The sequence below is a fragment of the Triticum aestivum genome, chromosome 4A, assembly GCF_018294505.1.
Source record: "Triticum aestivum cultivar Chinese Spring chromosome 4A, IWGSC CS RefSeq v2.1, whole genome shotgun sequence".
In the NCBI taxonomy this organism is placed as follows: domain Eukaryota; kingdom Viridiplantae; phylum Streptophyta; class Magnoliopsida; order Poales; family Poaceae; genus Triticum; species Triticum aestivum.
In genome coordinates this window covers 595,606,340-595,677,594 of record NC_057803.1, presented here as the reverse complement: position 1 = coordinate 595,677,594, position 71,255 = coordinate 595,606,340, and the positions used below count along the sequence as shown (strand labels likewise).

General features: G+C 45.5%; 5 protein-coding genes across 8 annotated transcripts; 2 read left to right on the top strand and 3 right to left on the bottom strand.

Moving 5' to 3' along the window:
• The first annotated feature begins 31,971 nt into the window (after positions 1-31,971).
• Positions 31,972-38,199, top strand: LOC123087351 (TATA-box-binding protein 2). 2 transcript variants are annotated; one of them, XM_044509346.1, is made up of 9 exons: positions 31,972-31,984; positions 34,291-34,378; positions 35,699-35,770; positions 36,470-36,520; positions 36,601-36,645; positions 36,739-36,831; positions 36,941-37,042; positions 37,124-37,197; positions 37,715-38,199. In XM_044509346.1, coding segments are annotated over exons 3-9 (420 nt in total). In that variant the 5' UTR covers positions 31,972-31,984; positions 34,291-34,378; positions 35,699-35,716; the 3' UTR covers positions 37,716-38,199. The 2 variants fall into 2 exon arrangements, with proteins under 2 accessions (XP_044365281.1, XP_044365280.1); XM_044509345.1 differs by lacking the exon at positions 31,972-31,984 and adding an exon at positions 33,102-33,409.
• Positions 38,200-38,920: 721 nt separating this feature from the next.
• On the bottom strand, positions 38,921-40,508 carry LOC123082467 (WRKY transcription factor WRKY24). 2 transcript variants are annotated; one of them, XM_044504797.1, is made up of 3 exons: positions 40,261-40,463; positions 39,584-39,748; positions 38,921-39,495 (listed from the first exon to the last, which is right to left on the bottom strand). In XM_044504797.1, the coding sequence occupies exons 1-3, from the start codon at positions 40,293-40,295 to the stop codon at positions 39,276-39,278; spliced, it is 420 nt and encodes a 139-aa protein (XP_044360732.1). In that variant the 5' UTR covers positions 40,296-40,463; the 3' UTR covers positions 38,921-39,275. The 2 variants fall into 2 exon arrangements, with proteins under 2 accessions (XP_044360732.1, XP_044360733.1); XM_044504798.1 differs by having other exon boundaries at positions 38,959-39,495; positions 40,267-40,508.
• Positions 40,509-44,876: 4,368 nt separating this feature from the next.
• Positions 44,877-45,669, top strand: LOC123087348 (ferredoxin C 1, chloroplastic). The gene has a single exon (XM_044509343.1). It carries the CDS (start codon positions 44,979-44,981, stop codon positions 45,417-45,419), a length of 441 nt encoding a protein of 146 aa, XP_044365278.1. The 5' UTR covers positions 44,877-44,978; the 3' UTR covers positions 45,420-45,669.
• Positions 45,670-45,849: 180 nt separating this feature from the next.
• On the bottom strand, positions 45,850-48,180 carry LOC123087349 (glutathione transferase FosA). The gene is made up of 3 exons (XM_044509344.1): positions 47,721-48,180; positions 46,269-46,355; positions 45,850-46,030 (listed from the first exon to the last, which is right to left on the bottom strand). Exons 1-2 carry the CDS (start codon positions 48,100-48,102, stop codon positions 46,312-46,314), a joined length of 426 nt encoding a protein of 141 aa, XP_044365279.1. The 5' UTR covers positions 48,103-48,180; the 3' UTR covers positions 45,850-46,030; positions 46,269-46,311.
• A 2,819-nt stretch (positions 48,181-50,999) lies between these two features.
• Positions 51,000-56,701, bottom strand: LOC123087347 (E3 ubiquitin ligase PQT3-like). Of its 2 annotated transcripts, none has more exons than XM_044509342.1 (7): positions 56,561-56,701; positions 54,167-54,260; positions 53,874-54,014; positions 53,729-53,790; positions 52,949-53,338; positions 52,007-52,760; positions 51,000-51,810 (listed from the first exon to the last, which is right to left on the bottom strand). In XM_044509342.1, the coding sequence occupies exons 2-7, from the start codon at positions 54,241-54,243 to the stop codon at positions 51,243-51,245; spliced, it is 1,992 nt and encodes a 663-aa protein (XP_044365277.1). In that variant the 5' UTR covers positions 54,244-54,260; positions 56,561-56,701; the 3' UTR covers positions 51,000-51,242. The 2 variants fall into 2 exon arrangements, with proteins under 2 accessions (XP_044365277.1, XP_044365276.1); XM_044509341.1 differs by lacking the exon at positions 56,561-56,701 and adding an exon at positions 55,414-55,696.
• Between the last annotated feature and the right edge of the window lie 14,554 nt (positions 56,702-71,255).

Sequence of the window (71,255 nt, the reverse complement as noted above, 5' to 3'; positions counted from 1 at the left end):
CAAACTCCGAAAAGGAATAGGTATGTGGTACGGTAAGTAAACCGACTCCAAAACAGTTTTTAAGGCAATATTTCTCCGTTTTGGAATATTTAGAAAAATAGAAAAATAAGTAGCAGCCCGGGAAGGACACGAGGCCTCCACGAGGATGGAGGGCGCGCCCTACCCCCTGGGCGCGCCCCCTACCTCGTGGGCACCTCGTGCGCTTTCCGGACTCCGTTTTCTTACACGACACGTATTTTGGTCGGTAAAAATTCATTATATAATCTCCTGGAGGTTTTGACTCCCGTATCACGCGAAAATCTCCTGTCTTTGTTTCGAGCTGTTTTTCTGACAGATCTAGGTCATCATGTCTTCTTCAAGCGCCCCCAAGGACCAGTTCTTTGAGAAGGTCATCAACCCATACCTCGCGGAGGTGCTGCAACACCCTCAAACCATTGAGATGTGTGAGGGGTTGTTGCACATCTGCGATGTTGAGGGACTAAGGAAGACCGGAAGCACGGAGGCAAGGCTCGAGGCATTGGAGCAAGAAGTTTTCAAGTGTCAGGAGATGGTGGAGCGTGGACTCGATTCCAATCACATTATGATCACGGAGTTCACCAACAACCACAAGCTGGACGTCAAGGACATTGGGGAGGCCATCTTCAAACTTCATGAGAAAAACGAGCACCTCCAAGCCCAGATCTATGACCTGCAAAATCAAACCTGTGAGTATGAATATAGATTCAAGAGGATGAGTTTGGCTGTAGATTTGAGGTTTCAGGAGACTCGAACATCCTTCTATGATGGTGAGCCTATGCCTTGGAAGAAGGACGACAAGCCTACGCCATCAACAACACCATCACCTTCTCCACCAACAAAGAAGAATTGAGTATCTGGTATGGGCACTCCCTTTGGCAACTGCCAAGCTTGGGGGAGTGCCCCGGTATCATATCACCATCACTTTTATCTTTACCATTTTCTTAGTTCGGTCCTTTTGGTAATATCTTGATCTAGTAGAATAAAAGTTCTTAGTATGATCTAGTCGTGAGTTTTGCTTTATAATTCCTCTATGTAATCGAGTCCGTGAGTTATATAATAAAGATTAGTGTTGAGTCAAGGGCTTGATTCTTTAGCCATGATCCTAAGTGAATAAAAGAAAAGAGAAATAAATAAAAAGAAACAAAGAGATCATGTGGATCTCATGGAGAATAATGAGCTCACATAGAAAAAGTATGATGAATAAAAGTTGTTGAGAGTTGACAAGCATAGTTTTGGTCATCGTTGCAATTAATAGGAAGTAATAAGGAAAGAGAGGTCTTCACATATAGATATACTATCTTGGACATCTTTTATGACTGTTAGCACTCATTAAAATATGGCATGCTAAAGAGTTGATGTTGGACAAGGAAGACAACGTAGTGGGTTATATTTTCTTACATCTGAGATAAATTATATTGTCATGGATCATCCAACATGGTTGAGCTTGCCTTTCCCTCTCATGCTAGCCAAATTCATCGCACCAAGTAGAGATACTACTTGTGCTTCCAAATACCCTTAAACCAGTTTTGCCATAAGAGTCCACCATACCTACCTATGGATTGAATAAGATCCTCCAAGTAAATTGTCATCGGTGCAAAGCAATAAAAATTGCTCTCTAAATATGTATGACTTATTAGTATGGGAGAAATAAGCTTTATATGACCGTGTGATATGGAAGAAATAAAAGCGATAGACTACATAATAAAGGTCCATATCACAAGTGGCAATATAAAGTGACGTTCTTTCGCACTAAGATTTTGTGCATCCAACCATAAAAGCGCATGAAAACCTCTGCTTCCCTCTGCGAAGGGCCTATCTTTTACTTTTATTTCCTACCTTGCATAAGAGTTATGGTGATCTTCACCCTTCCTTTTTACATTTTATCCTTTGGCAAGCACAGTATGTTGGAAAGATCCTGGTATATATGGCTAATTGGATGTGAGTTTTCATGAACTATCATTTTTGACATTACCCTTGAGGTAAAACGTTGGGAGGCAAAACCATAAGCCCCTATCTTTCTCTGTGTCTGATTAAAACTCCATACCCATAAGTATTGCGTGAGTGTCAACAATTGTGAATGACTATATGATAGTTGAGTATGTGGACTTGCTGAAAAGCTCTTATATATTGACTCTTTCCTATGTTATGATAAATTGCAATTGCTCCAATGACTGAGATTATAGTTTGTTAGTTGTCAATGAAGTTTACGATTCATACTTGAAATTGTGATTGAATTATTACTCTAGCATAAGAAATCATATGACAAGAATTATATAAGTTGTTGTTCTAAGAATGATCATGATGCCCTCATGTCCGTATTTTATTTTTATCGACACCTCTATCTCTAAACATGTGGACATATTTTTCGATTTCGGCTTTCGCTTGAGGACAAGCGAGGTCTAAGCTTGGGGAAGTTGATACGTCCATTTTGCATCATGCTTTTATATCGATATTTATTGCATTATGGGCTGTTATTACACATTATGTCACAATACTTATGCCTATTCTCTCTTATTTTACAAGGTTTCCATAAAGAGGGAGAATGTCGGCAGCTGGGATTCTGGGCTGGAAAAGGAGCAAATATTAGAGACCTATTCTGCACAGCTCCAAAAGTCCTGAAACTTCACGGAAGACGTTTTCAGAATATATAAAAAATACTCAGCGGAAGAAGTTCACCGGGGGCACACCCTGCCCACGAGGGTGGGGGCGCGCCCCCCTACCTCGTGGGCCCCCTGGTGGCCCTCCGACGGCCATCTTCTTCTATATGAAGTCCTTCGATGGGAAAAAATCTGGAAGCCATCTTCTCGGACGAAACTCCGCCGCCACGAGGTGGAACCTTGGCGGCACCAATCTAGGGCTCTGGCGGAGCTGTTCTACCGGGGAAACTTCCCTCCGGGAGGGGGAAATCATCTCCATCGTCATCACCAACACTCCTCTCATCGGGAGAGGGCAATCTCCATCAACATCTTCACCAGCACCATCTCCTCTCAAAACCCTAGTTCATCTCTTGTATCCAATTCCTATCTCCAAGTCCGGGATTGGTACCTGTGGGTTGCTAGTAGTGTTAATTACTCCTTGTAGTTGATGCTAGTTGGTTTATTTGGTGGAAGATCATATGTTCAGATCCTATATGCATATTAATACCCCTCTGATTATGAACATGAATATGCTTTGTGAGTAGTTACGTTTGTTCCTGAGGACATGAGAGAAGTCTTGCTATTAGTAGTCATGTGAATTTGGTCTTCGTTTGATATTTTGATGAGATGTATGTTGTCTCTCCTCTAGTGGTGTTATGTGAATGTCGACTACATAACACTTCACCATTATTTGGGCCTAGAGGAAGGCATTGGGAAGTAATAAGTAGATGATGGGTTGCTAGAGTGACAGAAGCTTAAACCCTAGTTTATGTGTTGCTTCATAAGGGGCTGATTTGGATCCATATGTTTCATGCTATGGTTAGGTTTACCTTAATACTTTTGTTGTAGTTGCGGATGCTTGCAACAGAGGTTAATCATAAGTGGGATGCTTGTCCAAAGTAAGGACAGTACCCAAGCACCGGTCCACCCACATATCAGATTATCAAAGTACCGAACGTGAATCTTATGAACGTGATGAAAACTAGCTTGACGATATTCCCATGTGTCCTCGGGAGCGCTTTTCTCTATATAAGAGTTTGTCCAGGCTTGTCCTTTGCTCTAAAAAGGATTGGGCCACCTTGTTGCTCATTACAAATTATCCTATCACAAAACTATATGTTACCACTTATTTCAGTACTTGCAGAGAATACCTTGCTGGAAACCGCTTATCATTTCCTTCTGCTCCTCGTTGGGTTCGATACTCTTACTTATCGAAAGGACTACGATAGATCCCCTATACTTGTGGGTCATCACTAGCCAACCCTAGCCATCCCAGCTGTGCCAAATGGGGCTCTTCTCCGGCGCCGGCAACAGGAGCAAGGCCAAGGGTAAGTCGCCCGCCATCCCTTTTCCCCCGGAGTTTCTCCTGCCTCCGCTGGCGCCAGCTCGCCGGCCGAGGCATCGCGTCAATGTGCTGGTGCACTAGGCGGAGTGGCGCTGGCAACATCATGTGCCTCTCCCGTACCCCGACGCCACCCTGCCGCACGATTGTCACTTGGATTCGGAGAGGATCCCGGTGCTGGCGGCCCCGCGGTCGGCTATGGCGCACGCGGAGGAGGTGCGACGCCGGAGCAGTGCTGCGACCCTGCTTACGCCTCCGACTTGCCCAACTGGGCGCGCTGGTTCGCCATTGAGCACGAGGAGGCGAGGCGACGCAGCGTCCACGAAGTCGATCGCACCGTGCCACCTCCCCCGCTCATCATCCGCGAGGAGGACCAGGCGGCGGAGGCCGCCTACCATGCTGCCCTTGCGGCGGTCTATCGGGAGAGAGAGGAGGACGAGCGGTGCGGCGGCCGAGGAAGAGGAGGTAGCGTACGAGGCGGCCATGGTGCAGGCCATGGCCCTCTCCGTGGCGGGCGACTGCGTCCTGCCGCCAGTGACCCCGCCTTCCCATGTGAAAGCCGAATCGGAACCGGAGCCAGAGCCGTCCCCATCGAGCGCTACTCCTGGAGGGGAGTAGTGCGCGAGTGGGTTAGCGCTCTGCCGGTCTGGGTGGGGGCGACGTCGGCGCAGGAGGCGGTGTACCTCGAGCACTGGCACCAAATACGGCTGGCCGAGGAGCGTCGCCACGGCGAGTACCTCGAGATGCTCGAGCGCGACGCCGAGGGCGAGCAGTGCGAGGCCGAGGAGGAGGCACGCCAGGCCACGGCGGCACAGGCGGCCGCACAGCCCGTGCCGGCACCGGCACAATCCACGCCCGACATGAACGCCCTTTGGAACTCGGCGTTCTCCTGGACCGGCCTGACGCCGACGATCATCGACCTAACGGACGCCAAGGACGATGACAACGATGCCTAGGGTAGTGCGCTGCCTCGTAGTTTAGTTTGTTTTTATTTTACTTAAATGCAAATGTGGACACGTGGACTCCCGCCGGCCTTCGTGGCCGGCTTTAATGTTTAATTAATGTTGTTTTTATTTTAAATATGCATGCATTCTTTTTTTTCTAGCGCCGTCAAAATGGGTCGCGCTAGCGTTGGGCGCACGCGCCGACCCAAACGCGGAAGCGGACGTTCGTGTCCGCCTGGCCGACCCAAACGGACAAAAAGCGGACAAAATCGCCGTCCGTTTGGGTCGGCCCATTGGAGTTGCTCTAACATGTTGACTTATTCTCAATTTTGAATTACTCTTATTCAACATATTTTCTTTCATGTAAATATATACAAACAACATTATTTCAAAGAGGGTCCCCATGCATGCCCACATGGTCACTTTTCTCCACAGGACATAAAGGATAACAAAAATCTAGAACCAACCAAGGTAGACAACAAGTGTTGATATCCCACACAAAGACATTGATTGAGAAAGATATGCAATTGTTTGATAACTTCATGATGCAAGGACCATTTGATCAAGTCAATCCTAACTCAACATGCATGGTTGATAACATATGCATAGAAAAGTTCCTAGTAAGAATCAACAACAATCAACCAATGTTGGTGTGTTTCTAGCATGTTGACTCATCTTGTACAATGCTACACCACCCAAAGTTTATGGATAGGAAATATTTCTTTATGTAATTCATATGATTTTATTCAGAAACATGAATAATAGATTGTGGAGTCACAAATGGAACTCTGAAGAGTTATTAGTTGGTTGAGAAGAGCAAGAAAAGTAGTCATGATCTAAGCTTTTTCGAAAAGGGGCGCTTTATTACTTAAAAGGTTTAAGCATTACACCCGGCCTCTGCATAACTAAGATACACACAGCCAACAAAGTTCTCACACCAAGGCAAAATAAAAGAATAAGGCGATATACAAGGAAAAAGAAATCTGTCTAACGCCTAAACTGAAGGTGGCCCAATCCTAAGATCATGCTGCCACCCACGTTGGATAAAAATATCCCTCGCCGAAGCCTCCAATCGTGTACACACCTCCATAAACAGGTCTCGATTCTCCACTCATTGTAGAGAGGACCATAAACGAAGAGTCCCGATACATCTGTAGATAACCTGCATAAGAGAAGTACTTTTATCACTAAAAACCTTATCATTTCTACATAGCCAAAGCGACCAAATCACGGCAAGCGCTCCCACCCTGATAAGAGTTCTAAACTTGTGATCAATCCCATGTAGCCAGTTGCCAAATATATTAGCAACACTACAAGGAGGATACAAGCCAAGCGCTATTTGGATGACTGACCATATAGAACGAGCCAATTTACATTGGAAGAATAAATGTTTTATTGTCTCATCATGCGGACAAAAGACACATTGTGTACTTCCATGCCAATTCCTCTTAATAAGGTTATCTTTAGTAAGAATGACTCCGCGACGAAGATACCATGCAAATATTTTATTCTTAAGAGGTATCTTCATCTTCCAAATCTTCTTATTATTATCAACTGGTACGTCAGACTGGATCAAAGCTCTATACATAGAATCCACTGAGATTTCCCATTCCCATGTAGGTTCCAGCGAAATACATCTGACCCTTGTGACAACTGTACCGTGGCTAACCGCTGGAGTAGTATGTTCCACGATTGGAGTCTAGGTCCAATTAAATCCCTTCTGAACGTCACATTTGGCGGAAATGATTCCAAAACCTTGGCGATAGTATCACCCTTGTGACGCACAATATTGTATAGAGTTGGATATTGTTCACGGAGTGTAGCATTACCTAGCCACTTATCCTCCCAGAATCTAATTTCCGATCCATCCTTAATCAAGAAGGACCCATAGCGGAAGAAATGTTTCTTCGTTGCCATTAGTCCCGCCCAAAAATGGGAGTCCCCAGGCTTCCAGTATACTTGTGATACCGCCTTTGAACCCACATATTTTCTTCTAAGGAGGGTTTGCCATACACCATCTTCCGTCAATAACTTAAACAACCATTTGCCGAGAAGGGCCCTATTCTTAACCTCAAGGTCATGAATGCCCAACCCGCCTTGGTCCTTGGGACGACAAACCACACTCCATTTAGCCAGTCGATATTTCTTTATCACGCTATCTCCTTGCCAAAAGAATCTCGATCGGAAGTAATCCAATCTATGTAATACTCCTTTCGGCAACTGGAAGATGGAAATCATATATTGTACCATATTACTTAGTACTGAATTTATGAGGACCAACCTTCCACCCAGAGATAGCAGTTTACCTTTCCAACTGCTAAGCCTTTTTTGTAGTCTCTCCTCGATGTATTTCCATTCAACATTTGTGAGTCTCCGATAATGTATCGGTATCCCCAAATAAGTGATCGGAAACTGGCCCAACCCGCATCCGAATAGGTCAGCATACAGATGGGCCTCTTCTCGAGCCTCGCCAAAACAAAACAATTCACTTTTATGGAAATTGATCTTAAGCCCTGAGAGTTGCTCAAATGCTGATAAAATTAATTTCAGATTTCTTGCTTTCTCGAGGTCATGATCCATAAAGAGAATTGTATCGTCAGCATATTGAAGGATGGAGAGACCACCATCAATTAGATGATTCACCACCCCATCAATTTGGCCATCAACCTTAGCACGCTCAATCATGACCGCTAGCATATCTGCCACTATATTGAATAGCATGGGCGATGCTGGGTCACCTTGTCGCAATCCTTTCTTCGTTTGGAAATAGTTACCAATGTCATCATTGACTTTAATGGCAACACTACCTCCAGTCACGAAGCTATGGATCATTGCGCGCCACTCTGCAAAAAATCCTTTCATTCTGAGAGTCTGTTGAAGAAAAGACCACTTGACTTTGTCATAAGCTTTTTCAAAGTCGATTTTAAGAACTACCCCATTCAGTTTTTTCCGATGCAATTCGTGGACTATTTCATGAAGGACAACAACCCCATCTAGGATGTTTCTGCCTTGCATGAAAGCAGTTTGAGAAGGACGAACCACATGTTCAGCAACCGAATGTAGTCTAATTGTCGCAACCTTCATGAAGATTTTAAAACTGACATTAAGGAGGCAGATTGGCCGATACTATTGTATCCTTTTAGCCTCATTAACCTTAGGTAATAAAATAATTTCACCAAAGTTTAATCGAAACAACTCTAGTTGGCCAACGTGATGGCAGCCAAACAGGAGTAGGAGATCATGTTTGATGACATCCCAAAAGTTTTGGTAGAACTCAGCGGGCCTCAAAAAAGAAAAGCTTCATCTTTCATCTATTATTGATGATTTAGAAGCTTTGGCAGAGATTAGACCTCTCTCTGAGCATGAAATAGAGATCAAGAGTCAATCGAATGCCCAGTTAGCTCACATGCTACGTGAGGAGGAACTTAAGTGGTACCAGCACTCAAACTCTTAGTTTATCCTGAAAGGTGATTCGAATACGAGATATTTCCATAGTGTCGCCAATGGTAGACACCGGAAGAAACTTATTAATTCCCTACATCAGGAGGAGGGCACGATTGAAGGGCGTGAGCAACTTAAGTCTTATATAACTAATTATTACAAAAATCTATTCGGAACCCCTGAGGAAGGAAACTTCTCGATGGATGAGTCTCGAATAGATGACATCCCGCAAGTTTCTAATGCAGAAAATAGCCTTCTAACAGGTCCATTTTCTAAGGAGGAAGTTAGAAAGGCGGTTTTCCTAATGGAGCACAACAAAGCTTCGGGTCATGATCTAAGCTACGTCAAGCAAAATCATGATGAAAGAATGGCAAACACAATCAAGAAAAAGATAACAGACTAGCATGGCCACGACAGTAGGAGACATCAACTAAGCTCTAACCAGCCGAATGGCGACAGGTCATGCTCGTACGCGTGCGGATATGCATGATCACAATCTATATGTCTTCTTTCTTCGTGTTTCGTTCTTTTGTTCTTGTTGGATATAGTATAAGAATGTACTGGTGTAGGGACAACAAGTAGTTGCGAGATGTGTGACACATCATTTGGCCGTGTGGTGGTACATGCCATGTAATGTTTACCATGTCTTACAGACCTTATAATGCTATAATCGATTGCACCCCACGATGCTTGTACTTAGAGCATTTATGACACTCGATTTGATATACCACAACTAGTATCATCATGGCACATAGCGTACGATATTTTTGAGTTGTTGTTTATTCTCAGTTCGTCTTCAGGGGTGCACCGAAATGAACATTATGAAATTTTCAAGTTGTTCTTGTCTTTTTGAAAATAGTGAAGGGCCGAAGCCTAAAAAGTAGGCAGGCATGAGAGCCTTTAGATCTTCATAAGTGTTTCATTTTGTACCGAGATGAGCACAAGATCCTAAGTGAAACCGAAACGATAGAAAAAGTCCAAGTAGTCATTCTCTCTGTTCTTGGTTTACTGATTTCAAAAGTTGTTTCATTTTTTTTACTTTTGCCTGTAGGTTTGCATTATTTTATATTTTCTAGTTTATGCAATATTGGTATCCATTTAAGGAATATATATAAATTGCTCATAAAAACATCCAATGACTACATGTTTTTTTGAATTATTTGGAATGCTTAGCGCAAACATTCCCATCACATTTACAATAGACCCCCACGTCTCCCTCGAAGAGTGACTTGGGGCAATGTTTGATAACCTACTCATTTTAGCCCCTTTATATTGTAAAGGGGTTAAGGTGAATGCCCTTTGAAACCTTCACTTATACGTGTTGGTGCCGCTTGACTTGAAGATCGATGCACTTCGGCACATGGTCCTCCTATTTGTGAGCGTAGTGCAAAGCCAACTCTTCTATTGTTCAACATATAATGGAAGGGTTTGTTCCCGATGCCTCTCATTTCCAGATAGTGTAATCTGCAATGTGATTGAATATTCAACATCCGATGATGGGTGGGTGGAGGAAGAGAGAACATCTTATTCAAATCTAGCTAGTAGTGTGATTGAAGCAAACCGAGGAGGCAGAGGGTGTTATATATCCATGAGAGGGGATGCTTCTTTTTCAAAGATAATAAATACGCAATGCCTTGGATGGAATGTTGATATGACATTATGAAACCTGCACAATATGTGGAGTACCGAGAAGGCTTCATGTCGATCCAACAACACATAGCTACCACTAGGACAAGAAATGACACATAGTTTGATGCCTATCATTTTTACAGAATATGTATGTAGTCATAAGTAGAGAAGAGACGGACAAGATGACACGAGTTCTCAAGGCCCTCCTGCTCGCGTGCCACTGGCACCAGGGACATACCTAGAGTGAAAATAGCCTAGCATCCTTGTATAAACCACACACACATTGTTGGGTTTCATAGTAATTTCAAAAAAATTCCTACGCACACGCAAGATCATGGTGATGCATAGCAACGAGAAGGGGGAGTGTGATCTACGTACCCTTGTAGATCGACAACAGAAGCGTTAACTTGGTTGATGTAGTCGTACGTCTCCATGGCCCAACCGATCAAGCATCGGAACTACGGCACCTCCGAGTTCTAGCACACGTTCAGCTCGATGACGATCCCCGGACTCCGATCCAGCAAAGTGTCGGGGAAGAGTTCCGTCAGCACGACGGCGTGGTGACGATCTTGATGTACTACCGTCGCAGGGCTTTGCCTAAGCACCGCTACAATATTATCGAGGACTGTGGTGGAAGGGGGCACCACACACGGCTAAGAATATGATCACGTGGATCAACTTGTGTCTCTAAGGGTGCCCCTGCCTCCATATATAAAGGTTCAAGAGAGGGGGCCTGGCTAGCCAAGGAGAGGCGCGCCAGGAGGAGTCCTACTCCTTCTGGGAGTAGGACTCCCCCCTTTCCTAATTGGAATAGGATTCAATGAAGGGGAAAAGAGAGAGAGAGAAGGAGGGGGGCGCCGGACCCCTCTCTCCTTGTCCTATTCGGACTAGGGGGAGGGGCGCGCGGCCCAGCTCTGGCTTCCTCTCCTCTTCTTCCACTAAGGCCCACTAAGGCCCATATAGCTCCCGGGGGGTTCCGGTAACCTCCCGATACTCCGGTAAAATCCCGATTTCACCCGGAACACTTCCGATATCCAAACATAGGCTTCCAATATATAAATCTTTATGTCTCGACCATTTCGAGACTCCTCTTCATGTCCGTGATCACATCCGGGACTCCGAACAACCTTCGGTACATCAAAATGCATAAACTCATAATATAACTGTCATCGTAACCTTAAGCGTGCGGACCCTACGGGTTCGAGAACAATGTAGACATGACCGAGACACATCTCCGGTCAATAACCAATAGCTGAACCTGGATGCTCATATTGGCTCCTACATATTCTACGAAGATCTTTTATCGGTTAGACCGCATAACAACATACGTTGTTCCCTTTGTCATCGGTATGTTACTTGCCCGAGATTCGATCGTCAGTATCCTATACCTAGTTCAATATCGTTACCGGCAAGTCTCTTTACTCATTCTGTAATACATCATCCCGCAACTAACTCATTAGTTGCAATGCTTGCAAGGCTTAAGTGATGTGCATTACCGAGAAGGCCCAGAGATACCTCTCCGACAATCGGAGTGACAAATCCTAATCTCGAAATACGCCAACCCAACATGTACCTTTGGAGACACCTGTAGAGCTCCTGTATAATCACCCAGTTATGTTGTGACGTTTGGTAGCACACAAAGTGTTCCTCTGGCAAACGGGAGTTGCATAATCTCATAGTCATAGGAACATGTATAAGTCATGAAGAAAGCAATAGCAACATACTAAACGATCGGGTGCTAAGCTAATGGAATGGGTCATGTCAATCAGATCATTCAACTAATGATGTGATCCCGTTAATCAAATAACAACTCTTTGTCCATGGTTAGGAAACATAACCATCTTTGATTAACGAGCTAGTCAAGTAGAGGCATACTAGTGACACTCTGTTTGTCTATGTATTCACACATGTATTATGTTTTCGGTTAATACAATTCTAGCATGAATAATAAGCTTTTATCATGATATAAGGAAATAAATAATAACTTTATTATTGCCTCTAGGGCATATTTCCTTCAGTCTCCCACTTGCACTAGAGTCAATAATCTAGATTACACAGTAATGATTCTAACACCCATGGAGCCTTGGTGCTGATCATGTTTTGCTCGTGGAAGAGGCTTAGTCAACGGGTCTGCAACATTTAGATCCGTATGTATCTTACAAATCTCTATGTCTCCCACCTGGACTAGATCTCGGATGGAATTGAAGCGTCTCTTGATGTGCTTGGTTCTCTTGTGAAATCTGGATTCCTTCGCCAAGGCAATTGCACCAGTATTGTCACAAAAGATTTTCATTGGACCCAATGCACTAGGTATGACACCTAGATCGGATATGAACTCCTTCATCTAGACTCCTTCATTTGCTGCTTCCGAAGCAGCTATGTATTCCGCTTCACACGTAGATCCCGCCACGACACTTTGTTTAGAACTGCACCAACTGACAGCTCCACCGTTTAATGTAAACACGTATCCGGTTTGTGATTTAGAATCGTCCGGATCAGTGTCAAAGCTTGCATCAATGTAACCGTTTACGATGAGCTCTTTGTCACCTCCATATACGAGAAACATATCCTTAGTCCTTTTCAGGTATTTCAGGATGTTCTTGACCGCTGTCCAGTGATCCACTCCTGGATTACTTTGGTACCTCGCTGCTAGACTTATAGCAAGGCACACATCAGGTCTGGTACACAGCATTGCATACATGATAGAGCCTATGGCTGAAGCATAGGGAACATCTTTCATTTTCTCTCTATCTTCTGCAGTGGTCGGGCATTGAGTCTTACTCAACTTCACACCTTGTAACACAGGCAAGAACCCTTTCTTTGCTTGATCCATTTTGAACTTCTTCAAAATCTTGTCAAGGTATGTGCTTTGTGAAAGTCCAATTAAACGTCTTGATCTATCTCTATAGATCTTTATGCCTAATATGTAAGCAGCTTCACCGAGGTCTTTCATTGAAAAACTCTTATTCAAGTATCCCTTTATGCTATCCAGAAATTCTATATCATTTCCGATCAGTAATATGTCGTCCACATATAATATCAGAAATGCTACAGAGCTCCCACTCACTTTCTTGTAAATACAGGCTTCTCCAAAAGTCTGTATAAAACCAAATGCTTTGATCACACTATCAAAGCGTTTATTCCAACTCCGAGAGGCTTGCACTAGTCCATAAATGGATCGCTGGAGCTTGCACACTTTGTTAGCTCCCTTTGGATCGATAAAACCTTCTAGTTGCATCATATACAACTCTTCTTCCAGAAATCCATTCAGGAATGCATTTTTGACATCCATCTACCAAATTTCATAATCATAAAATGCGGCGATTGCTAACATGATTCGGACAGACTTAAGCATCGCTATGGGTGAGAAGGTCTCATCGTAGTCAACCCCTTGAACTTGCCGAAACCCTTTGCGACAAGTCGAGCTTTGTAGACAGTAATATTACCGTCGGTGTCAGTCTTCTTCTTGAAGATCCATTTATTCTCAATTGCTTGCCGATCATTGGGCAAGTCAACCAAAGTCCACACTTTGTTCTCATACATGGATCCCATCTCAGATTTCATGGCTTCAAGCCATTTTGCGGAATCTGGGCTCACCATCGCTTCTTCATAGTTCTTAGGTTCATCATGATCTTGTAGCATGACTTCCAGAACTGGATTACCGTACCACTCTGGCGCGGATCTCACTCTGGTTGATCTACGAGGTTCAGTAGTATCTTGTTCTGAAGTTTCATGATCATTATCATTGGCTTCCTCACTAATTGGTGTAGGTGTCACAGAAACAGTTTTCTATAGTGCACTACTTTCCAATAAGGGAGCAGGTACAGTTACCTCGTCAAGTTCTACTTTCCTCCCACTCACTTCTTTCGAGAGAAACTCCTTCTCTAGAAAGTTTCCAAAATTAGCAACAAAAGTCTTGCCTTCGGATCTATGATAGAAGGTGTATCCAATAGTCTCCTTTGGATATCCTATGAAGACACATTTCTCCGATTTGGGTTCGAGCTTATCAGGTTGAAGCTTTTTCACATAAGCATCGCAGCCCCAAATTTTCAGAAACGACAACTTTGGTTTCTTGCCAAACCATAGTTCATAAGGCGTCGTCTCAACGGATTTTGATGGTGCCCTATTTAACGTGAATGCGGTCGTCTCCAAAGCATAACCCCAAAACGACAGCGGTAAATCAGTAAGAGACATCATAGATCGCACCATATCTAGTAAAGTACGATTACGACGTTCGGACACACCATTACGCTGTGGTGTTCCGGGTGGCGTGAGCTGCGAAACTATTCCGCATTGTTTCAAATGTTCACCAAACTCGTAACTCAAATATTCTCCTCCACGATCAGATCGTAGAAACTTTATTTTCTTGTTACGATGATTTTCAACTTCACTCTGAAATTCTTTGAACTTTTCAAACGTTTCAGACTTATGTTTCATTAAGTAGATATACCCATATCTGCTTAAGTCATCTGTGAAGGTGAGAAAATAACGATATCCGCCACGAGCCTCAATATTCATCGGACCACATACATCTGTATGTATGATTTCCAACAAATCTGTTGCTCTCTCCATAGTACCGGAGAACGGCGTTTTAGTCATCTTGCCCATGAGGCACGGTTCGCAAGTACCAAGTGATTCATAATCAAGTGGTTCCAAAAGTCCATCAGTATGGAGTTTCTTCATGCGCTTTACACCGATATGACCTAAACGACTGTGCCACAAATAAGTTGCACTATCATTATCAACTCTGCATCTTTTGGCTTCAACATTATGAATATGTGTGTTACTACTATCGAGATTCAATAAGAATAGACCACTCTTCAAGGGTGCATGACCATAAAAGATATTACTCATATAAATAGAACAACCATTATTCTCTGATTTAAATGAATAACTGTCTCGCATCAAACAAGATACAAATATAATGTTCATGCTTAACGCTGGCACCAAATAACAATTATTTAGGTCTAATATTAATCCCGAAGGTAGATGTAGAGGTAGCGTGCCGACCGCGATCACATTGACTTTGGAACCGTTTCCCACGCGCATCGTCACCTCGTCCTTAGCCAATCTTCGCTTAATTCGTAGTCCCTGTTTCGAGTTGCAAATATTAGCAACAGAACCAGTATCAAATACCCAGGTGCTACTGCGAGCATTAGTAAGGTACACATCAATAACATGTATATCACATATACCTTTGTTCACCTTGCCATCCTTCTTATCTGCCAAATACTTGGGGCAGTTCCGCTTCCAGTGACCAGTCTGCTTGCAGTAGAAGCACTCAGTTTCAGGCTTATGTCCAGACTTGGGTTTCTTCTCTTGAGCAGCAACTTGCTTGCTGTTCTTCTTGAAGTTCCCCTTCTTCTTCCCTTTGCCCTTTTTCTTGAAACTAGTGGTCTTGTTGACCATCAACACTTGATGCTCCTTTTTGATTTCTACCTCTGCAGCTTTCAGCATTGCGAAGAGCTCGGGAGTAGTCTTATTCATCCCTTGCATATTATAGTTCATCACGAAGCTCTTGTAGCTTGGTGGTAGTGATTGGAGAATTCTGTCAATGACGCAATCATCTGGAAGATTAACTCCCATCTGAATCAAGTGATTATTATACCCAGACATTTTGAGTATATGCTCACTGACAGAAATGTTCTCCTCCATCTTGCAGCTATAGAACTTATTGGAGACTTCATATCTCTCAATCCAGGCATTTGCTTGAAATATTAACTTCAACTCCTGGAACATCTCATATGCTCCATGACGTTCAAATGTCATTGAAGTCCCGGTTCTAAGCCGTAAAGCATGGCACACTGAACTATCGAGTAGTCATCAGCTTTGCTCTGCCAGACGTTCACAACATCTGGTGTTGCTCCAGCAGCAGGCCTGGCACCCAGCGGTGCTTCCAGGACGTAATTCTTCTGTGCAGCAATGAGGATAATCCTCAAGTTACGGACCCAGTCCGTGTAATTGCTACCATCATCTTTCAACTTTGCTTTCTCAAGGAACGCATTAAAATTCAACGGAACAACAGCACGGGCCATTTATCCACAATCATACATAAACAAGCAAGATACTATCAGGTACCAAGTTCATGATAAATTTGTTGGGTTTCATAGTAATTTCAAAAAATTTCCTACGCTCACACAAGATCATGTGATGCATAGCAACGAGAGGGGAGAGTGTTGTCTACGTACCCAACGTAGACCGACTGCGGAAGCGCTGACACAACATAGAGGAAGTAGTCGTACGTCTTCACGATCCAACCGATCAAGCACCGAAACTACGGCACCTCCGAGTTCGAGCACACGTTCAGCTCGATGACGATCCCCGGACTCCAATCCAGCAAAGTGTCGGGGAAGAGTTCCGTCAGCACAACGGCGTGATGACGATCTTGATGCACTACAGCAGCAGGGCTTCGCCTAAACTCCGCTACAGTATTATCGAGGACTATGGTGGCTGGGGGCACCGCACATGGCTAAGGAATAGATCACGTGGATCAACTTGTGTGTTCTTTGGGGTGCCCTGCCTCTGTATATAAAGGACTAGAGGGGGGAGGCTGGCCGGCCAAGGGAGGGCGCACCAGGAGAGTCCTACTCCCTTTGGGAGTAGGATTCCCCCCCCCCCCCAATCCTAGTTGGAATAGGACTCCTTGAGGGGGGAAAGAGAGAGAGAGGGGGCCGGCCACCTCTCCTAGTCCTAATAGGACTAGGGGAAGGGGGGAGGCGCACAGCCACCTTGGGCTGCCCCTTTCTCCTTTCCACTAAAGCCCACTAAGGCCCATATAGCTCCCGGGGGGTTCCGGTAACCTCCCGGTACTCCGGTAAAATCCCGATTTCACCCAGAACACTTCCGATATCCAAACATAGGCTTCCAATATATCACTCTTTACGTCTCGACCATTTCGAGACTCCTCGTCATGTCCCCGATCTCATCCGGGACTTCGAACTCCTTCAGTACATCAAAACTCATAAACTCATAATATAACTGTCATCGAAACCTTAAGCGTGCGGACCCTACGGGTTCAAGAACAATGTAGACATGACCGAGACACGTCTCTGGTCAATAACCAATAGCGGGACCTGGATGCCCATATTGGCTCCTACATATTCTACGAAGATCTTTTATCGGTCAGACCGCATAACAACATGCATTGTTCCCTTTGTCATCGGTATGTTACTTGCCCGAGATTCGATCGTCGGTATCCAATACCTAGTTCAATCTCGTTACCAGCAAGTCTCTTTACTCGTTCCGTAATACATCATCTCGCAACTAACTCATTAGTTGCAATGCTTGCAAGGCTTAAGTGATGTGCATTACCGAGAGGGCCCAGAGATACCTCTCCGACAATCGGAGTGACAAATCCTAATCTCGAAATACGCCAACCCAACATCTACCTTTGGAGACACCTGTAATGCTCCTTTATAATCACCCAGTTACGTTGTGACGTTTGGTAGCACCCAAAGTGTTCCTCCGGCAAACGGGAGTTGCATAATCTCATAGTCATAGGAACATGTATAAGTCATGAAGAAAGCAATAGCAACATACTAAACGATCGGGTGCTAAGCTAATGGAATGGGTCATGTCAATCAGATCATTCAACTAATGATGTGATCCCGTTAATCAAATAACAACTCCTTTGTCTATGGTTAGGAAACATAACCATCTTTGATTAACGAGCTAGTCAAGTAGAGGCATACTAGTGACACTCTGTTTGTCTATGTATTCACACATGTATTATGTTTCCGGTTAATACAATTCTAGCATGAATAATAAACATTTATCATGAAATAAGGAAATAAATAATAACTTTATTATTGCCTCTAGGGCATATTTCCTTCAGTCTCCCACTTGCACTAGAGTCAATAATCTAGATCACATCACTATGTGATTAACATCGATAGTTCACATCATCATGTGATTAACACCCATAGTTCACATCGCCATGTGACTAACACCCAAAGGGTTTACTAGATTCGGTAATCTAGTTCACATCGCTATGTGATTAACACCCAAAGAGTACTAAGGTGTGATCATGTTTTGCTTGTGAGAGAATCTTAGTCAACGGTCTTTCACATTCAGATCCGTTATGTATTTTGCAATTTTCTATGTCTACAATGCTCTACACGGAGCTACTCTAGCTAATTGCTCCCACTTTCAATATGTATCTAGATCGAGACTTAGAGTCATCCAGATCAGTGTCAAAACTTGCATCGACGTAACCCTTTACGGCGAACCTTTTTGTCACGTCCATAATCGAGAAACATATCCTTATTTCACTAAGGATAATTCTGACCGATGTCCAGTGATCTACTCCTAGATCACTATTGTACTCCATTGCCAAATTAGTGCAGGGTACACAATAGATCTGGTATACAACATAACATACTTTATAGAACCTATGGCCAAGGCATAGGGAATGACTTTCATTCTCTTTCTATCTTCTGCCGTGGTCGGGCTTTGAGTCTTACTCAACTTCACACCTTGTAATACAGGCAAGAACTCTTTCTTTGACTGCTCCATTTTGAACTACTTCAAAATCTTGTCAAGGTATGTACTCATTGAAAAAACTTATCAAGCGTCTTGATCTATCTCTATAGATCTTGAAGCTCAATATGTAAACAGCTTCAACGAAGTCTTTCCTTGAAAAACTCCTTTCAAACACTCCTTTATGCTTTACAGAATAATTCTACATTATTTCCGATCAACAATATGTCATTCGCATATACTTATCAGAAATGCTGTAGTGCTCCCACTCACTTTCTTGTAAATACAGGCTTCACCGCAAGTCTGTATAAAACTATATGCTTTGATCAACTCATTAAAGCGTATATTCCAACTCTGAGATGCCTGCACCAGTCCACAGATGGATCGCTGGAGCTTGCACAATTTGTTAGCACATTTCGGATTGACAAAACCTTCTGGTTGCATCATATACAACTCTTCTTTAATAAATCCATTAAGGAATGCAGTTTTGTTTATCTATTTGCCAGATTTCATAAAATGCGGCAATTACTAACATGATTCGGACAGACTCAAGCATAGATATGAATGAGAAACTCTCATCGTAGTCAACACCTTGAACTTGTCGAAAACCTTTTTGCGACAATTCTAGCTTTGTTAGATAGTAACACTACTATCAGCGTCCGTCTTCCTCTTGAAGATCCATTTATTTTCTATGGCTTGCCGATCATCGGGCAAGTCAACCAAAGTCCATACTTTGTTCTCATACATGGATCCCATCTCAGATTTTATGGCCTCAAACCATTTCGCGGAATTTGGGCTCCTCATCGCTTCCTCATAGTTCGCAAGTTCGTCATGGTCTAGTAACATGAATTCCAGAACAGGATTACCGTACCACTCTGGTGCGGATTTCACTCTGGTTTACCTACGAGATTCAGTAGTAACTTGATCTGAAGTTACATGATCATCATCATTAGCTTCCTCACTAATTGGTGTAGTAGTCACAAGAACAGAATTTCTGTGATGAACTACTTTCCAATAAGGGAGAAGGTACAATTACCTTATCAAGTTTTCTACTTTCCTCCCACTCATTTCTTTCGAGAGAAACTCCTTCTCTAGAAAGTTTCCGAATTTAGCAACAAAAGTCTTGCCTTCGGATCTGTGATAGAAGGTGTATCCGATAGTTTCCTTTGGATATCCTATGAAGACACATTTCTCCGATTTGGGTTTGAGCTTATCAGGTTGAAACTTTTTCACATAAGCATCACAACCCCAAACTTTAAGAAACGACAACTTTGGTTTCTTGCCAAACCACAGTTCATAAGGCGTCGTCTCAACGGATTTTGATGGTGCCCTATTTAACGTGAATGCAGCTGTCTCTAATGCATAACCCCAACACGATAGTGGTAGATCGGTAAGATACATCATAGATTGCATTATATCCAATAAAGTACGGTTATGACGTTTGGACACACCATTACATTGTGGTGTTCCAGGTGGCATGAGTAGTGAAACTATTTCACATTGTTTTTAATTGAAGGCCAAACTCGTAACTCAAATACTCTTCTCTACGATCAGATCGTAGAAACTTTATTTTCTTGTTACGATGATTTTTCACTTCACTCTGAAATTCTTTGAACTCTTCAAATGTTTCAGACTTATGTTTCATCAAGTAGATATACTCATATCTGCTCAAATCATCTGTGAAGATCAGAAAATAATGATACTTGTCGCGAGCCTCAATATTCATCGGACCACATACATCAGTATGTATGACTTCCAACAAATCTATTGCTCGCTCCATTGTTTCGAAGAACAGAGTCTTAGTCATCTTGCCCATGAGGCATGGTTCGCAAGCATCAACTGATTCATAATCAAGTGATTCCAAAAGCCCATCAGCATGGAGTTTCTTCATGCGCTTTACACCAATATGACCTAAATGGCAGTGCTACAAATAAGTTGCACTATCATTATTAACTTTGCATCTTTTGGTTTCAATATTATGATTTATGTGTATCACCACGATTGAGATCCAACGAACTATTTTCATTGGGTGTGTAACCATATAAGGTTTTATTCATGTAAACAGAACAACAATTTATTATCTTACTTAAATGAATAACCGTATTATAATAAACATGATCAAATCATATTCATGCTCAACGCAAACACTACATAACACTTATTTAGGTTCAACACTAATCTCGAAATCATAGGGAGTGTGCGATGATGATCATATCAATCTTGGAACCACTTCCAACACACATCGTCACTTTACCCTTAAGTAGTCTTTGTTTATTCTGCAACTCCTGTTTCGAGTTACTAATCTTAGCAACTGAACTAGTATCAAATACTGAGGGTTTGCTATAAACACTAGTAAAGTACACATCAATAACATGTATATCAAATATACTTATGTTCATTTTGCCATCCTTCTTATCCGCCAATCACTTGGGGTAGTTCCGCTTCCAGTGACCAGTCCCTTTGCAGTAGAAGCACTTAGTCTCAGGCTTAGGATCAGACTTGGGCTTCTTCACTTGAGCAGCAACTTGCTTGCCGTTCTTATTGAAGTTCCCCTTCTTCCCTTTGCCCTTTTCTTGAAACTAGTGGTCTTGTCAACCATCAACACTTAATGTTTTTCTTGATTTCTACCTTCATTGATTTCAGCATCACAAAGAGCTTGGGAGTTGTTTCCGTTATCCCTTGCATATTATAGTTCATCACGAAGTTCTACTAACTTGGTGATGGTGACTAGAGAATTCTGTCAATCACTATCTTATCTGGAAGATTAACTCCCACTTGATTCAAGCGATTGTAGTACCCAGACAATCTGAGCACATGCTCACTAGTTGAGCGATTCTCCTCCATCTTTTAGCTATAAAACTTGTTGGAGACTCCATATCTCTCAACTCAGGTATTTTCTTGAAATATTAACTTCAACTCCTGGAACATCTCATATGGTCCATGACGTTCAAAACGTCTTTGAAGTCCCGATTCTAAGCCATTAAGCATGCTGCACTAAACTATCAAGTAGTCATCATATTGAGCTAGCCAAACGTTCATAACGTCTGCATCTGCTCCTGCAATAGGTCTGTCACCTAGCGGTGCATCAAGGACTTAATTCTTCTGTGCAGCAATGAGGATAAACCTCAGATCACGGATCCAATCCGCATCATTGCTACTAACATCTTTCAACACAATTTTCTCTAGGAACATATCAAAATAAACACAGGGAAACAACAACGCGAGCTATTGATCTACAACATAATTTGCAAAATACTACCAGGACTAAGTTCATGATAAATTTAAGTTCAATTAATCATATTACTTAAGAACTCCCACTTAGATAGACATCCCTCTAATCCTCTAAGTGATTACGTGATCCAAATCAACTAAACCATGTCCGATCATCACGTGAGATGGAGTAGTTTCATTGGTGAACATCACTATGTTGATCATATCTACTATATGATTCACGCTCGACCTTTCGGTCTCCGTGTTCCGAGACCATATCTGCATATGCTTGGCTCGTCAAGTATAACCTGAGTATTCCGCGTGTGCAACTGTTTTGCACCCGTTGTATTTGAACGTAGAACCTATCACACCCAATCATCACGTGGTGTCTCAGCATGAAGAACTTTTGCAACGGCGCATACTCAGGGAGAACACTTCTTGATAATTTAGTGAGAGATCATCTTATAATGCTACCGTCAATCAAAGCAAGATAAGATGCATAAAAAGGATAAACATCACATGCAATCAATATAAGTGATATGATATGGCCATCATCATCTTGTGCTTGTGATCTCCATCTCCGAAGCACCGTCGTGATCACCATCATCACCGGCGTGACACCTTGATCTCCATCGTAGCATCGTTGTCATCTCGCCAAGCTTATGCTTCCACGACTATCACTACCGCTTAGTAATAAAGTAAAGCATTACATCGCGATTTCATTGCATACAATAAAGCGACAACCATATGGCTCCTGCCAGTTGCCGATAACTCGGTTACAAAACATGATCATCTCATACAATAAAATTCAGCATCATGTCTTGACCATATCACATCACAACATGCCCTGCAAAAACAAGTTAGACGTCCTCTACTTTGTTGTTGCAAGTTTTACGTGGCTGCTACGGGCTTAAGCAAGAACCAATCTCACCTACGCATCAAAACCACAACGATAGTTTGTCAAATAGACTCCGTTTTAACCTTCGCAAGGACCGGGCATAGCCATACTCGGTTCAACTAAAGTTGGAGAGACAGTCGCCCGCAAGCAACCTATGTGCAAAGCACGTCGGGGGAACCGATCTCGCGTAAGCGTATGCGTAAGGTTGGTCTGGGTCGTCTCGTCCAACAATGCTGCCGAACCAAAGCATGACATGCTAGTAGGCAGTATGACTTATATCGCCCACAACTCACTTGTGTTCTACTCGTGCATATAACATCAACATAAATAACCAGGCTCGGAGGCCACTATTGGGTTTCGTAGTAATTTCAAAAAAATTCCTACGCTCACGCAAGATCATGTGATGCATAGCAACGAGAGGGGAGAGTGTTGTCTACATACCCAACGCAGACCGACTGCGGAAGTGCTGACACAACATAGAGGAAGTAGTCGTACGTCTTCATGATCCAACCGATCAAGCACCGAAACTACGGCACCTCCGAGTTCGAGCACACGTTCAGCTCGATGACGATCCCCGGACTCCGATCCAGCAAAGTGTCGGGGAAGAGTTCCATCAGCACGACGGCGTGATGACGATCTTGATGCACTACAGCAGCAGGGCTTCGCCTAAACTCCGCTACAGTATTATCGAGGACTATGGTGGCTGGAGGCACCGCACACGACTAAGGAATAGATCACGTGGATCAACTTGTGTGTTCTTTGGGGTGCCCTGCCTCTGTATATAAAGGACTAGAGGGGGAAGGCTGGCCGGCCAAGGGAGGGCGCGCCAGGAGAGTCCTACTCCCTCTGGGAGTAGGATTCCCCCCCCCCAATCCTAGTTGGAATAGGACTCCTTGAGGGGGGAAAGAGAGAGAGGGGGCCGGCCACCTCTCCTAGTCCTAATAGGACTAGGGGAAGGGGGGAGGCGCACAGCCACCTTGGGCTGCCCCTTTCACCTTTCCACTAAAGCCCACTAAGGCCCATATAGCTCCCGGGGGGTTCCGGTAACCTCCCGGTACTCCGGTAAAATCCCGATTTCACCCGGAACACTTCCGATATCCAAACATAGGCTTCCAATATATCAATATTTACGTCTCGACCATTTCGAGACTCCTCTTCATGTCCCCGATCTCATCCGGGACTCCGAACTCCTTCGTTACATCAAAACTCATAAACTCATAATATAACTGTCATCGAAACCTTAAGCGTGCGGACCCTACGGGTTCGAGAACAATGTAGACATGACCGAGACACGTCTCCGGTCAATAACCAATAGCGGGACCTGGATGCCCATATTGGCTCCTACATATTCTACGAAGATCTTTTATCGGTCAAACCGCATAACAACATACGTTGTTCCCTTTGTCATCGGTATGTTACTTGCCCGAGATTCGATCGTCGGTATCCAATACCTAGTTCAATCTCGTTACCGGCAAGTCTCTTTACTCGTTCCGTAATACATCATCTCGCAACTAACTCATTAGTTGCAATGCTTGCAAGGCTTAAGTGATGTGCATTACCGAGAGGGCCCAGAGATACCTCTCCGACAATCGGAGTGACAAATCCTAATCTCGAAATATGCCAACCCAACATCTACCTTTGGAGACACCTGTAATGCTCCTTTATAATCACCCAGTTACGTTGTGACGTTTGGTAGCACCCAAAGTGTTCCTCCGGCAAACGGGAGTTGCATAATCTCATAGTCATAGGAACATGTATAAGTCATGAAGAAAGCAATAGCAACATACTAAACGATCGGGTGCTAAGCTAATGGAATGGGTCATGTCAATCAGATCATTCAACTAATGATGTGATCCCGTTAATCAAATAACAACTCCTTTGTCTATGGTTAGGAAACATAACCATCTTTGATTAACGAGCTAGTCAAGTAGAGGCATACTAGTGACACTCTGTTTGTCTATGTATTCACACATGTATTATGTTTCCGGTTAATACAATTCTAGCATGAATAATAAACATTTATCATGAAATAAGGAAATAAATAATAACTTTATTATTGCCTCTAGGGCATATTTCCTTCAAAATTTAGGTTCAATTAATCATATTACTTAAAGAACTCCCACTTAGATAGACATCCCTCTAATCCTCTAAGTGATTACGTGATCCAAATCAACTAAACTATGTCCGATCATCACGTGAGATGGAGTAGTTTCATTGGTGAACATCACTATGTTGATCATATCTACTATATGATTCACGTTCGACCTTTCAGTCTCCGTGTTCCGAGGCCATATATGTATATGCTTGGCTCGTCAAGTATAACCTGAGTATTCCGCGTGTGCAACTGTTTTGCACCCGTTGTATTTGAACGTAGAGCCTATCACACCCGATCATCACGTGGTGTCTCAGCACGAAGAACTTTTGCAACGGTGCATACTCAAGGAGAACACTTCTTGATAATTTAGTGAGAGATCATCTTATAATGCTACCGTCAATCAAAGCAAGATAAGATCCATAAAAGATAAACATCACATGCAATCAATATAAGTGATATGATATGGCCATCATCATCTTGTGCTTGTGATCTCCATCTCCGAAGCACCGTCGTGATCACCATCGTCACCGGCACGACACATTGATCTCCATCGTAGCATCGTTGTCGTCTCGCCAATCTTATGCTTCCACGACTATCGCTATCGCTTAGTGATAAAGTAAAGCATTACAGCGCAATTGCATTGCATACAATAAAGCGACAACCATATGGCTCCTGCCAGTTGCCGATAACTCGGTTACAAAACATGATCATCTCATACAATAAAATTTAGTATCATGTTTTGACCATATCACATCACAACATGCCCTGCAAAAACAAGTTAGACGTCCTCTACTTTCTTGTTGCAAGTTTTACGTGGCTGCTACGGGCTTAAGCAAGAACCAATCTTACCTACGCATCAAAACCACAACGATAGTTTGTCAAGTTGGTGCTGTTTTAACCTTCGCAAGGACCGGGCGTAGCCACACTCGGTTCAACTAAAGTTGGAGCAACTGTCACCCGCAAGCCACCTATGTGCAAAGCACGTCGGGAGAACCGGTCTCGCGTAAGCGTACGCATAATGTTGGTCCAGGCCGCTTCGTCCAACAATACCGCCGAACCAAAGTATGACATGCTGGTAAGCAGTATGACTTATATCGCCCACAACTCACTTGTGTTCTACTCGTGCATATAACATCAACATATAAAACCTAGGCTCGGATGCCACTGTTGGGTTTCATAGTAATTTCAAAAAAATTCCTATGCACACGCAAGATCATGGTGATGCATAGCAACGAGAAGGGGGGAGTGTGATCTACGTACCCTTGTAGATCGACAACAGAAGCGTTAACTTGGTTGATGTAGTCGTACGTCTCCACGGCCCGACCGATCAAGCACCGAAACTACGGCACCTCCGAGTTCTAGCACACGTTCAGCTCGATGACGATCCCCGGACTCCGATCCAGCAAAGTGTCGGGGAAGAGTTCCGTCAGCACGACGGCGTGGTGACGATCTTGATGTACTACCGTCGTAGGGCTTCGCCTAAGCACCGCTACAATATTATCGAGGACTGTGGTGGAAGGGGGCACCGCACACGGCCAAGAATATGATCACGTGGATCAACTTGTGTCTCTAGGGGTGCCCCTGCCTCCGTATATAAAGATTCAAGGGAGGGGGGCTGGCCGGCCAAGGAGAGGCGCGCCAGGAGGAGTCCTACTCCTTCTGGGAGTAGGACTCCCCCCCCCTTTCCTAATTGGAATAGGATTCAAGGAGGGGGGAAAGAGAGAGAGAGAAGGAGGGGGGCGCCGGCCCCCTCTCTCCTTGTCCTATTCGGACTAGGGGGGAGGGCGCGCGGCCCAGCTCTAGCTTCCTCTCCTCTTCTTCCACTAAGGCCCACTAAGGCCCATATAGCTCCCGGGGGGTTCCGGTAACCTCCCGGTACTCCGGTAAAATCCCGATTTCACCCGGAACACTTTCGATATCCAAACATAGGCTTCCAATATATCAATCTTTATGTCTCGACCATTTCAAGACTCCTCGTCATGTCCGTGATCACATCCGGGACTCCGAACAACCTTTGGTACATCAAAATGCATAAACTCATAATATAACTGTCATCGTAACCTTAAGCGTGCGGACCCTACGTGTTCGAGAACAATGTAGACATGACCGAGACACGTCTCCGGTCAATAACCAATAGCGGAACCTGGATGCTCATATTGGCTCCTACATATTCTACGAAGATCTTTTATCGGTCAGACCGCATAACAACATACGTTGTTCCCTTTGTCATCGGTATGTTACTTGCCCGAGATTCGATCGTCGGTATCCTATACCTGGTTCAATCTCGTTACCGGCAAGTCTCTTTACTCGTTCTATAATACATCATCCCGCAACTAACTCATTAGTTGTAATGCTTGCAAGGCTTAAGTGATGTGCATTACCGAGAAGGCCCAGAGATACCTCTCCGACAATCGGAGTGACAAATCCTAATCTCGAAATACGCCAACCCAACATGTACCTTTGGAGACACCTGTAGAGCTCGTTTATAATCACCCAGTTGCGTTGTGACGTTTGGTAGAACACAAAGTGTTCCTCTGGCAAACGGGAGTTGCATAATCTCATAGTCATAGAAACATGTATAAGTCATGAAGAAAGCAATAGCAACATACTAAACGATCGGGTGCTAAGCTAATGGAATGGGTCATGTCAATCAAATCATTCAACTAATGATGTGATCCCGTTAATCAAATAACAACTCTTTGTCCATGGTTAGGAAACCTAACCATCTTTGATTAACGAGCTAGTCAAGTAGAGGCATACTAGTGACACTCTGTTTGTCTATGTATTCACACATGTATTATGTTTCCAGTTAATACAATTCTAGCATGAATAATAAACTTTTATCATGATATAAGGAAATAAATAATAACTTTATTATTGCCTCTAGGGCATATTTCCTTCACACATGCCTCACACAAATTTGGAGTGTCACAAAATTATTCTCTTTTATTTTTGAGCAAAACTATTCATATAGCACAAAATTTACTAACTATACTAGGTAGGAAAATAATTGTGACCGACCACGGCAAGTAACCTTAGGGCTCCGTTGGTTTGTAGGAATTTTGTAGGAATCCCATAGGATAGGATTTGTATAGGGAAAATTCCTTTAGAGCCCTTTGGTTTGTAGGAATAGAATCCTATTCCTGTGAAGGAAAACTTCCTATCCTTCATATTTCATAGGAAAATAAATATTAGCCTAGACTCAATGAAAAAAAATCCTATGATGTGAACCAAAGGGCACCTTCTTTTCTATTCCTATTCAGGCCTCCTTTGGTTTGCAGGAATTTCATAGGATAGGATTCTTATAGGATTTTTTTCTTTAGAGCCCTTTGGTTCATAGGAATAGATTCCTATTTCTACATAGGATTGATTCCTATCCTCCACATTTCATAGGAAAATAAAAAAGAACCTAGACTCAATGGAAAAATTCCTTTGATGTCAATCAAATGACATCTCCTTTCCTATTCCTACTCATAGGATTTGACATACATGCCATCTCATTTCCTACAAAATTCCTATTCATACGATAATCCTATCCTATGAACCAAAAGAGGCCATCATAGGATTTCAGATACATGTCATCTCATTTCCTATGACTTTCCTATCCTATGAACCAAAGGAGGTCTTAGTCCCCGTATAAATACCCAAGCCACCCAGCCCACCGGTCCCGTATAAATATGTAGTGTGAAATTTGAATATGGGTGGGTGGAAACTTGATATGATAGTATGAAACCTACACGACACGTGGAGGATCGAGAAGACTTTATATCTATTCAATGACATATAGCTACAACTAGGACAAGAAATGACACCGTAGTTTGATGCATATCATTTTGTACAAGATGTACGCAGTCATAGCCGCAAAGACGGACAAGATGACACGGCGAGTTTTGAAGAACCTCTCACTCGCCTGCCACTAGCGCCAGGGACATACCTAGAGTGAAAATAGCCTAGTATCCTTGTATGAACCACACACACATGACTCACACAAATTTGGCGTGTCACAAAACTATTCATATAACACAAAATGTAGTACCACATAGGAATATAAAAAAATTGCTCATAAAAACATCCGGTTACTACATGCGACTACATACATCTCTCATCACATTTAGAATAGACCCCCATGATTCCCACGAAGAGATGAGTTAGTCCCATGTTTGATAAGCTACTCCACCTAGCCCAGTCACATTGCAAGAGGATTTGGTGTCCGCCCTCTGAAAGCTTAAACTTCTACATGTATGTGTTGTACGTCTTGAAGAGCCATGATTTGCAGCGCATTGTCGTATTTCTTCTTGGCATAGTGATCAACTCTTGTATCGTTCGGCGTGTAATGGCATGGTTTTTTCCCGAGGCCTCTCATTTCCAGATAGTGCAATACAAATGAACACTCAACACCCGATGATGGGAGGGTAGAAGAAGAGAGATCATCTTATTGAAAGCTGGCGAGTCGTGCGATTGAAGCAGATCTCGGCGGGGGATCGATCCAACAACACATAGCTACCACTAGGACAAGAAATGACACATAGTTTGATGCCTATCATTTTTACAGAATATGTATGTAGTCATAAGCAGAGAAGAGACGGACAAGATGACACGAGTTCTCAAGGCCCTCCCGCTCGCGTGCCACTGGCACCAGGGACCAGTGGCGGAGCCACAGGGTGGACAGGGTGGGCCGCGGCCCACCCTGGGATTTCAGACTGGCATGTATAGCATAGGGTTATTTATAGAGATGGGCCAGGAGGAAAGGCCCAGTAATAGCTAGTCTACGCAACTCGACTGCGTCACTACTTGTCCCGAAGAGAACGGAGCCACGCACGGGATCGATCCCCCGCCAGCCTAGCGCCGGAGCTGCCTGCCTCGCCGGTCCACCGCCGGACCGCCCTGACGCCCGCCAGCGGGGGCCTGCCTTGTGTCTGCCCCGCCTGCCTCACGATGGGCTGTTGTCCGCGAAGGCGCGCAAGACGCACCACAACGAGCCGGAGCCGCCCAATCCTCTCTGGCGCTCAACAGGCAGCAGGTTATACCCCCATCCCCTCGTCAGGCCTTCGAGAGAGGCAGTGAGGTACTCCATCCTTCGATGTATTTTACAGTACATCAATATGATTTTGCAGCACATCCCCATCTCAACTGGACTCATAATTTTGGCCAGATGTGTATGAGTTCACAATTTTGCAGCACATAATTTTGCAGATCAAAATGGAGAATTTATGATTCAAGAGCAAACATAGTCTTCTTAGAACTTCACAAGGTATGTGGTATGTACTATGTAGGCTTCTTTAAGCAAACCTAAGACTTAATTGAGAATTCTAGTATGTTTGTAAGACCATATTTGATCTATTTCTATGTGACATTGATAATTAGTTAGAACACTCACGTGTCAAATTTATTGTCAATTTCTTCGAGGTGGACCACCCTGTTGTCAAATGCTAGCTCCGCCACTGCCAGGGACATACCTAGAGTGAAAATAGCCTAGCATCCTTGTATAAACCACACACACATGCCTCACACAAATTTGGAGTGTCACAAAATTATTCTCTTTTATTTTGAGCAAAACTATTCATATAGCACAAAATGTACTAACTATACTAGGTAGGAAAATAATTGTGACCGGCCACGGGAGGTAACCTCGGTCCCTGTAGGCCCACCGGTCCCGTATAAATATGTAGTGTGAAATTTGGATGTGGGTGGGTGGAAACTTGATATGATAGTATGAAACCTACACGACACGTGGAGGATCGAGAAGACTTTATATCTATTCAATGACATATAGCTACAACTAGGACAAGAAATGACACCGTAGTTTGATGCCTATCATTTTGTACAAGATGTACGCAGTCATAGCCGCAAAGACGGACAAGATGACATGGCGAGTTTTGAAGACCCTCTCACTCGCCTGCCACTAGCGCCAGGGAGTGAAAATAGCCTAGTATCCTTGTATGAACCACACACACATGACTCACACAAATTTGGCGTATCACAAAACTATTCATATAACACAAAATGTAGTACCACATAGGAATATAAAAAAAGAAAATTGCTCGTAAAAACATCCGGTTACTACGTACTACTATAAACATCTCCCATCACATTTAGAATAGACCCCCCATGGTTCCCACGAAGAGATGAGTTAGCCCCATGTTTGATAAGCTACTCCACCTAGCCCAGTCCCATTGCAAGAGGATTTGGTGTCCGTCCTCTGAAAGCTTGAACTTCTACATGTAGATACTGTATGACTTGAAGAGCCATGATTTGCAGCGCATTGTCGTATCTCTTCTTGGCATAGTGCAAAACCAACTCTTGTATTGTTCGACACGTAATGGCATGGTTTGTTCCCAAGGCCTCTCATTTCTGGATGGTGCAATGTGATTGAACATTCAACATCCGATGATGGGAAGGTAGAGGAAGAGAGAGCATCTTATTCAAAGCTAGCTAGTCGTGTAATTGAAGCACACCAATGAGGCAGAGGATGTTATATATCCATGAGAGGGAGGGGATGCTTCTTTTCCAAAGATAATAAACACGCAGTGCTAAATCCGAACGTGGTTGGGTGGATCCTTAGTACGATATTATGAAACTTGCACAACACGTGGAGTATCGAGAAGGCTTCGTGTCCGATAGCTACCACTAGGACAAGAAATGACGCATAGCTTGATGCGTATTATTTCCTACAAGATGTATGTACGTGGTTGTAGGGAGAGACGTCATGATGACACGACGAGTTCTCAAGACCCTATCACTCACCTACCACTGGCGTCAGGGACATACCTAAAGTGAAAGTAGCCTAATATCCTCGTATAAACCACACACACATGCCCCACACATATCTGGAGCGTCACAAAAACTATATTCATATGACACAAAATGTCACAAAAATATGGAATAGCATAGGCAAACAATTGTTACCGGCCACATGGGGTCACCTCGCTCCCCGTATAAATGCCCAAGCCGCCCGGCCCACCGGCCACGCCCAACCACACCCAGCACAAGAAGCTTCCTCCCCCGCACACACCACACCACAAGCATCTCCACTCCCGCATCATAGATTCCTTCCCCTCTCCGCTCCCCGCTCCTCCTGCCTCCGATCTTTATAAAAGACCCAGAATTTTGAAATTTTCCGCCGACCTTCCTGCCCGAGCGCCTCTTCCCGCCAATTTCTCCCTCGGATCCGCTTTGATTCGGCCGGCCGAGCGGGGTCTGGGGCTTGTCTGTCGCCATGCCAAAGGCCGCGCTGGAGGGGAGCGAGCCGGTGGATCTGTCCAAGCACCCCTCTGGCATCATCCCCACGCTCCAGTAAGTCCCCGATCCGTCTGCTGCCAGGGACATACCTAGAGTGAAAATAGCCTAGTATCCATGAATGAACCGCACACAAATTTGGCGTGTGACAAAACTATCCATATAACATAAAATGTGATACTATATAGGAATATAAAAAGAAAAAATTTCTCATAAAAATGTCCGGTGATTACATGCTACTACAAACATCTCCCATCACATTTAGAATAGACCCCGTGTTTCCCCCGAAGAGATGAGTCAGGCCCATGTTTGATAAGCTACTCAACCTAGACCAGTCACATTGCAAGAGGGTATGGTGTCTGCCCTTTGAAAGCTTCAACTTCTACATTTATGTGTGGTGTGTCTTGGAGAGCCGTGTTTTGCTGCGTATTATCGCATTTCTTCTCAGCATACTGCAAGATCAACTCTTGTACTGTTCGACATGTAATGAGACGGTCTGTTCCCGAGGCCCCTCATTTCCAGATAGCGTAATGTGACTGAACATTCGACATGCGATGATGGGAGGGGAGAGGAAGAGAGATCATCTTATTCAAATCTAGGTAGTAGTGTGATTGAAGTAGACCGAGGAGGTAGAGACTGCTTATATAACCATGAGAGGGAATGCTCCTTTTACAAGGATAATAAATACGTAGTGCCAAGTGTGAATGTGGTTGGGTGGAACCTTGATACGACCTTATGAAACCTGCACACCACGTGAAGTACCGAGAAGGCTTCATGTTGATCCACCGACCGATAGATAGCTAGCACTAGGACAAGCAATGACACATGGTTTGATGCCTATCATTTCCTACCAAGCGTACATAGTTGTAGGCATGGAAGAGACGAGCAAGAGGACGCAATGAGTTTTCAAGGCCCTCCCGCTCGCCTGTCACTGACGCCAGGGACATACCTAGAAGTGAAAATAGCCTAGCATCCTTGTATAAACCACTCACACGTGCCTCACACAAATTTGGGGTGTCACAAAACAATTTTCTTTTTGGAAACAATTTACACAAAATGTATTGAGTATACATAGGAAAACAATTATGACCGGCCATAGGGGGTCACCTCGCTCCCCATATAAATACCCAACCCGCCCGGCCCACCGGCCACGCCCAACCACACCCCCATTCCCACCACCCCTCGCCTCCTCCCCCGCACGCACCACACCACACGCATCTCCCCTCCCCTTCCCGCGACACAGATCCCTTCCCCCCTCTCCGCTCCCCGCTCCTCCTGCCTCCGATCTCTATAAAAGACCCCGAATTTCGAAATTTTCCGCCGACCTTCCCTGCCCGCGCGCCTCTTCCCGCCAATTTCTCCCTCGGATCCGCTCTGATTCGGCCGGCCGGCCGGGTCTGTCGCCATGGCGGAGGCGACGCTGGAGGGGAGCGAGCCGGTGGATCTGTCCAAGCACCCCTCAGGCATCATCCCCACGCTCCAGTAAGTCCCCGATCCGCCGCGCCCCGCCCCGCCCCGCCCCGGGTCGCCGCCGGCGAGGGCGAGGGGAGATCCCGTCGCCGGTGGCTCGTTGACCTGGTTTGGTTTAGTAGATCCTTTGGGTGCGGGTGGTGCCTGCTGGAGATGGGGCAGTAACTAGGCTAATCGATTCTAGTAGTACTAGTAATCACATAAAAAAGTAATCACATACCAACCATACCAGGAAGAAATTAAATTGCCCCTTGATAGCTGGATTGCTGGGTGATGTAGTACAAGGGGCGATAATTAGTCTAACCGGTTTGAGTAATAAGTATAGCAATCACATGCAATTTTGCCCCGGATATTAGGATTTGGGTCCGTCACAGCGAGGGAGAAACCCAAGGGCTTGTTCTGTCTCTGCCCCAACCAACAACCATGCCGAAATTGGTCCCTTTTTTGGACAGATGGATAGTTTATTGCCAGTCCTCGCCCAAACATAGGTGACCAAAACCTTGGCCAGCGTGTGTTTCTGACTAGAAACAATAGGATCTTGTGTGGTGTGGCGATGGAATTATCTCAACTGCTGGTGCGAGCTGAACATTTTTTATTTGACATGGTCAAGAAAGCACAAGTCATTTTTCGGTCTTGCGTGCTAGCCAGTTTATGCTTGTACCAGCCAGCTTATGGAAACTTCATCCATGAGTAGCATGGTGTACTTGCTTGTTGTTGTGCATTGAGAAGTGTGGAGTGCCTGTGGCGTCGTCTTATATCGTTGGATTGCCATGTTATGTTTCAGCTCTAGGAACTGTAGTTTTCTCGATGATGTGTGCTTTTATGACCTTCTTTTGCCATTTCTATTGAGAAAATTGAGTTCATTGTTTGTGTATCCTCTTATCTTATGGCAGGAATATTGTGTCAACAGTCAATTTGGATTGTAAGTTGGACCTCAAAGCAATAGCTCTGCAGGCACGCAACGCAGAATATAATCCAAAGGTATGATGATTGGCCAGTGTTTTCCTGTGGGCATGTTTTCACTTAAAGTTTTTTTTTATTTGCGTGCATCACAATTTTCTAAGGTTATTTGTGCTACCATGTACTCCCTCCGTCCAGAAATATTTGTCATCAAGATGAATAAAAGGGGATGTATCTAGATGTATTTTAGTTCTAGATACAGCCATTTTTATCCATTTTGATGACAAGTATTTCCAGACGGAGGGAGTAACACATATATAAGGCTAATGTTCCCAAGGTCTTTGAGTGATGTAATTCAAAGTTGCACCTGGAGTACATGCTTCTGGTTGAGTTTTTTTTTAAATGCCAAAAGATTATGATTTCTTTTGCACATGTGCATGTTCATGTACTTTCTGTTGCATGTAAATTTTCCTGGAAAAAGACAAGTTTTGTGCCCCTTGTTTAAAAAACAAATTTAGATCTAAAAAGTTTTAACATTCCCAAGGTCTTTGAATGATGTAATTTGAAGTTGCATCCATAGCACATGCTTCTGCTTGAGGTTTTTTTTTGAAATGCCAAAAAATTATGATTTCTTTTGCTCATGTGCATGTTCATGTACTTTCTGTTGCATGTAAATTTTCCTGGAAAAAGACAAGTCTTGTGCCCCTTGTTTAAAAAACAAATTTAGATCTAAAAAGTTTTAACATTCCCAAGGTCTTTGAATGATGTAATTTGAAGTTGCATCCACAGCACATGCTTCTGGTTGAGTTTTTGCTTTTTTTAAATGCCAAAAAATTATGATTTCTTTTGCTCATGTGCATGTTCATGTACTTTTTGTTGCAACCAAATTTTTCTGGGAAAAAGACAAGTTGCCCCTGGTTTAAAAAACAAATTTAGATCAAAAAAGTTGCTTTTTTAAGGCACAAGTTTATTTTTAGCCCAGGGCGCAAACTGTTCTTTTCCCCATGGTTTTCAGTTTGATAGGGTAACGCTAAGGAAAGATAGTAAAGATGCACCCCGCAACCAGCTTGTAACATAAATAAGAACTCATTTTCCCTACAAACGAGATTCAGCAGTTAGCAGATATCATATGCCTTGTACTTAGTGCTGCAGTTACCAGACAAAACTTGACTGTAGGGGGTGTATGTTGAATTGAATGTGATGTCTTGAGGTGAATGTACGCTATTGAGTTTGCTGTACAATAAGGCATCGCCACATCGGTGAAAGACTAGTATACAGAGAGTATGCATATTAGCAACTTGATTATCTGCGTATTTTCTGGTCATACGTCCTGTTTTATGTAACTTAGTTCTTCTGTTCCATGTTTAATGCTTTTGTTTGTTTACTCTTCTCTTCATACAGCGTTTTGCTGCAGTTATCATGAGAATAAGAGAACCAAAAACTACAGCACTGATATTTGCGTCGGGTAAAATGGTATGGTCCAACTTCACTTAAGCACTTAAGCTTGTACATGTTCTTGACTATTGTAATGCTTATTTCATGAGCTGCTGTTACACACTTGCACTGTCAGCTGTTAGAATTGTTTTATTTACAATCGCTTCATGTACCATATTAAAAAAATTATACCTAATTTGTACTCTTCATTAAATGTGCAAGTTAAATTTTGCATGCACAAGCAATTATGTTCTTATTTTCAGAGATAATTGATTACTCTGTTCTTATGTTATATACTAATGGAATGAGTAGTTACCCGTAGCTTAATTTCATTGCCGTCAAGCATTATCAAAATCTCTTGTTTATCCGTAATAGACGAACCCTAAAATAATGTACTCCAGTACCTGTGGAATGATCGAAATCTTTATTCAAATAAGCTTTCTTGGTTGTCATATTTTCGGAGATAACTGATTACTCTGTTCCTATGTTATATATTAATGTAACTGGGTCGAAATCTGTATTCAAATAAGCTTTATTGTTTGTCATCACTGATCTTATGGCAGTTTGACTGGAAGAAAGATATTTATTTTTGAAGAAAGGAACTTCTGTTCTGTCTTATTGATTGAAAAGTGTATAGGTTTAAGAGAACTATTTTTTGAGCAACCGTTTCAGAGAACTACCACCATGTATACAACTCGCCATCCATCTTTATTTATGTTAACGCAAGTCCTGTTGCAGGTATGTACTGGAGCAAAGAGCGAACAGCAGTCCAAGCTTGCAGCAAGAAAGGTATGCCATTGTTTGCTTCGATTATTTTGTCTATGCTGGCTGAGAGGTTTCTGAAGTCTAACACACAATGTTGTTCCCAGTATGCTCGTATTATTCAGAAACTTGGCTTTCCAGCTAAATTCAAGGTAACTAACTATTCCAGGCATATTCTCATGAGTACACCTGCGCTCTGACCAATTTCATTTTGTGAGACTGTCCTAACTTTTGTGCTATATCAGGATTTTAAGATTCAGAATATTGTTGGCTCTTGTGATGTTAAATTTCCAATTAGACTGGAGGGCCTCGCATATTCTCATGGTGCTTTCTCAAGTGTAAGTCGAATGGTTCTATGTTTCTTTGAGAACCTCTGCTTGTGCATGTTGCTGTTATTCTCGAGTGTAAGTTGAATGATGTTTACCTTAATGTTTTTTTATTTTACAGTATGAGCCAGAACTTTTTCCTGGCCTGATATATCGAATGAAGCAACCGAAGATTGTTCTTCTGATTTTTGTTTCAGGCAAGATTGTCTTGACCGGAGCAAAGGTAGCTGTCTTTTATCTTATATACTTTAATTGGCTATTCTTTTCGTACATCTGAAAGACACTAATTTTTTTGTCTTTCCAGGTGAGAGAAGAGACATACACCGCCTTTGAAAACATATATCCTGTACTCACAGAGTTCAGAAAAGTCCAGCAATGGTATGCACTATTATTGATAATGTTATGTTTGCCGTGTGCTAGAAACTTAGTAAAATAAGGAGATCTCCTGTTCAGTTGTTGAAGTTTGAGCATTTTAGTGGATAGTTGCAGGGAACATTTTTCTAGTGTAGAGCAGCTGTATGTTGTGTGAATTCTTGAATATTATGATTGTAGTTGGTCATTTAATTTGTCCTTGTGGAGCAGCACACTCATGCTTTTCTGTGGAGTTTTTACATTTTGTTGAATGGAGGTTGATGAGAATGTTGTTCATCTTGAGGAAAGTTGATTTTTCAGTCCCTTGACCTCTCTACTTAGGTGCCATTGCTGTGGCTTAGATTTCTCTATATGCAATTGATGCAATAATAATACTGCACGGTTTTGATAGATTTATGGCTATGCGTCCTTTCTTCTCCTTGCAGAAGATGCTGGATAGTGCAATTTACCTTTTTTAGATTTGCATCGAGACATTTGTCTAGAAGAATAAAACTGATTGTTTCTTACTTGTCTCTGTTTGCAGATTAACTTACTGAACTCACAACTACAAGGTCCCCTGAGATTTTGCCATCTTGTGAGACGTGACTGCTAATTTCAACTGTACATATAGTCTGGAGGAGTCCATAGCATGTTGTAATTTGATGCGAGCTTTGATGTGCCGTGGTTGGGTCGCGAGTCCATGTTGTGGATGGAGGCTTGAGGCGTCGTATCCGTTTGGTCTCTTGATTGATGATGATAATAGGTCCACCGTGTGATAGAGGAGTCGGTCAACAAAAAGGGTCGTTACTTCTGAGTAGAGTTTATGTCTGAATTGCAGCACAGAAGACAGCTTGTGTGTGAGTCTTCTCTGAGTACTTCCAGCGAACTGCACTGCATGGTGCAAGTTCTCATGCTGTAGGTACAGTGATGAGAAGGCTGGTGTCGACAGACAATGTCATGTTGGGCAATCTGTATGTGCGTACTGCTGGACCTATGTATGTAGTAACTATATCTGTCATTATTTTTTTCTGTTGTGTTTATTCTCCTTGAGATGTTTTTGACTTTGCATTAGAATGAACAATGAAAACTGTTGTATGTGCTGCTAGATTTCTTGGTTTCTCCATTGTGTTTGCTGCATGCATACCCATGGTGCTTCCCTGAAGAATCTTGGACAGAGATGATTTCTTCTGTTTTTTGTGTTTGCTAATACGCACGCCTGGTTTTTCTTTTGCACCTCGTCGGTTGAATGATCCCTGTGCAGTGGCGCTTTTGAGCCACTTTTCTCTTAGCCGTTCGATTCTGATCAAACGTACCAGAAAAAAGTGGCTCAAACAGATTTTTCAGATCAATTCAAGGGCTCAACGGCGATGAGGGTGGCTTCGTGGTGCTGATCCTTGAGGGCGCGTGCAAAAATGCTTCTGGGCTGTCATCGACAAGGCTTCGCCATGGGAGCGGCAACAAAGGCGCGATCTGCTGGAGGCAGTGGACCTCGATGTAATTTATGTTGGGTTGTTTTGTACTTCTAATGAGCTTTTTTTAGTAGTGGGCTGTGGTGTGGCGCCATGAGGATGAGGGCAAGCAAGCAAAGCAAGAAGGCTTTGAAGAGTCAACTCAGCGATCCGATCCACTTGTACATTTAGGCATTTAGCGTGACAGCCTCAGGTGTTACTGCTAATTAATGCTGATGCACTCGCGGCCTCAGGTACCGGAGTTGAACTAATCGTACATACATACTCCCTCCGTTCGGAATTACTTGTCGCAGAAATGGATGTATCTAGACGTATTTTAGTTGTAGATACATCTATTTCCGAGACAAGTAATTCCGAACGGAGGGAGTACATCGGGAACAAACGGAGCTACAGGTACTACTAGTCGTAGCAGTGCGACCGCTGAACTAGCCAGCTAGTGCACGTTGTAATCACGTTGACCACAGATAATCTGCCACCTAAACCGTCGACAGCGCTGCGCCGGCGGCGAACCGGCATCGCCACCGCCGGCCGTTCAACAGCTACCATGCATGCGTCCACCTGATGGCGCCACCGGCCGGCGGCACCTGTCGTCAGTCGGCCGGCAAGGCAAGGCGGCCGTCGCGTCGCGTGGTCTGGTCACCGCGTCTGCGGCGTGGGGGCGCCGGCCCCGCCGAAGTACTGGGTGCTGAGATCGTACCGGTTGGCGGCGCCGTCGCCGTCCTGACCACCGCCGTTTGAGGCTGGGGAGCCGTGCTGGTGCGCGCCGTCGTAGACGATGCGAAGGCTGGGGTCGCCCGGCTGCCACTCCACCTTCTTCTTGGCGCCGCACCGCTTGTCGCGGCACCGGAAGTAGCTCCTGCATGCACAATGCGCCGTGCCTTCGTCGTCAATCCATTAAAATCAGATTAGGAGTAAGGTTTTCACGAGGTGTTGGCCGTGCGCACCTGATTTTCTGGATGTTCTTGATGAACTTCTGGCCGTACTTCTTCCACTGGTACCCGTCCTCCGGCATCACCAGCGGTTGAACGCCGGCTGCCTCCTCCGCCCAAGCTGCCTGCTGCTGCTCCTCCTCGTCGCCATGATGACCGCGCTCACCTTCTCCGCTCCCTCTGCAAACCAATACATACAAATATAACTCATCGATCACATAAATGATGAACGAGCACTTTAATTCGACTAAGAAAATAGGGGCATGCATGAATCTAGCTAGCTAGCAACCAGCTAAAATGAAAACTCGACCGAGACAACATTCGGCGAACCAGATCAGATTCAGAGCACACAAGGATTTGGAGCAGATCAAGGAAGGATGAACGAATGATTCCTATGAAAGGGATGCCTTTGTTTTGCTCGGCGGCCGGCTTGGTGAATGGAGTAGTATATATCCCATGTGGATATGTTTGGAGAAACCGTAAACGATCGACCACGACAACAGATTAATTAGGCCAGTCATATGTATGCATATGCTAATTAAGTTGCTAACCGTAAAACCAAAATGGTTTAGCCAAAAATCCAACACAAATTAAAATGAATATCTTCACACATAGAGATCGAGAGAGAGAGAGAGAGAGAGAGAGAGAGAGAGAGAGAGAGAGAGAGAGAGAGAGGCGAGGGGGGGTCATACTCATACGTTGTGGGGGGTTGTGAGGTTGAGGCCATGGCGGAAATCGACGAGGCTAGCGGGTCACCGGAGTGCTTCCATACTTACGCTGTTGCTAACTAGATACATGAACGGGTGGGGGACATTGATGCTGCAGTGAGCTTCGGCTAGTTGCAGAAGAGAGTGTATATATATACACGAGAGAGGGGTGGGGGTCGAGAGATCGGAGTACTGCTAGTGGATGAGAGAAGCTCTCGGGGGTATCAATCGAGGTTATTTTGTTCAAATGGAAGCTTCAACGATGCAACGCGCGCGTGTTAACGTCGTCTGAGACCAGGAAAACTTTGGGTCACACTGTCCTACCCTAGCTACCCAGCTGATTCAGCAAAATTAGCTAGCGTGATGCTGTGCACGTACCAGCACTATTAACCAAATTTACATCGGGCCCTAGTTTCAAGTGCGCTACTAGCTAGTGATTATATATAGCTTAGTGAAATCAATCCAAGTCAAGTTTTTTTTGTTATTGCCGATTCGAAATCCCCAGCCGTCGGATCAAGTTTCTTTTTCAATAGTTCTCTAAAAGAAATTAAAAATATCATTTTATAAACACGGAACACAAAGTACGTACGTACACGCGCGCACGCACGCAGTCAACCGAATTTTGTAGTTGCAGCACATGAAAAATCTTGATGTGGCCTCGCTATCAACGGGTCTACTTCGCCTGCAAGGAGCCCAGAAATATTACCCAGAAGAATTGATCCAGGAAACATAGATAATGCTGCATCCATTGAACCAGGCAAGGCAACTAGCTAGCCATATGTTAATCGGCAAGTGGTGCCACTGCGTGATGTGATCCTCTCACATAAAATATAGACTCATGGATGCATGGCATGCAAATTCACCCATGGATCACACGGAGGACGTGACAGTGTTGCCGTGAAGGCGGCCGTGTGGGCTTCCCGTTAGCGCACGCCCGTACTCATCAGCGGCCTGACGTCGGCCGCGGTGCGTCAGTCAGGGAACCTTTCCTGGCCATGCATGCATGGCGCGCGCTGGCTTGTTCCGGGAAGCTGCCTCGGCGATCAGTTCGGCTGATTAGTTTGGTGCGATGCTGGCGCCTGGCGCTGGATCCAACGGGCTTCGCTTCACCTTCGTTGTTGCTCACATGGAGCTTCCTTCCTCTTGTCTTGGTAAAAATCTTCTGTGTGTGGATGGTGAAAACAAACTGTTATTAGTTACTATGTCCTTTTCGGTTTATTAGGCTCCTGTGTGTATCCCTAGCTAGATACTTATAAAAATAATATCATTTAAAAAATAATAGATTGAAGATGAATAGGTTAAAAGTTTACCGTAAAAAAATATATCATTTAAAAAATTTAAATGCCCTGGTTTTTAATGGTAGTGCAACTTTTGTGGATACACAATTTGTGTTGCATTAGGTGACCATAAACGAGCAGACATCTTCAACCTCTCCAAGATCTGCGGAAACCCTAGCTATCATGCAATTACTAGCACAATCAGTAGATCAGATCTAGATACTCTGTCTAAATTGTCCACCCCTAACTTGATGAGTTGACTGCCAGCTCACTGAGTACATCTTGCACACCATCATCGTAACCCATTTGTGATATATATAGTCACATACAAGCAGGAGCGTGATTTCGTTACTCATACAGTGAGGGTCGAACCTTGGTAGATTTGGTGTCGCTTGTTTATATCTGATAACCCGAGGTGGCTTCTCTTTGTCCCACTGTTCACTAGTGGAGAAACGGGCTTTAGTCCTGGTTGGGAACGGCTTTTAGTCCCGATTCACCAACCGGGACAAATAAATCGAGACTAAAGGCCTCCATCCTTTAGTCCCGGTTGGCCACGACCCGGAATTAAAGTCACTCCACGTCAAACTTTCTTGTAAGTCTGATCAACATATATAGAAAATTACGCTAAAATCTATTCGACCTAAAATTAAACGTCTTATAAAAATTTACAGAGGGAGTACAACATTAAACATATATATTATGAAAATATTTTCTATAAGAATTCAGTGAAACTAGAGAAAATCAAGATTGGTCTAGAGCAAGTTAAATGCCATATGGACGCATCGGTGGATCATCTGTCCATCATTGACCTTCCGTCCATGGAAACTTTTCTTCTTATAGCTCTTAACACATGGGTGATAAAGTGATACTCGTATGCAACGTACGTGTTGCTTTTCTTTGCCTCTCAATCTTAAAAGGAGTACTACCAAATTAGCCACATGCAGCACTAGTCGCCATGTTTTCTTCCATTCCATGCAGGGAGAGTCGTCGTCTCCTCGATCGTGCTGCACTGCTGCACCCGCCGACGCCGGCCGGCCGGCTCGCTCGGAACAAAGCAAGCAAGCGCCCCGTTTCCTCGTTGCTTCCCTGCCGCACGCTTGCTTTTCTGCAGAGTGGACGACAACGGCGAGAAATCGCCGAGAAAGCTCCGCCGAGAGTCCAGTCGTCGGGGTCGTCAAGCTAAGGCGTCGGCTTCTGCATGCTCCCTCCCCGCGGGCCGGCGACGCCACATAATGCCAGTGCCTCGGCCAGAGTGACAACAAAGTGGCTGGGATAGATGCCGGCAACACGGTGTGCAACAGCTGATTGAGTTTTGATTCTTCAACGCATGCAAGACGGCGAGAGTATCCGCGCGGCTAGGTAAGGTAAGGTTGCGAGTCGTCCGTGTCCCTGTCTTGCTACCGCCTACCGGGCATGCCGACCTGAAAAGGGGCGGCCGGTTCCTCCATCTTCCGGCGAAAGGTCGGGTCAGAGTGCTCATGGGTCCATTGAGCTCGGAATCGGACGAACCCGGTCGGTGTTGGCGCAAGAAGGCGTGGCAGCGACTTGGGGGCAAGACTAGCCGTAGCAGAGCTTGGCTCCATCGGTGACAGCCAAGGAGCGAGCTCACTACTTTTCTTGGAGTAGAGCTCTCGTTGGCCACTTTGTTATTGACAGCCGACGCTAGAGAAGCAAACTTGCACCGAGGGAACAGTGACGGGATCTCGATCAAGAACATTCAGCCACGAGAGCTGACTTGTGCACCTGGATGCTTTGAAATGAGAACAGCGCGTGAATCGGGTATTTTTATTTTAGTTTCACATTGTTGGATATGAAGCGGATACATGTTTATCCTATGGATAAATTATTTGAGTGGTATGAAAATGAGTGTTGGTTCAAAAGAGTAACAGCAAGTACATTAATAGTAATGCCATTCATCGCCTAGGGTGTAGAATAAGCTATTTGACACCCGAGATTTTCTTAAGTCGTATCATTTAGAAATTATGTTTGGTATACGAATAATTACGTTTATATTGATTTACTATACCAAAATTGGTACAAGAACAGTAAGATGTGAATTGGGAAACCACAAAATTTACATTTATGAGTATATTTTGTGCTATATATTTATGTTTGTAATTTTTCGTGAAGTAAAATATATATTTTATACTAACATACATTTCTTACCTTTTTCACGGATAGTGACCGGTCACGCCTCAAATGTGCGTCTCTGCATCAGGTATCTCATACTAGAAACCTTAAATCCACACAAAAGCATGCAAATAATGAAATCCATGTACTACGTAGATCAAGTAACCTATATTGCCCTAATCCTCGTCGGAGATGTCCATTATCTCCGTGCCCGACTTCGGGTACATGAGAGGCAGCCGCAGCTCCGGCTCCTCCAGTTCCTCCGCGCCGACCTCCGCATCCATCTCCTCGTCGACCTCATCGAAGAGCGCGTCGGTCGCCGCCCATTCCTGCCGGTTGGCTTCCACATAGGCCTCATGATGGATGGACTCCATGATGGCCTGCTGCTCCGCCATCTCGGCCGCTTGGGCGACCACGAACTCTGCCTTCGCATCCTACATGTTGAAGCCCGGAGCCGGACGCGACGCCAGTTCCCCCTCCTTCGACTGCCCACCTCCTCCGCATCCGCCACCCCCATCGAAGCCACCTCCTCCTCCTCCTCCTCCTCCTCATCCTCTTGCTTCGGCGAGTCCAGAGGCAAGTCGGCCGCGATACATGCGGCACGGATCACCCGGATCCCCTGCTCAATCTAGAACTGGTGCTCCGGCGTGAGCATAGCATAGGTGGTCTTCCTTTGTCAAACCATGGCGAAGCCGGAGGGCGTGGGAAGAGCGGCAGAGCAGGAGAGAGGTGGTAGATGGGCTCTGGCTGACGGCGCGGAGAGGGGGGAGGTGGATGTGGCTAGGGTTGGGGGACGCCGGCTGGCTTAAATAGCGGCTTGGGCGATGAGCTGGAGCGGCGCCACGCGACGTTCACACCCCCACCGAAGGAGACGCCTGTTGAACCACCAGAATTCCGAACGATTTCGTGTGAAATTCCATTGTCAGTCCGACGTGACAGACGCGCCCGGACATCCTATATTTTGGTTGAATGACGAGGGATACCTGTCAGACCAGACGTTTGAGGCCCGTCTGGATTGTATTTTTGTGACCGGGCCGTCCGCCCCGGGGGTTTGAGGCGCCCGGCGGTATTAAGGGGGGCTGACATGGGGGGAGGCAGTTCGGTACATAAAATGTATGTATTTCCCATGAGGCGGATCTAGCGGGTAAGAATGGATCGAGGAAGTAAATGAGCGGCCGTGATTACACCAAGGCAAAGCGAGACAACACAGCAGAGCAGCACAGCGCCTTATCCTCTAGCTAGCACACCACCTGCCCTGCCCCGCGCACCGCACACAAACGCCGAGCCGGGCACGCCATGGCCGCCGCTTCGCTGCTCCACCTCGCCACCCCCATCTCCTCCCCCCGCCTCCATCTCGGCCACAGCGCCGCCATCCTGCTCGGCCGTCAGCATCCGCAAGTGCGGCTGACGGCGGCGGCGCCGCGGGCGCACCGGGTGACGATCGAGCACGGCGGCGAGTCGCGGGTGGTGGAGATGGAGGAGGACGAGAACATCCTGGAGCGGGCGCTGGAGGAGGGGCTGGACGTGCCGCACGACTGCAAGCTCGGGGTGTGCATGACCTGCCCGGCGCGGCTGGTGTCCGGCAAGGTGGACCAGAGCGACGGCATGCTCAGCGACGACGTGGTGGCGCAGGGCTACGCGCTGCTCTGCGCCGCCTACCCGCGCTCCGACTGCACCATCCGCGTCATCCCCGAGGACGAGCTGCTCCAGGTCCAGCTCGCCACCGCCAACGACTGACCGACCCCTCATCGCCTCACGCCGGCCGGCCGGCGGCCACCTCGCGCGGCGTCGATCGGCAGAGTTCATGTGCTCCGAGGCTCTGTACAATGTATTTCACCAGCCATTACAATAAGATGCCCTTTTTTTTTGCCTAATAATCAGTTGCTTCAGTTGTTGCCTGAACAATCTTTGCGTTCCTGCTTGTTATGCTTGAAACATTGGTTCAGCGATAACCGGAACATCAGCGAATCGAAAGATTTCATATGAAGGCGAATCGAAAGATTTGATGGGCAAGAAGCACATCATTTGTAGTACTCCCTCCGTCCGGAAATACTTGTTAGAGAAATGGATGTATCTAGACGCGTTTTAGTTTTAGATACATCCATTTTTACCCATTTCTTCGACAAGTATTTCCGGACGGAGGGAGTACTAGTTTAACTTGATGTTCTAACACACAGCACAAGTTCAGTCTTGAGCCAGAGACATGCATATCCAGATTACAAGCATGGGGAGCAGATAGATATAAGTAGTAAGGTCCTTATTTATTTCGGAGTAACGCATGGCACTGGATGTTTTCCCTCAAATTCTGCAGCTTCCATCATCTTCAGTCTCGAGGTGGGCATCACTACCTGCAACCAAACAAGCAAAATAGATAATGTGGATCAGTGTAACCGGTACTCATGTGCAAGAAAGAAAAACTGACAGCACTTCAGCATAGCATAGCAGCCTAACTGCTCCCTGCTTGTTTGCCGTGGCAGCTGCGAAAAACCGCCGATGCAATTTAAGCTCGGGAAATTGGTTTCGGAAATGGTAGGCGCCGGCACAGCTTGCAATGGATTCTCAACTGCAACATCAGTTACCACTTACATGGGTGTCGCAGAAGTAGAAGGTGTTTCCTGCTCCCAGCAGGTTACTTATCGCCTGGGCTCGAGCTTGTGACTTCTAGACCATTGCCTGCGGTAGAGGCAGAACCAAGCTGTCAATGATGGTTGAGGTGTGGATGTTGTTGGAATGGACTGCAGTACAGATTATACGCAGCGAGCATGAAAAGACAGATGAAAATGCAGTCCATTTGTCAATTCACAATTCTTGTTTCAGATATCAGAATTACAAAGCGTTACTAGTACACAGGAAATTCACTGCAGACTGAGTAACAATTCATAAACTTCGGATTTGGCATCTAAAAGCGTGGTATTAGTCATGACAGATGCCATCTTTCGTTTTGTATTACAATTACACTTGATAGTGCGTACGACAAGATTCACAGACCAGTCCCAAGTTAAAAGGAAAAGGAAATCTAGGCATACTAGATACTAGGAAGAATGGTCCGATATGCAAAGCAATCGATAGAATCCATTATATACAGCCCATAGGTTTGGAAAGCTTAAAGGTATCAGACAGTCGGCTCGTAATCAGCTTTGCTAACCAGAACACACAACTTTATCTCTGCAGCCTAAACACATGATAAAGTAATCCCTAGCTAGTTATGGACAACGAATCCAGTCAAAAAAAAAAGTTATGGACAACGAATTACCAATTTCAGTCTCCTGTTGGAAACATACAATTGCAGCACTACTTACGAACAAGCAAATACAGTCTGCCTCTGGCTAAGATGTATCATCAACCTAAAGGATGGCTTGCCATGTATTTATGGTAAAGATATGTAGTTCCTATCAATTGGCTGGAACCGATAGCGTAAAACTCGTTTTCAGAGCCCTATTAGAGGATAACCTTCTTTTTCTTTTTCTTTTTGGAGGACGGCTTAGCATAACCCAACTAGAAAAGTGAAACAAAAGCATTTACCAAACAAGTATCGCACTACAAACTGACCGATCTGGTCATAATCAAGCATGCAACACACATACTGAATAGCAGTATATAAGAAACATATCTGAACTAGCCCCGTTTCAAGAACTTGACATGATAAGCCAACATCACTAGTACTACCTATCATAAGTTATCCTAAGGACATAAACATGCATAAACCCAACAGCTCTGATATTTGCCTGAAGAAGATCACCGCAAGGACACTGCAAGTTCACAAACAGCACAGGTGATGGATTGTGATGAAGCAAACAAGGTTCAGGCTGGCATTCCTCCATCATTCAACCTGAATAACCCTCCCGTTTCAAGCCACTCCTAAATTGCAGACTGTTTTGCAGTTCTACTACTAAAGAATCTCTCTCAGAATTTCGTCAATTAGACACATTACGCAAATGGCACAGTGAGCAAGCATAGATCAAGCAACAGAGACGTCGTCGAGATACTAGAAAAGTTGAATTTAGCAAGCATCGGAGAAGGTAGGGGTCCCTCACTCACCGTCGGGGTCCAAGAAGAAGACCTGGCGCGTGCGGCCGTCGGGCTGGGACTTCTCGAACAGCTCGGTGCCGCGGGTCCTGAGCACGGTGAGGAACCCGTCGAAGTCGGCCACGGAGAAGGCCAGGTGGTGCCGCCTGGGCAGCTGCGCGGGCGTGGCGCCCCCCTGCGCGGCCCCCGGGGCGGCGGCGGCGACGGCCGGGTCCCGCTCGATGATGTGGAGCGCGACGTCGGGGGAGCCCGGGAGGCGGAGCCAGGCGACCTGGAAGCCGGAGTAGGCCGGGGACGGGACGCGCTCGAAGCCCAGCACCTCCTCGTAGAAGGCGGCGAGGCCGCGCACGTCGCCGGTCTCCCGCGCGATGTGGTTCAGCTGCAGCGTCGCCATCGGCTCGGTCCGGGGAGTGGGAGTGGGCGGAGCGGCCGGCGAACGGGGCAAGAAAACGTGCCGCGCGGCCGGCCACGCGTGCTGCGTGGCTCCTCGCGCGCCGCACACGTGTCACCCGCAGGACAGGAGGAGGAGAAGGGGAATTTGGTTCACCAGACCAGCCTTACAAACAGTCAATAAACACGTGCAGTGTTAGGCCCGTGACACAGTGATAGGCACCGGCCGATCGGCCCAAAAAACCAAACGGGCGACCGCTCAGGCCGTTAGATGTAAGTGGTCCGGTGCGTTGGATCTAGAAAAAATGATTTGTCTTCAAATCTTCTTCTCCCTTGCGCAACACCCGTCGTCTTCTCTTGCGCAGCACCTGCGGCTCATCGAGTGCGCACGCCGAGCCACCCCCCCCCCCCTCCCGGTCGCAGCACCGTGCCGCCCCTCCGGCTCCTTCCAGATCTTGTCGCCGGAATATTTGGCGACCCACCACCAGCATCTTGTTCGCGCTCGCCGCCGCGCTTGAAGCACCATATCTGTCGTTAGTGGATGTAGCAAACAGGTCGCCGGTAGTAGCAAAAAACATCGGCGCAGTTGCAGCAAAAATGTCGTCCTTGCTGTCGCCGGTCGAAGCTAAGTTGTAAAGCACCATGGCCGTCGTGAATGGATGTAGCGAAACACGTCGCCGGTAATAGCAAAAATCTGACACAATTAAAGCAAAGAAATGTCATCCTCGACGTCGCGGATCTCCACTAAGTCATAAATGGACGTAGAAAAAAAATTCGATAGTACCAAAAAGACAATGATGGTTCATCAAAAACAAACCTCGCTGTTACAACACCAAAAATCATTCCACCACCCAACATCGCCGGTTCCAGCATCCCGAATCACCGGTTCTAGCAACCAGAGACGCCGGTTGCAGCAAACATTGCGGTATACGGTGGTCGTCGTCCTAGCGCACGCGCACCGCAAATGCTGCATCTCGCCACCGACCGTTGCTGGTTGTAGCAATCCATGTTGCTGGTTCCAGTAAAAGAACCCTGGTACAAACTTGGGCGGCACAAACACACCGCTGGTTCCAGCATCCTACCTCATTGCTAGTAGCATCTGCACTGTTGGTTCCAGCATTGTTGTCGATGTTGGAAGGCATGCATCTCCTTGTCGCCGCCCCCGCCACGTGGTCGCAACGGTTGCAGTACGTGGCCGCGGTGGTTGTAGTACACGGTCAAGATGGAGAGGAGGAAGGGATGTGGTGCGGATAAGGTGGGGGAGTGCTGTTGTTTGCCATAGGATTGCATCTAATCCAACGCGTCATATTGCATGTGCCACTCATATTGCATGTGCCACTCAACCATGCATGTAAAGGACATGCGTCCAAGGAACGATGGGAGAACAACCGACTCGGCTCCACATCAAAGCTTTGCCGTTGCCAAACACCATTGAGCAGAACCCCGCAGCCAAACACTGGTGATGTGGATGATGGCCGGCAACTCGAGGGAGGATGAAGACATCTCCATCTAGCAGATCAACAGCTCACCAACGCCAAGGATCCGGTAAAACAACATGGGTCGGAAAGGAAGAAGCCTCTTCAATGGGCGGTGACCTCCCTAAGGAAAATGAATGTGTCTGAGTTTATTGACAACAACACACATGTCCTTGATATATCAATGCTACCTGCTGCTATGGCAGCAAGGGTTATCCATTTCGTAGGCGAGGGTGGAGGAGAAGCAAGCCGAACATCTGATCGACTTGGACACGTCAAAAATTCTCGGCGCCGAGAGAAAGACGAGACTCAGTAAGTAATTCAGTGAGTGCTTTCTTTTATAAGTTATGTTATGGTCGTGTACATGCAGTATAACGTTAGGTTTATGTGCAATCTAGTCATATGTACAGGTGTGACCGAGGAGGAGGAGAATTTCCTTTATGAGACCAGGCTTACAAAACAAACAATGACATACATGTCCTCGGATATATCGATATTGTCTTTTCATGCACTTACCAATGGCATGCCACGGGCAAAGTTTGATGTTATATTTTGATCTCCGAAACATCCATTAAGTCAAAGTAACATTGTTGACACATCAAATGGAAGTCATTGGTCGGATCAAATCGCCATCCTAGATAAGAAAGCAACGAACGGGATTGAACAACCATCACAAATGAGTCTAGACATAATCGGGGAGGAATAATCTCAATAGCTTCCTGACGTCGTGCTTTGTCAAAAATGATAAGCTAGAAGACCAAAACACGAGTTGTCGCCGTCTACTCCGCCAAATGGCCCTATATCTGGCCCTAATCGAAGCTCCACACGTTCTTCGTCGACGGCAAACACATTGCCGGAAAAAGAACATGATAAGGAGATTATTATTTTTCCCACACCCTTGGGGACACCAAGGCTAGTTCGTCCACACCAGGTCCACACCAGATATAGGGTCAATCCCGTTCATAGAGGTAAATCGCTAGTGAGGATATATGGTTGTGTGCATAGAGGTGAACTCCGACAGCATCGAGGTGATAGAGACAATGAAGAATGGAGGTCGTTCTTTCAGTCTATTAGCGACAGTTTTTGATGATATTTATCACCTTGCATATGACTTTCCGCATATTATTTTTGAGCATATGCTCCTAAAGAGACTAATTGTGATGCTCATGATTTATAATCTAGCTAGAAGTAAGGTGTGTATGGGATGGGTGGAGATCCACCCATAGAGATTGTTGATACTCTTGTAAAAGATAACAGATAACATGGTGATCACCTTGCAATAGTTAAAGAATAAGTTGGGTTTATGTGCAATCTAGTCAATGTATAGGAAAACAACTCATTTATTAGGTCATATGAGAAGGTTCAAATACAAAAAATAAAATAGGAAGACACACATTTCCGAAATGCATATAATAACAACTCGATATGTAGCTGATGATAATTTCATTTATCTTGGTAATAACATTCCATTACAGAGGAAGAGATCTGGGAACTCTCAGATATATATTACAAATCTCTGGTATGATAATGGTTTAACATTCTGCAAGAGGAATTATCCTCTGCTTTCCGAGACATATACAATCACTAGTAAAACAAGTCTCATCAGCAATGCTGCAACAAGTCCTCCATCTTTATTCAGAACCTTGCATCCATCCATGGCGACCGGTGATCATCGTCCCCACTTCCTCTTGAAATTCTGCTCATCGTCGCTTGCGTCGTCGCGCCTGAGGCTGCTCCTAGAACTGTGTCTGGACCTCTGGCTGCTCTCTGTATCACCATCAACGGTAGAAGAGACACGCATTCTCTTCCTGTCATGGTGATCCTCGTGGTAGTCACTGGAACCTCTGTCGGAACGCCCATGGTCCCTACTACTCCTTGCCGGTCTTGACCGGGACCTGTCCCTCGACTCTCTGCGGCGAGGAGAAACCGAGCGCTGGCTGCGCTCTGATGGTTTAGATCTAGACCGGGACCTGTCTCTGGACTCTCTGCCGCGAGGAGAACCCAAACGCTGGTTGCGCTCTGATGGTTCAGGTCTTGACTGGGGCCTGTCCCTCAACTCTCTGCCTTGAGGAGAGCCCATGCGCTGGTTGCGATCTGATGGCCTGGGCCAAGCACCGGAGTCATTTGGCCTCTCGGTCTGCCTTGAACGTGCAGCAGCTTCAGCGTTCCCCTGGGAGACCTGCCTTGAGCGTGCAGCAGCTTCGGCATCACGGTGTAGCGCGGCCTGGTTTTCCCAGCTAAAAGGAAATAAATGAAATACGTTTAATATTCAAACTCAAATGGACAGAAGAAGATACAATGACTATTGACATTGACTACAGCTGGGCTTAACTAAATCGTTCCACTGACCAAGTTATGTCTATGTCTATGTCTATGTTCATTTCTATAGGTAGAAATGAAGAAACAAGGTTTGCAACTTGATAATACACACACCTTTGATAGTTTGGCGGATAGCCTTGCATGGCAAGAGCCTGCGGCGGAATATTGCCGTAGGGATTCATACCAAATGGACCCATCGGGAAACCACCATAGGGCATGCCCATTGAGCCGTACATGTATGGATCAGGTACACCAAATGGACCCATGGGATATGCACCATTGAAAGGGTTACAATATGCAGGGTCAAATGGAACGTTGTAACCATAGTCAGCATTGTTTGGATGAACAGCCTTAGATGAGTCTGCCTTCTTCCGCTTCTTCTTCAACTGATCAGGCCTAGCAACTTTTGGTTCCAAGCTCCCTGAAATAGTACCGTTCTTTAAAGTTGATTCGCTCACATCCTTCAGTTTGGGGAGGTCAGCACCAGGTACGGCTTTCTCTACTGAACGCCCTGCAGAGCCTTCAGTGTTGCTCTTCAGATCAGAATTCTTCTGAGGGCGGTCAACTTGATCACCTTCTGTGGCGACCTGGAGGCGGGCGTCGGGAGAAGCTGCCGATAGCTGGTTGTCCATACATTGCTTTGTGTCCCTTTCCAAAGCAGCCGAGGTGGTGTGGCTCTGTGATTTGGGATCAGGGTTGCTTCCTGAAGAACTTCTGTGCTTCCCTGTACCGCTGGCAGTGCTGCAAGTCCTTGTACCTAACAAATTGCTGATTGTGCTCCTAACTGTGGGGTTGGGGATGAGGGAATCTGCAAGGACCTTGACTCCACAAATGCACTTCGATTGTGTAATAATGTAATCTCGAATACCTGGAGGGGGAAACAGATGGTTATTCCTCGTTCAATTTCAAGCAGCATAAACTCACAAAAATGATGGTAGAAACTACTGCGAAGAACTAAAAAAGTTGGAGCATAAGCACACTCCGAATATCTGAACTCTGGTTCACCACAGAGCAAGACATCTAAAGATACAGACTGAATATAAGAGAACCGCTTACATTTATCACAGAAACTGACAAAGCAGCACTTGCTTGTTAACACCGCATCTGCCATCACCTTATTACATAGTTGGCAGTGGAGTTCTGCTGGCAAGTCATCAACTACACTCGCAGATGCAGCTGGGGCAAGTGCAGATAGAATGTCATCAGCCGGATTTGGAGATACGACCGGGGCAACTGGACGAGACATTTTGTAGTTGTCAAATTTGGAATCGCCAATGGTTGGGCAATGCTGAATAAAATGCCCTGGAATCCGGCATCTGTAGCAGGTATAGCCAGGTGGAGGCGTCTGGTTTTCCTGTGGGCAATGTTGAATGAAATGGCCTGCAACCCCGCAGCTGCGGCACACATAGCCGGGTGGAGGTGCCTCCCTCTCTGATGATCCATGGCCTTCAATTTGAAAGATTTGACAAACAGTGCACATGTTAAATAGTATTCTGAACACATTCACAGAACAACGCAAGCATATTGTGCAGCGGTATAGTTCACATATTCACAAAACAACATGAATCTGTCAAAATTTGTATAAAAACCTGCTAGAGTTCAAAGCTGTCTAACTGGCTGGAAACAATTGTCTAGTTACTGCCAAAAAATATCCAAGTGAAACATGGTCTACCGTACCAAAAAGAAAATAAATCTGATCTCTACAAAGCTTGAACACCTACACGCTCTTTTTCATCCTAACAATGGCTTTGATCTTTAAGAGAATCTTTTCAGATTATCTGCTAGCATCATAACTCAAAAGAACATGACACTGAAGACAGGGAATTTCTGCATTACCATTATGGCGTCCTGATGTAAACCTTCCAGGAGCTTGTCCTCTCTTAAATGACTGCTCTTCCCTGCATGCGCCATTGAGTATGATCATTAGAAAAGGTACCAAAAAATCTAGCTGCTGAGCAAGAAGGAAATGTTGTATTCTAACCATTTAAGCTCAGCCGCATCAATCACAGCTGCGATTGCAGCATCTTCATCTTTCACTTCTGCGGAGGAACAAGATTTTGAGACTGATTCAGTAACCACTGATCTGTTTGAAGCTATAGAACCATCTTCTATTACTTTCCGCCTGCAATTAGTGGTACAATATTAGCATATGCAAAAAAAACAACTCCTTAAATTTCACATGCAATCTCAGTTCAATCCCTTAAATTTCCTACTAAGAATCATCCCCCCCCCCCCCCCCGACTTCTCTGTACAGACAAGGATACAGTGACTTACGAGGAGACCACGACGATATTCTCCGACTCTTGCCCGGCAGTTCGGCGGACAAGCACAGTTACGTTCTGTGGTATCATTGCATCCTCTGCGTATTCTGCATTCAAATAAGAACACAAAACAATATGTCAGAGCATTTCACTAAAACATTACCATTCTAGCTTTTAAGTGTGAAATAAAATCTTCTCCAGTATAACCAAAATATGCAATAAAACTAGCATGTTTAAATTGAAACTAAGATCTTCAAATAACAGCACAAGAATCAAAATGACAGGTTAATTTACGTTGAGAGAACTGGGAAACTGCGAGCTACTGAGATGTGCAGGATGGGAAATAGAAGAGGATTAATCGCAATCACGATTTGCGAATTGAACCATCCATAGTATAGGGGATCTCTATTGCTATAGAAGCATATCACAAGGACATGCTAAAGAACAAGTATAGCATCTCTCCGAGCACAACAATAATATGTCCTAGTACATCATGAAGAGACCTCCATTACAGTCATAGTACATAATAAAACATACAGCAGGATACAGATTAATATTGACCACCATGCTCGAGGGCTGAACAATTCGCACAACCATTATGCGAACACATCCATAACATAATTGACCATTAATATATGAAAATAAACAGTACAACACAAAGAAGATAAAACCATTGATTGATAAAGCATGGAATGCAACAAAAATGTATAGGCTTCGTCCAGAGCAACACGAAATATCCATCATTGCTTTGTCCGAAGCTAAAAGTTCAGTTGTGCACTTAAACCCCGCACTACACTATATGATAAGCAGACAGGAATCCTCAAACAGAAGGATGCATCTGTAGATTTCACTAGCGTTATGTGCATCTTGCAGGGCGTCCAGGTACGTAACTAAATTGGTTAGAGCAATTGCTGATGGACTCACATATCACTTATCCTGGTATTTTCGCTCGCAACTCATTGTAAATTAGGTGATATGCCTATCAAATAAGAATTTTGACCTAAAAGGCTACAACAACAGTAAAAAATATCCACCAATGATGGACCTGCAGGCACTAAGCTTAATTGATCCTGGCAATAAAGCTAGCAGCACTTCTCCTGATACAGGATTTACAGATACCAAGACCTAACTCGTGGACAGCGTGAATCCATCAGATCAAATAATTTACGTGGGCAAGGCAAAGCTACACCCGAATTCCAAGAAATTCACAACTGCTGTACAGATTTAACAACCATGGCCTAAATTAAATCTGCTACAAACCTTCGCCGGTCTGGGCGTTGGAGAGGGCGATATCCTCGCGGGGGCCGCGGCCGCGGCTACGGCCAGTGCCGTGCCGGTTACTCGACAAGATGAGCTGCTTGAGATCAGGCACGGATATAAACGAGTAGGGCAACGTCACAGGGTAAGTTTCCTTTGCACTCTTATATTTGTAATACAAGACACCCATGGTGATGAATCGGAGTCTGTCTGCCCCTCTCTCCGGGCCTCTCGCTTTGCAAACACACAATTCGCGAGAGGTCCGGGGAGGACTTCTCACAGATCGATCAATCTAGCGATCAAATAGTACAGGGAGAGCCGCAGACGGCGGGCGAAGTTACAGATCGGGCCCGATCCGACGCGGACGGCGGCGGCGGCGGGTCCCTTGGCGACGGCGCGGAGTCGAATCCCTCGGACGGCGCGGCGCGGAGTCGAATCCCTCGGACGGCGCGGCGCGGATCCTGGCGGTGTGGACGGGGACGGCGGGGGTGACGCCGGGCGGCGGGGGCGACCTTCCGGAGCGTGCTTGGCGCCGGGGAGGGAGCGGGCCGCCGATTCCGCCGTACGGGAGGGAGGCGTCCCGGCGTGGAGGTCGCGCCGGAGCGGGCTAGGGTTCCGCCGGACGAAGATTGGGGAATCGGTGGGCGGGGTGGGGATTGGGATTGGGGAATCGGCGGGGCGGGGCGGGTGGTTTATAGCCGCCCACCCGCGCGCCCGCCGGATACGCTTTCCGTTTCCTCCGCGTTTTCCTTTTCCTTTTCCTTGCCGCGAAGCTTCCGGCTTTAATCTCGTGAGGTGGAAACGCCTCCGCCTTTCGGTGAGAGATAATTCATCATGTACTGTACTATATAGTTTTATCATGTTTATTAAATTTGTAAGAGATTCCACTGAATTTTTGGTGTTTTGCGGCAATATTTTTTCCAAGAAAAATACTCATATCTATTTAAAAGATTCGTAAGAAAATACGACGTGGCGTGAACATACAATGTAAGGTGGGACAGGGGGACAGCGATGAGCAGCGCCAACCTTCCGAAGCGGCCGTGGCGGCTGGCCGGGAGGAGGGGGGTTGATTTCGTAAACATAAATCATAAAAAGGTTCACAAGAAAATACAAGTTGTGATGGGGGGCGGGGACGTCGGGCAGCGCGAACCTTCTGAAGCGTGTGTGGCGGCGGGGAAGGAGCGAGCCGCCGAATCCGCCGGAGTTGGCGCCCCGGTCTGCAAGTCGCTCTTCGGCTAGGGTTCCGTCGGCGATTCGGGATTTTGTTTTGGGAGGTGGGAGTGAGGGATCGGATGGGGCGGGGCGGGTGGTTTATAGGTGGCCGCGCTGCTGGATATGATGCGTTTGACGTGGGTGGGTCACGCCTTCTTTTTCCTCCTCACATTCCTTTTCCTTGGTTGCGAAGCTTCGAGCTTTTCGGTGACATAATTTATGGCGTGTATTTGGCGTGTATTTTTCTCGTATTTGAATATGTTTCTATTTGGTCGAGTCTTGGGGAGGCAGCGGGCCACCGATTCCGCCGGAGGAGAGTCCCGGTCTGTGAGCGCGCCGCACCTAGGGTTCCGCCCGCCAAAGATTGGGGATTGGGGAATAAGTGGGCGGGTGGCGATTAGGTTTGGGGAATCGGCAGGGCGGGTGGTTTAGAGTCGCCCGCGCGCCCACTGGATACGATGCGTCCGACGCGGAGTGGGTCACGCTTTCCTTTTGAGTCGTATCATATTCGACTGAATTTTGGTGTTTATTTTACGCTAGTATCCATTTTCAAAAAAGCAGTCGGGTTTATTATGAAAACGTTCATAAGAAATACAAAATCATCCTAGACATGATAAAAGTTGCATGAAGGACACTACACCACCAAATGACCACTAACGCAACGAGAACGATCTGTCGACGTGGCACTATTGCCGCTCCTCTATTGGAGTTGACTTGACCTTGTTGATCACGGTCGAAAAAAAATTCATGCATGTGCCCATATGGAGCAACGCTATAGCGCCACAGTCATCACAATTGAACCTTTAATCGATCTAAAGCGTCTGATACAAAATCTTGCTGGCCCGCATGCACGACGAGAAAATCCTGACATCACCGCCAAAAGAAGACGACGAGAATCTACGTTGGAGCTCCGTCATCTCCATCACAATGGATGAACTCGAGGAGGGTTGGGACCCGAAAGACCACCTCGATCCGCCCGAACGCCGTGTAAGAAAAAAACTCCAACCTAAACTACTAGCCAGAATCGAGGCGTCGGGATCCCCTAGCTGTCACCGGTCGTCTGGGCAACAAGCAGAGGGGGGGTGGATCCACAGGCTCATAATCAAAGTCTGGGGAGGGGGTATGTAACGCCCTCGATGCGGCTATATCTCCCACGTGTCGAAGCACGACTTAGAGGCATAACCGCATTGAAAGCAATGTCGCAAGTGAGGTAATCTTCACACAACCCAAGTAATACAATAAGGGAAAAGATACATAGTTGGCTTACAATCGCCACTTCACACAATTACATGAATAAAGCATTACAACATCCAAATACAATCAAGGTACGACTACGGAACCAAAATAAAAGAAGAACCCCAAATGCGACAAGGTCCCCGATCGACCCCAACTGGGCTCCACTACTGATCAACTAGAACAAAAACAACACAAAGGACAAGATCCTCATCGAGCTCCTCCTGAGCTTGGTTGCGTCATCTGCACGGACTCATCGGCACCTGCAAACTGGTTTTGGAAGTATCTGTGAGTCACGGGGACTCAGCAATCTCGCACCCTCACGATCAAGACTATTTAAGCTTATGGGTAGGTAAAAGGTATGAGGCGGAACTGCAGCAAGCGACTAGCATATATGGTGGCTAACATACGCAAAAGAGAGCGAGAAGAGAAGGCAAGGCACGATCGATAAAAGTATGATCAAGAAGTGATCCTAGAACAACCTACGTCAAGCATAACTCCAACACCATGTTCACTTTCCGGACTCCGCCGGAAAGAGACCATCACGGTTACACACGCGGTTGATGCATTTTAATTAAGGTCAACTTCAGGTTTTCTACAACCGGACATTAACAAATTCCCATCTGCCCATAACCGCGGGCACGGCTTTTGAAAGTTCAAATCCCTGCAGGGGTGTCCCAACTCAGCCCATCACAAGCTCTCACGGTCAACGAAGGATATTCCTTCTAGCGGGAAGACCCGATCAGACTCGGAATCCCGGTTACAAGACATTTCGACAATGGTAAAACAAGACCAGCAAAGCCACCCAGATGTGCCGACAAATCCCGATAGGAGCTGCACATATCTCGTTCTCAGGGCACACCGGATGAGCCAGACGTCGGGTGGTCCAGCCCAGAGTTGCCCCTGGTAGCTCCGGACATCGCTCAGTAGGACCAACACTCAGAGGAGCACTGGCCCGGGGGTTTAAAATAAAGATGACCCTTGAGTCTGCAGAACCCAAGGGAAAGAAAAGGCTAGGTGGCGAATGGTAAAACCAATATTGGGCCATGCTGGAGGAGTTTTATTCAAGGCAAACTGTCAAGGGGTTCCCATTATTACCCAACCGCGTAAGGAACGCAAAATCCGGGAACATAACACCGATATGACGGAAACTAGGGCAGCAAGAGTGGAACAAAACACCAGGCAAAAGGCCGAGCCTTCCACCCTTTACCAAGTATATAGATGCATTAATTAAATAAGAGATATTGTGATATCCCAACAAAATATCCATGTTCCAAACATGGAACAAGCTCCAATCTTCACCTGCAACTAACAACGCTATAAGAGGGGCTGAGCAAAGCGGTAACATAGCCAAACAACGGTTTGCTAGGACAAGGTGGGTTAGAGGCTTGGTTCAACAATATGGGAGGCATGATAAGCAAGTGGTAGGTATCGCAGCATAGGCATAGCAAAAGAGCGAGCAACTAAGCAAGCGAAGATAGAAGTGATTTCGAGGGTATGGTCATCTTGCCTGAAATCCCGCAAGGAAGAAGAACGAGTCCATGAAGAAGACAAATGGACGTAGAGGAACGGGTCCTCACAAACGCGACGTTATCGGAACCAACCCGAAGAAGCCACACCGGAAAGAAGCAAACAATCATGGTAAACAACCACCACATAAGCATGGCCTGATGCATAAACAATTATGATGCATGTCCGGTTTAATGAAGCATGGCATGGCAAAGTGCACAAACAACACTACAAGTTAAGTGGAGCTCAATATGCAACGAGTTGCATATTGACGGACACCACAATAATTATTTAGTTCTCTCTCGTTTAGGTACCCAACAATATTAAATATTGTTAAACATGGCAAGAGGTGAAACATAATGAAACTATCTAACTAGGCAAGTTTAAATGAGGCCGGAACCACAAAACAACAAGTCCGGAAACTCCTCATGTGCATTTAGTAATTTAAGCTAACAACACTTTTAATCATTTTAATTGTTGTTATTATGGTGCGGATGACATGGGCAAGTTTTATGCAAGTTTTAAAGAAAATGTTGATAAGAGCATTATATGGAGCATATGTCATCGTGGCGGAAAGAAAGGATGCCACGGCGACGATAACGGAAATGGTACCATGACAATGTTCCGGTTCCGGAAACTCGATTGAGATGCCGGTGGAAAAGAACAAGTGTGACGGGAGCGTGTCATGCGAAGAACGGTGGGGTGCTCCTGGTTACCGGGTTCCCACGGGTTAGCGGCAAACGAGGAGGACCGAGCAAGAGACAACTCGGACACGATGCAAACACGAGCATAACATACAACACACATACGTTCATTCACGGGCGTCGTCTCGATGGTTATACCTTCGAAGCGTGCAAAGGGGATGGTTCTCGTTCGTAGAGGGAAGTAGGCGTTCTCGCGGCGGCGGTAGTGGTACATGTTTATCGTTGCACAAGTTTTCGTAGACGTTCATGTCATCGATGTCGTGGTACTTGGGGTCTTCGGACTTTCCGGTCCCGTTCTTGCAACGGTAGTTGTTCACGTTCGTTCGGAGAGGTACTTGATGATCCCAACGTCTTCGGGGTGACGGTAGTTGTACACGGTCCACGAGACGTCGATTGTTCGGGGTCCGACTTGCGGTTCTTGCCGACATGAGCGGTACTTGGCATTTTCGTGTAGACGAACTTGGCGCATCCGAAGGGTCACACTCCTCGTTGTGGGAACTTGGTGAATCCGAGGTCTTCGAGCGTCGTGGTACTTGGCGAATCCGCATAGTCATGCATGTTCCAACATCACACTTGGAGGGACACCGACGGCGTGGTACTTGGCGAATCTTGGACTGTCTTGGCGGTCTCCGGTGGAGGCGTTCTTGGCAGACAACGAGCAGCGACGCGCTGCACCAACGCAGCAACGCAGGCAGGTGCTCGAGCAGGACTTGGCGCCGGTCGTCTTCCTCACGTTCTCGCACGACAAAGGCAGGGGCGAAAGGAAAGGCACGGGCAGGAGGAAGGAGGCTGGCGCTGGTCGGGAACCACAGCGAGGAGAAGGGAGCAGAGGCACGCCGGAGTAGCTAGTGGCGCCTGGTCACTGGCAAGGAGACGAGCGCGGGGTCAGACGCTGCTGCAGGGTACTTGGGACCTGGCGGCGACATGACGCGGGCGCCGGGGCCGCCGGAGTTGGCCCCTCGGGTGGAGGCGCGGGGAGGACTCGGCCGCGAGGCCGTGGCGTTGGCGCAGCGGAGATGCGGCTCTGCGGTAGCTCGCATGGGAGGATGAAGAAGGAGCGGAGGAGAGGACGGCGCGGGGTCTGCAGGATCCGGTGAGGGGCGGCGGCGTCTCGAGCTCCTGGTGGCCGAGAGACAGAGCACAGGCAGGAGGGGAGGGCGACGAGGTCTGGAGGAGGACGAGTGAGGGGGTCTGCACTCCCTAGCGATGTGTGCATGTGAGTGAGTGGCGGCGCGGGAAAAAACGAGAGGGACAGGGAGATCGAGCAGAGCTGAGCGAGGGGGAAGATGGGATCGAGCGCGGGGTCTCTCCTGGCGGCGCGAGGGGAAAAACGAGAGGGAGAAGGGAGTCGGGCTAGGGTTTAGGTGGGTGCGGCTGGGCCTTTGCTTTAGGTTGGTTTGGTGGTGGGCTGGCTGAGCCTAAAGGGCCGGCCTAGAGTTTGGCCTAGGGAGACCCAGGGAGGCCGGCCTGGGCTGGGCTACTCTCTCCTACTCCTCTCTAATTTTCTTTAATAGAAAAAAAGAACTAGAGAGAAGAAAAAAAATAAAGAGAGGGTTAGGGAAAGAATATTTCAGGAAATAAAATATTCTTAGAGCACCGAAACTTTGCCCAAATAGAATAACATGGTTTGGAAATATTTTAGAGATAGAAAAATAATTCAAGTTTGAATTAGATTCAAACTTGAGCTATTTTTGAATCCAACCCAAACAAGTTCAAACGATCTGAAATTTGGAGGAGGTGATCCTGGCACAGTCTAGAATTTATAGGAAAAGAATGGACACTAATAGAGAAGGGAAAAAATGGGACGAAGGCATGGGGAAAATATTTGCAAGTGTGTGATGGTAATTCCACATAATTGGAATATTTACTATAGCTCTCTAAATATCGAGAGGATAAGTTGTAAAGAGAATCACCATGTGAATTCCCTCGATTTAAATGGATCAAAGATCCATGCCATTTGTTTAGTTGAGTTAAGAAAATTAAATGACATGATGGCATGATGACATGATGCAATGCACCGGATGCAATGATGAATGCAATGAACCAAACAAATCACACGACGAAACCCGGAAACCCTGGAAGGCATCTGCAGCTCCGGTCTTGGGGCGTTACAACACTCCACCACTATGAGAGGATCTCGTCCCGAGATCTAGGATGGCACCGGAGGAAAAAAACGGAAGAGAAAGAGAAGAGGTAAAGCTAAGTTGCTTCTTTGACAAACGAATGAAGCCAAAGAACCTTGCGAGGTTGAACAAAAGAAAGGAGGAATGCCACGAAGATGAACAAAGTTGAAAACACTCCGTTGGAAAAGAGGAAAGGAAAGAACCGATTCGAGTAGCACTTCGATTTAGAAGGGATAAGCAAGGAAAAGAACAAGGTCCATACAAGAACAATAAGAAGTGTTGAAGAGAGCAACATCACAATGCCTCCAGAACAAAAGAAATAGAAGATAGATAATTGAAAGAAAGGAATGGAGAAGAAAATGCCAGCTTCTACCACAAAAGAGATTGAAAATGCATCCTTAGGAGAAGGGTCGAACGGAGTTGTTGGAAAAAACCAACAACAAAAAGAGTAAGCTTGTAGTGGGCTTATGGAGAACAACTCAAAACTATGAGGTGAGATTCTGCCACTCACGGAAAAAGAATTGGATTGATATGAACAAGAAGACGAGAAACTTGTTCACTAGAAGGATAAAAGAAGAACTTGTGTCATTTAAAAGCACCATAAATAGCAACAATCCTTAGGGAAGGTTTTAGGTGAAACATGACACAAGATAACTCCAATGACGAGATTGATGGATTTAAAATACCTCAATCTTAACAACATGTGAATCCTGAAACGTGAACTCAAATTATCAAGAATGACATAATACCACTTGAAATGATACGGTTGAAAGAATTGCACTTTACAATGCAAGATAAAGAATACTTGAGCTCCTCTGAAAAGAATCTCGATGAACACTTCGAGAAAGAATTAAATCCTTGATGAACCATCTTGTAGAGCCTTCATGTGAACTCCGGTAATAAAAGAAATGATCAATCGAAATGGAGGATGAAAAGAATAAGGTTGAAGCCTTGCAATGATTTAAATGAATCTCCATGGTGATGTAATTGCGAGAGCTTGGAACTCCGGGAAAAAGAGAAGATGACACAATTGAAATCAGGAATTTGATGAAACTTCGGAATAAGGAATTAATCACTTGGATGAAGAAGAACAAGAATTACGTTATGCGTATCCTTCACCAATTAAATTGATGACAAACAACGGATTTGGCATACTACTTATTCTCGTAGAAAGGATTAAGATAGATATCGCGCCAACTTGAAGAGGTCTTCGATGATCCACTGGTAGGATTTGAAAGAACGAAAGAATTAATATGATAATCATGGAAGAGAATCTTGAGCAAACCATCGTAAGAATTGAAAATGAACGAAGTAAAGATAAAGAAACACCGGGAAGAATTAGCAAATACACGAAGATGCTTGAGAGGATTTAGATACATGAGAACGAAGAGATCACGAGCCGATTAAAGATCACTTGAACGAAGCACCGGTAAAATTTGGAGAATGATAGCTGAAAGCTGAGAATGAATAATTATGAGATGATGGGCTCCGGAGAATCAAACTGAAAATACTCTGAATTACTCCGGATGGGTGAAAAGAATTCTCACAATCAAAACAATTATGAGAGGATGGCAACAAGCTAGAATCACGAATCTTGAAGAGAATGGAGCAAGATTGAGAGAAAAACTTCTTCGGTCTTCAAATGACGACGAGAAACACCACCGTGAATTGTTGAGGCACTCCAGAATGAATAATGGAAAGGTTGATCCAACGATGAAAAGAATTTGAAAGATCTTAGAGGAGGGCATCTGACTGATGGCAATTCATTCTTACGTCAAACTTCGAAAAGAATTTTAAGGATATCTCCGGGAGAATTAGAAGAGTCAGGTAAGATCCTGGGAAAAGACATGTGGGTTAGGGCCCACTCAAAAGAAACATCGTTGAAAAGATTACTTGAAAAGGAGAAAGCACCGGTTGAATTAGATGACTTGAATGAGATAACATCCTCGAAAGAGCTTGAACGAATGTAGAGTGGAAAACACGAATCTTCGAGCTATCTTCAGCACTCCGGAACAATTGAATGGCAAGCGGGGAAGATTAAGAGGTGCACTGGCATAAGTAAGCATTGAAACGAGGAAAAGATATGATCAACAAAGCTTAAGTTGAAACCACCGGAGAAGAAAAAGCACGAAGAATGATGAACTTGAATCTCTGTTAGACTCTTCATGAGAATCACCGGATAAGAATATTGATGGAAAAGGAAGAGGAAGACTTCATAAGAATAAAAGAATACTTGATAAAGAAATCTTAGTCCTTGAGGAAAAAGGATGGGTGGGCGGGAAAAACAAAGGCAACTTGGGATGGATGAAATGAACACCGTTGAGAGAAAGCTTAGAATTGAACTTGCAGATGTTGAAAAAGATCGGATCCACTTAAAAAGAAACAACACCGGTTGAAAAGGATTTACATGACAATCTCGATTATCCTGAAGGATTAGTATTTGCATAGGAGTATGAGAACAACCTTAGAGAAGGTATGGAATCAACATTTGACTTCGAAGCAACTCGAATACCACAACTCAAAAAACAAAACAAAGGATTGGCTTGCAGAATAAGCCAGAACAAACATATGATAGAGATTTCGTCCGAAGTTTTTGTGCTGGGGACTACACGGGCTCGATCGTACAACACCATCATGTACAAGGTAGTGCACATGACATACGAAGCGTCCCCGAGTCGGCATAGCCAAGGACTCTTTAAGACACAACGAGACCACTGTAAAACCAACCGTGAATAGGCGGACCACTAGACGTCGAACCCCAATTTCATATCATACATCTGTTGGAAAGATATCCTAAGAGCTACTTGAATTCCCACTTATAAACTCCCGAAACTTTCCGTTATGCAATCAGGTGTTGGGGATACAGGGGAAGCATAATATCTCACCCAAAACTAGCAAATCCTACATCCAGCTGTATCCATCCTTCAACACATAACCAAGAAACCTTCGGAAATCGTCTACCTCAACCTTCGAAAAGCATCTGTTATACAAGTTATCGCAATACTCCCGAACTCCCGCCTCAGTACTGGGTGGCGTCGAGGTTATCTCACCAACGAACTGCATAAAAGAGATTTTCGATGTCGGCGTACTAAACTCAGGTATTTTAGAACTGCAACGATAAAATTGTGACGACAACACCTCGGAGCTCAACTCCCCGGGACACTTCCACAAAACCCCTGGCAGGAGGCACCAAGACAATGTTCTCGTCGCAAAACCATCGGAACGATTCCAAGATACCCACGAGATCCTAAAATTTTTTTACTAAAATTTGAGAAGAGAAGAGTGAAAATTCTACATCAGGATGCCTCACCAGAGCGACGAAGGGACTGAGGAGTAAAAAGAAATCCTAACTCTCCGATATATAATTCCTAATGACTCAAAATATATTTTTCTAGACTCAACAACGGCTGCTAAAAAAGATCAAGCAGTGGGGGCTCCTAAGGTCGGGGAAGGCTCTGATTACCAACTTGTAACGCCCTCGATGCGGCTATATCTCCCACATGTCGAAGCACGACTTAGAGGCATAACCGCATTAAAAGCAATGTCGCAAGTGAGGTAATCTTCACACAACCCATGTAATACAATAAGGGAAAAGATACATAGTTGGATTACAATCGCCACTTCACACAATTACATGAATAAAGCATTACAACATCCAAATACAATCAAGGTCCGACTACGGAACCAAAATAAAAGAAGAACCCCAAATGCGACAAGGTCCCCGATCGACCCCAACTGGGCTCCACTACTGATCAACTAGAACAAAAACAACACAAAGGACAAGATCTTCATCGAGCTCCTCCTGAGCTTGGTTGCGTCATCTGCACGGACTCATCGGCACCTGCAAACTGGTTTTGGAAGTATCTGTGAGTCACGGGGACTCAGCAATCTCGCACCCTCACGATCAAGACTATTTAAGCTTATGGGTAAGGTAAAAGGTATGAGGCGGAACTGCAGCAAGCGACTAGCATATATGGTGGCTAACATACACAAAAGAGAGCGAGAAGAGAAGGCAAGGCACGGTCGATAAAAGTATGATCAAGAAGTGATCCTAGAACAACCTACGTCAAGCATAACTCCAACACCATGTTCACTTTCCGGACTCCGCCGGAAAGAGACCATCACGGTTACACACGCGGTTGATGCATTTTAATTAAGGTCAACTTCAGGTTTTCTACAACCGGACATTAACAAATTCCCATCTGCCCATAACCGCGGGCACGGCTTTCGAAAGTTCAAATCCCTGCAGGGGTGTCCCAACTTAGCCCATCACAAGCTCTCACGGTCAACGAAGGATATTCCTTCTAGTGGGAAGACCCGATCAGACTCGGAATCCCGGTTACAAGACATTTCGACAATGGTAAAACAAGACCAACCAAGCCACCCAGATGTGCCGACAAATCCCGATAGGAGCTGCACATATCTCATTCTCAGGGCACACCGGATGAGCCATACGTCGGGTGGGCCAGCCCAGAGTTGCCCCTGGTAGCTCCGGACATCGCTCAGTTGGACCAACACTCAGAGGAGCACTGGCCCGGGGGTTTAAAATAAAGATGAACCTTGAGTCTGTAGAACCCAAGGGAAAGAAAAGGCTAGGTGGCGAATGGTAAAACCAATGTTGGGCCATGCTGGAGGAGTTTTATTCAAGGCGAACTGTCAAGGGGTTCCCATTATTACCCAACCGCGTAAGGAACGCAAAATCCGGGAACATAACACCGATATGACGGAAACTAGGGCGGCAAGAGTCGAATAAAACACCAGGCAAAAGGCCGAGCCTTCCACCCTTTACCAAGTATATAGATGCATTAATTAAATAAGAGATATTGTGATATCCCAACAAAATATCCATGTTCCAAACATGGAACAAGCTCCAATCTTCACCTGCAACTAAGAACGCTATAAGAGGGGCTGAGCAAAGCGGTAACATAGCTAAACAACGGTTTGCTAGGACAAGGTGGGTTAGAGGCTTGGTTCAACAATATGGGAGGCATGATAAGCAAGTGGTAGGTATCGCAGCATAGGCATAGCAAAAGAGCGAGTAACTAAGCAAGCGAAGATAGAAGTGATTTCGAGGGTATGGTCATCTTGCCTGAAATCCCGTAAGGAAGAAGAACGAGTCCATGAAGAAGACAAATGGACGTAGACGAACGGGTCCTCACAAACGCGACGTTATTGGAACCAACCCGAAGAAGCCACACCGGAAAGAAGCAAACAATCATGGTAAACAACCACCACATAAGTATGGCATGATGCACAAATAATTATGATGCATGTCCGGTTTAATGAAGCATGGCATGGCAAAGTGCACAAACAACACTACAAGTTAAGTGGAGCTCAATATGCAACGAGTTGCATATTGACGGACACCACAATAATTATTTAGTTCTCTCTCGTTTAGGTACCCAACAATATTAAATGTTGTTAAACATGGCAAGAGGTGAAACATAATGAAACTATCTAACTAGGCAAGTTTAAATGAGGCCGGAACCACAAAACAACAAGTCCGGAAACTCCTCATGTGCATTTAGTAATTTAAGCTAACAACACTTTTAATCATTTTAATTGTTGTTATTATGATGCGGATGACATGGGCAAGTTTTATGCAAGTTTTAAAGAAAATGTTGATAAGAGCATTATATGAAGCATATGTCATCGTGGCGGAAAAAAAGGATGCCACGGCGACGATAACGGAAACGGTACCATGACAATGTTCCGGTTCCGGAAACTCGATTGAGATGCCGGTGGAAAAGAACAAGTGTGACGGGAGCGTGTCATGCGAAGAACGGTGGGGTGCTCCCGGTTACCGGGTTCCCACGGGTTAGCGGCAAACGAGGAGGACTGAGCAAGAGACAACTCGGACACGATGCAAACACGAGCATAACATACAACACACATGCGTTCATTCACGAGCGTCGTCTCGATGGTTATACCTTCGAAGCGTGCAAAGGGGATGGTTCTCGTTCGTAGAGGGAAGTAGGCGTTCTCGCGACGGCGGTAGTGGTACATGTTTATCGCTGCACAAGTTTCCGTAGACGTTCATGTCATCAATGTCGTGGTACTTGGGGTCTTTGGACTTTCCGGTCCCGTTCTTGCGACGGTAGTCGTCCACGTTTGTTCGGAGAGGTACTTGATGATCCCAACGTCTTCGGGGTGACGGTAGTTGTACACGGTCCACGGGACGTCGATCGTTCGGGGTCCGACTTGCGGTTCTTGCCGACATGAGTGGTACTTGGCATTTTCGTGTAGACGAACTTGGCGCATCCGAAGGGTCACACTCGTCGTCGTGGGAACTTGGCGAATCCGAGGTCTTCGAGCGTCGTGGTACTTGGCGAATCCGCGTAGTCATGCATGTTCCAACATCACACTTGAGGGACACCGACGGCGTGGTACTTGGCGAATCCTGTACTGTCTCGGCGGTCTTCGGTGGAGGCGTTCTTGGCAGGCAACGAGCGGCGACGCGGTGCACCGACGCAGCAACGCAGGCAGGTGCTCGAGCAGGACTTGGCGCCGGTCGTCTTCCTCACATTCTCGCACGACAAAGGCAGGGGCGAAAGGAAAGGCACGGGCAGGAGGAAGGAGGCTGGCGCTGGTCGGGAACCACAGCGAGGAGAAGGGAGCAGAGGCATGCCGAAGTAGCTGGTGGCGCCTGATTACTGGCGAGGAGACGAGCGCGGGGTCGGACGCTGCTGCGGGGTACTTGGGACCTGACGGTGGCATGACGCGGGCGCCGGGGCCGCCGGAGTTGGCCCCTCGGGTGGAGGCGCGGGGAGGACTCGGCCGCGAGGCCGTGGCGTTGGCGCAGCGGAGATGCGGCTCTGCGGCAGCTCGCATGGGAGGACGAAGAAGGAGCGGAGGAGAGGACGGCGCGGGGTCTGCAGGATCCGGTGAGGGGCGGCGGCGTCTCGAGCTCCTGGTGGCCGGGAGACAGAGCACAGGCAGGAGGGGAGGGCGACGAGGTCTGGAGGAGGACGAGCGAGGGGGTCTGCACTCCCTAGCGATGTGTGCATGTGAGTGAGTGGCGGCGCGGGGAAAAACGAGAGGGACAGGGAGATCGAGCAGAGATGAGCGAGGGGGAAGATGGGATCGAGCGCGGGGTCTCTCCTGGCGGCGCGAGGGGAAAAACGAGAGGGAGAAGGGAGTCGGGCTAGGGTTTAGGTGGGTGCGGCTGGGCCTTTGCTTTAGGTTGGTTTGGTGGTGGGCTGGCTGAGCCTAAAGGGCCGGCCTAGAGTTTGGCCTAGGGAGACCCAGGGAGGCCGGCCTGGGTTGGGCTACTCTCTCGTACTCCTCTCTAATTTGCTTTAACAGAAAAAAAAAGAACTAGAGAGAAGAAAAAAAATAGAGAGAGGGTTAGGGAAAGAATATTTCAGGAAATAAAATATTCTTAGAGCACCGAAACTTTTCCCAACTAGAATAACATGGTTTGGCAATATTTTAGAGATAGAAAAATAATTCAAGTTTGAATTAGATTCAAACTTGAGCTATTTTTGAATCCAACCAAAACAAGTTCAAAGGATTTCAAATTTGGAGGAGGTGATCCTGGCATAGTCTAGAATTTATAGGAAAAGAATGGACACTAAAAGAGAAGGGAAAATGGGACGAAGGCATGGGGAAAATATTTGCAAGTGTGTGATGGTAATTCCACATAATTGGAATATTTACTATAGCTCTCTAAATATCGAGAGGATAAGTTGTAAAGAGAATCACCATGTGAATTCCCTCGATTTAAATGGATCAAAGATCCATGCCATTTGTTTAGTTGAGTTAAGAAAATTAAATGACATGATGGCATGATGACATGATGCAATGCACCGGATGCAATGATGAATGCAATGAACCAAACAAATCACACGACGAAACCCGGAAACCCTGGAAGGCATCTGCAGCTCCGGTCTTGGGGCGTTACAACACTCCACCACTACGAGAGGATCTCGTCCCGAGATCTAGGATGGCACCGGAGGAAAAAAAAGGAAGAGAAAGAGAAGAGGTAAAGCTAAGTTGCTTCTTTGACAAACGAATGAAGCCAAAGAACCTTGCGAGGTTGAACAAAAGAAAGGAGGAATGCCACGAAGATGAACAAAGTTAAAAACACTCCGTTGGAAAAGAGGAAAGGAAAGAACCGATTCGGGTAGCACTTTGGTTTAGAAGGGATAAGCAAGGAAAAGAACAAGGTCCATACAAGAACAATAAGAAGTGTTGAAGAGAGCAACATCACAATGCCTCCGGAAGAAAAGAAATAGAAGATAGATAATTGAAAGAAAGGAATGGAGAAGAAAATGCCAGCTTCTGCCACAAAAGAGATTGAAAATGCATCCTTAGGAGAAGGGTCGAACCAAGTTGTTGGAAAAAACCAACAACGAAAAGAGTAAGCTTGTAGTGGGCTTATGGAGAACAACTCAAAACTATGAGGTGAAATTCTGCCACTCACGGAAAAAGAATTGGATTGATATGAACAAGAAGACGAGAAACTTGTTCACTAGAAGGATAAAAGAAGAACTTGTGTCATTTAAAAGCACCATAAATAGCAACAATCCTTAGGGAAGGTTTTAGGTGAAACATGACACAAGATAACTCCAATGACGAGATTGATGGATTTAAAATACCTCAATCTTAACAACATGTGAATCCTGAAACGTGAACTCAAATTATCAAGAATGACATAATACCACTTGAAATGATATGGTTGAAAGAATTGCACTTTACAATGCAAGATAAAGAATACTTGAGCTCCTCTGAAAAGAATCTCGATGAACACTTCGAGAAAGAATTAAATCTGATGAACCATCTTGTAGAGCCTTCATGAGAACTCCGGTAATAAAAGAAACGATCAATCGAAATGGAGGATGAAAAGAATAAGGTTGAAGCCTTGCAATGATTTAAATGAATCTCCATGGTGATGTAATTGCGAGAGCTTGGAACTTCGGGAAAAAGAGAAGATGACACAATTGAAATCAGGAATTTGATGAACCTTCGGAATAAGGAATTAATCACTTGGATGAAGAAGAACAAGAATTACGTTATGCGTATCCTTCACCAATTAAATTGATGACAAACAACGGATTTGGCA

Bases quoted from the DNA above. Each gene is read 5' to 3' on its own strand.
- LOC123087347 (XM_044509341.1), bottom strand. From the start codon at position 55,600: ATGGGTGTCTTGTATTACAAATATAAGAGTGCAAAGGAAACTTACCCT. The intron at 53,339-53,728 runs GTAATGCAGAAA...TTCAAATTGAAG, and splicing joins TACATCAGGACGCCATAATG to GCCATGGATCATCAGAGAGG. The intron at 51,811-52,006 runs GTGTGTGTATTA...ATTTCCTTTTAG, and splicing joins TATCCGCCAAACTATCAAAG to CTGGGAAAACCAGGCCGCGC.
- LOC123082467 (XM_044504797.1), bottom strand. From the start codon at position 40,295: ATGGCCTCAACCTCACAACCCCCCACAACGTATGA. The intron at 39,749-40,260 runs GTATGACCCCCC...ATTGGTTTGCAG, and splicing joins CAACCCCCCACAACGTATGA to AGGGAGCGGAGAAGGTGAGC. The intron at 39,496-39,583 runs GTGCGCACGGCC...TTGTGCATGCAG, and splicing joins AAGAACATCCAGAAAATCAG to GAGCTACTTCCGGTGCCGCG.
- LOC123087351 (XM_044509345.1), top strand. From the start codon at position 33,333: ATGGCGGAGGCGACGCTGGAGGGGAGCGAGCCGGTGGATCTGTCCAAG. The intron at 35,771-36,469 runs GTATGGTCCAAC...GTCCTGTTGCAG, and splicing joins TATTTGCGTCGGGTAAAATG to GTATGTACTGGAGCAAAGAG. The intron at 36,646-36,738 runs GTAACTAACTAT...GTGCTATATCAG, and splicing joins GCTTTCCAGCTAAATTCAAG to GATTTTAAGATTCAGAATAT.
- LOC123087349 (XM_044509344.1), bottom strand. From the start codon at position 48,102: ATGGCGACGCTGCAGCTGAACCACATCGCGCGGGAGACCGGCGACGTG. The intron at 46,356-47,720 runs GTGAGTGAGGGA...CCTCTACCGCAG, and splicing joins CTTCTTCTTGGACCCCGACG to GCAATGGTCTAGAAGTCACA.
- LOC123087348 (XM_044509343.1), top strand. From the start codon at position 44,979: ATGGCCGCCGCTTCGCTGCTCCACCTCGCCACCCCCATCTCCTCCCCC.